The following is a 72089-nucleotide window of genomic DNA, read 5'->3' as shown; positions in this document are numbered from 1 at the left end:
ATGGTGTTGTGCTAACTGAGGACCTCAAAAGTTCCACCACAACACCTTAATCAATTCATGTATCTGTATGCTTTATCTGTGTTTTTCTACATGTGATTTCTAATTCAGATTCTTATGAATATGTTGATAACACAGTTGACAGGCAATTTTTCCGCTATGAGAACATGAAAAAGAATGGATTAAATTATGGAAGGATGGAGCTCAAAATTTACCAAAAAGTCTTCCCGTATCCTGCCAAAGAGGTTATGACATCACGTGATGTTATTCGTATGGCCTAAGACCAAACCATTACTGATTTATGGAGGAGGTTTCAGACCGTGACACGGTTAACACAGTTTTCGTGGACACACACAAAATGGCAAATTTCATGTATAATGGAAAGGACAGTGGTCTTTCTGACAGTTTTGTCATATTGTGATGATTACTGTGAATCAACATTTGCAATCGTCTTGGGCAAAACAAGTTTCTTTACATGTTAATATGAAGACTGAATCTGACATTTGGAAAACAGGACGGCATGAAAACGCCCAAAACCAGTATTAAATATTCATTCTTGCTGAGGGAAATAATGCTATGTCTACACTTTCTGTATTATATGAAAGATAATGTTTTCTAATGTCCAAAACATCATTGGATGCCGTTAATAGTTAGTGGAATTGCCAAATAAAATCCACGGACTTAAAAGTGAAGGCGAATTAGAGAATCACTCATTGACTGAAAAAAAAATGTAAGATAGATTTTTCTATAGCCTACCTCATTATCATACAACTGTAAACTAAAGCCTGGGCAGTGTCAGTACTCTGATCGCAACTGTCCCTTCACTAAAGTCAGGGTTTCCCCCAGGATTTTCTTGAAGGCGCGGTGGCAAAGGAGACCCCCTGGGGGCCCGGCCCCCAGGTTGGGAACCAATGATGTATCACACTAATGTGTTATAATAGTCTTACAGTTGATCTGGCTGCTGCCTAGGACCTAGGACTCTCCTTAATAATGTAACCAGAGATGCAAAGACCGTGCCACCCCTTCTGTAAAAACATTTTTTTCCCCAGGAGTGTAACCGTATCACAGTTTCCTGTAAATAACTGCATTCACACCTACAAAAACACACTAATAGCCTACTGCAGTAGGCCTAATAATAATGCAGTCATATGCTACAGCACTGAAACAGCAGGTTTCTTTATATTGCAGTAGGCCTACAACAGTTTTAAGGAGGCCTACAAATGATGTTTGATGAAACAAAAAGGCACAAAATAAGATATGAATGAATAATATGAATGGATAGGCTATTTGGATATTCAACATAGGCTAGCCTAAGCAAAATCACACCATAGCCAGTTATTTTAAGCCTTCATTTAAATGTTGCATGTTGACTGTGAAAATGTAGTATATCTCTCATATTTCAGTGTTTTCAGAGGTAAATGTTCAGCCAAAAAGCCCAATTCAATACTGAAGCCTGCAGTCCCTGTTGCCGCGGCGCTTCAAGGATTAATTGAAAACGCATTTTGGATAACAGCGAGAGGGACGCCGAAAGTCAAAAACTTTACTAGACCGCTGGAAGGACGTGCAAGGATACCGTCATTTTATGCGTTGTTTTATGTAAAATAAACAACAGATTTTGAGAGACACAGCGTTTTGCTTTGTGCACGGACACAAGGGGAAATAATAGGATTTTTTTGGATGACACGTGTCTACAGCACTGCAGAAGCTATAACAGAATTAAGCAGGACAGTCGGGACGAGTGAACACGTTTTACTGAACGGTTATTTTCAAAGATGATGAAGCATATGGACATCATTTTGTCATATCAAGACCCACATATGTATTATGTCATTTAACGTAGCCTAAACGTTGAGGAAGCACGCTGATTTTTCTTTTACTTGGAGCGCAATGTGTCGTTTGTTGCGGTTCTCCCCTTTTGTCACGTTACATGCGCTAAGAAACCTCATCCAAGTCTGACCGAGAGAACTGTTAACCATGCGTGGCCACTTCGGATAGCTCCAAATGTCGAAGTTGTTATAGGCCTAAGCTTAGCTTTCTGCATGGCTAAACTGTGATACTTATGATGTATTTGTTTATTTCTTAGCGCACGTAACGTGATGGCAGATCACAGAACTTATCGCAGTAGCTCAATGACTAAAAAGCGGCATATTTCCTTTCTTTGGTAGAAAATTCCTCCTGTTATACATCAGGTCATAAGTAAATGGAGGAAATCAAATATGCTTTGCTTTTAATTGTGAACTAGTTTTACAGTGATTTAGCAAACACAATAGGCTACTTTTGGACATAACTCATGCAGTCGCGTGCCACCCAAGGTGCCATTTCCGACCCTGAGAGATATCGCTGAAATCTAACGCAGAGCTCACAGAGATAACTAAAAACTGCCAAAAATCCACGGAAAAGTGTCAAGTTTGTCAGAAGGGTGATAGCCTACTGGCATTGATCTGTCTTTATTGTAGAAATAAATACAGACAGGACGCCGTTACTCTGTAAGCGGTCCTAAATCATAGCGTAACGGGCCGTAGCCCAACGCAAGTTTGCGCTTGCTAGAACCCTGACAGGACTCCGAATTTTTCCGAGGGGTGGCGGGGCATAGCAGAGGCGTGGCGGCCCGCCACTGTGAAATGAATGTAGCGGAAACCCTGAAAGTTTTATTTTTTATATCTTCCTAACCCAAGTTAACTGCAAGAACATTTGTGAAGAGATCCTTAATCCATATCGTGTCAGTTCTTCTATATTTCTGATTCGTCTGCATCAGGGATTAAAATTTACTTTTTTTCAAAACCATCCCAGAACTGCCCTGGCAAAATTTGAATCTTTCATGGGGCCCAATTTTTTTATCAGCGCCCCTGGCACCGATACAGATCGTGTACAGAGATCGTGTACAGAGACCATGTTGGGAAAGGACTTGTAAATTACTTAGATTGAGGGATACGTTGTCTCAATGCTTCTGGATTTTTGGTGTCGAGACGATTTTTTTAAATGCCCAACTCCACGGTTGATTTAGAAATCTACACAGCGCTATAGAGCTCAGCGCTATATCCTAGAAGATCACCAGCACACCATCCACTAATCATGTCCCATTACACAAACAATCTATAATCTACAATTTTGCACAAAAGACACAAGAAAACACACAGAAACATATGAATGTGGCTTCCTGTATCATAATCGAATCAATTCAGGAAATATTTGTTGTAAAATTGTCTTGATGTTAAGGCAAGTGGAATACCTGCAGTCAGCACATCTGGAGGATTGTTTCCTTGTGATGTAAAAAAAAATACCATAACATGCAATTGTACTTCAATTTTTTCTTTATCGCCCGGTAAGAGGCGATAACGGCTCACCACTAATTTACGGTCAAATGTTTAGGCTCATATGCAAGCAAACTGCTTGCACTGTAGATCCCTGCTGAACACACACACATACAGACACACACACACAAACATATTGATTCAGTTCTGCCCATAGAAGCTCCATAGAATTTTGATTAGGGATTTGTGATGCCCACTCCAAAATGTTCACTGTGTTGTCCTTTCACCATTTTTATGAAGAAAGTTGGCAATATGAATTGGGTCACTGTCTACCTGGATGACCCATTTGCTGCTAATTAGCCTTGGCAAATATTTTGAGATGTTGTTCAAATACTTTTCCACACACTGTTCCTTCTTCATGATGTCATCTTTTTTGTGAAATGCATCAGTTCCTCCCGCAAAAAAATAACCCCATACATCATGCTGCAACCCCCATGTTTCAAACGGTGTTCTGATGCTTACATACAGTATTAGAAGTTTACAAGCTTGAGAACACCATATTAACTTTATAGCATGCTACCACCCCCTTGTTTCAGTGTTGTTTGCTACAAGAGGGACTGATGCACATTACAAAATACAGTAGATTAAGTAATATTTATTTCTATTTCAGGAATTATTTAGAGCACTTGGAACAGTTTTTCTGTACAACTTGCCCCTCTACACTTCTAATGAGGTATTGAAATAATATACATTTAGTTACAGTTTAAAATGCAATGCCTGAACAAATGTACTGCATATGACATGTTATACAGAGGGGCTTGGGACATCAGACGGGTTTGAATTATTGTTGTCCTCGGTAATTAGTTATGTTCTTAATATCTCATTCACATTGACATTTTCAAAACTGTAAAATCAAACACTTAGCATTATTTCCTCTTCCCAGGCGTAATTATTTCTCCATCTTTCCACAGGAATGCCATTTTGCCCAGCAATCCAACATACATCCGCTGGGAAATTTTCCGTGTATTAATGGCAATTGCCATTAGTATTCTTACTGCACTACTTATTTCGTTTTTGCATCAATCCGGATCCATCTGGATCGTGTTGTATATTCTTGGACTATTTTGTTGGGTTGACATTTATATCCGCATGCATGTGGCATTCTATAAAGAAAACCAGCTCCAAGTCGACACTTTGGAAACAGCAAAGCATTATTTGAAAAATGGCTTTTTATTGGACTTCATCAGCTGTTTTCCTTGGGAGATTGTTGCCTTATCATTTGTAAACATAAATTTAGGAAATTTGTCGAGCAGCCTAGAGGCGGTTCATTTGCTTGCATACTTCAGAGCGCCACATATTTTACAGCTGTACCGAGTTCCTTTGGCATTTTCTTTTTATCAGTCTGGCATTGCAACTGAAAAAACAGCTGTGACATTTTTCCAACTTTTCCTTTATACCGCGCTGTGTCTTCACTTTTTCACGTGTTTTGTGTTTGCAATCGTGTGCCCCCTTGGAGATATGAATGGTGATCCCTCAATATATACTTTGCCTGGAACAAAACACAATTGTTCTGCTTCAACATGGGTGCTACATTTGGATTCAACGTTTATTGTTGAGTTAGGTAAGGTTTTTTTTTTAAAGGATTTTGTCGTTTTACCTACCTTTACCTACCTATATAAAGCTGTGGTCTGTAATGGTCTGCACTCTGCAGCTAAAAGACTAAGATTTTAAGTTTGCATTTGTTAAATGGTTTTATACTGTATGCCTTTTTCATTTGTACAGAAACTCTAAGCTTTACCGAACTGTATGGCATTTCTTTGTATTTTGCCATCACAACCCTTTGTGGAGTCGGATATGGGGATATTCATCCTACTTCGGCTGCGGTGGTAAGTAATTTAAAACAATACTGCATGAAACTTCTGAAAGTTTACAGTGAAGTGGCAGTGTTTCCCACAGAACTTTTGGAAACTATGGGGGCAGCCTCCCCGGCGGTCATGGGACCATGTAAATGTGCACGGAGTACATTTGAGAGTGTGTGAGTGCATGGTGCGAGAGGTTTCTACTACTAAACTAATGCTATTAAAATTGATTGGGATTGGCAGTTTCTGATATGTAATAAATACTTGTCACTGTGGCCTAACATTGGGCACTTGTCTGTTATGCGGCCGACCCGGGTCCGATTCCCAGCTCATTTGCCGACCCCTCCCCGTCTCTCTCCCCATTCGCTTCCTGTCCACCTCTCATACTGTCCTGTCATCAATAAAATCGAAAAAGACCAACAATTTTTTTTTTTTACAAAAAACAAACAAAAAACTTGTCACTGCAATTATTCGCTTAGTCATTGTAATTATCGTAATCTTTAAGCAAGATATTATCTTAGGCCCACATTGCCCAACCTCAACCCTATAAGACCTGCATCATGAAAGCATAGACAAAATGTATGTATGTTGGTGTGTGTGTGTGTGTGTGTGTGTGTGTGTGTGTGTGTGTGTGTGTGTGTGTGTGTGTGTGTGTGTGTGTGTGTGTGAGTAAGTGAGAGAAATGGAGAGAGAGAGAGAAAGAGAGAGAGAGAGGGCGTGCAATACAGAGTGGACAGTGTAGAACTGTGTTTTACAGTTGTTTGAGAACACGCACAGATTGCACTGTCCGGTAAAGCATGCCCTCATATTCCAAATAACCACTAGATGTAAATGCACAATGAATGTTGCGGTAGGCTGACGGTAGGCGTGGATGACGTGAGCAGAATAACGTCTGTAATAATTGTGTAAATGTACCTCCGGGCTTGTTTAGTGTGGGAACCTTTAACCTAATTGCACTACTTTCACTGTTTTACAGAGGATTGCCATGATCTTCACTATACTCGCGGGAACCGTATATTCTGGCCTTCTGTCAGGTACTGTTGCTTCAATACTTACTAACGCAGATGTAATCAGAGCTGCTTTCACTGACCGAAAAGACAGTCTTGGATTATTTCTCAAGGTATGTTGCATGCAAGCACAAGTTATAGTTTCAAGTTTCAAGTTTTTTTTTTTTAAGAAACAGACAACATATATTACTAGTATTAAAAACAAAATACAAAATATACAAGATTATAGCCATACGGCTTATTTCCATCTTTTGTCCCTTGATAGGTTTGATGTTCGTCAAAAAAGAAATAGAATAAAGAAATATAGCTGCAAGCAGCAATGCGGGGCCAAGCAGTAAACTTGCCCAAGTCGCCACTGCAACCAAATTAACTGCAGCGCCCCCTTTAGGCCAAATCTCACCAATGTTGGTGTGCAATCTTTGGAGGGGAAGGTGATCATGTGAACCAAGTTTAGTTTGAACAGAGACTGCAGAGACAAACTTGCCAAAGTTGCCATGGCAATAGAAGGAACTGCAGCGCCCCCTTTGGCCCAAATCTCGCCAATGTTGGGGTGCATTCCTTGGAGGGGAAAATGGGGAGAGAGACGGGGAGGGTAGGCAAAGGACCTGGGCTGGGAATCAAACCCGGGTCAGCCACATGATAGACGAGTGCCCTACCGGTTGGCCATGGCAGGGCCTGTGCTGCCCTTGATTTATATTGAGTAACACATTTCCATTCCCTCTCAAATTAGTCTATAAAATATCAGCAAGTCATTTCTATACTTGAGAGGCTTGCTTTTTGGACAGCAATTATAATCCTCTGTGATCATTCTATTTAGTAAAATTGTTTATATGACATACAATATTATGGAAAAGAATCGGGAGCCTACTGAAAATAGATATGTCCTTGAAATACTAAACATAAGAATCCTATAGGCTGCAATGTAATATTGGCCAGCCTTTTGAGAGACTGGTCTGAGGAATTGGTGTATATAGAAGCAACATGTGTGTGTGTGTGTGTGTATGTGTGTGTGTGTGTGTGTGTGTGTGTGTGTGTGTGCGTGTGTGTGTGTGTGAGAGACAGAGGAACCGAGAGAACAACAATGGTCTCTCTCTCTCTCTCTCCCTCCCTCCTTCCCTCTCTCTCCCTCTCCCCCTCCCTCTCCCTCTCCCTCTCCCTCTGTCTGTGTGTGGGGGGTGGAGGTGGGGGGGTATGTGCAGGGGCTGGGGCAGTGGGGCTTTGGTTGACACTAGAGCAATAGCAGACTACGCACACACCTAAGCTCTCGTCTCTTGTGTGTCCAGAGACCCCCTGCCGAGAATGGTGTCAGTGAACGTGCGCAGGTGCCGTTGGCAAAGGGGACAGAGAGATGAGAAAAATCCCTCCATTCTTTCCACAATTTTGAATGGCTGCTGAGAGCTGATAGTTTTTTCAATCGCTACGAAAATCCATACCTGGGTGCAGCATAGTGTGAAGATGACCTGTGTACCAATATTTTGAAAATTGGGTTTACGGTTCAAAAGCTACAGGCAAAAATGTAGCTAAAATTTTGACCTGCTGGTGGCGCTACAGAGTTTGAGCTGGGGTTCTGATTTTGTTTGTGGTAGGTCATGGGATGGACTACTATGTGTGTACAAAATCCCAACCTAATTCAACAAACGGTTGCTGAGATATGACCTCACTTCCTGTTTCACCACGTTTACGACAATTTTGATTGGCTCTCACGGCTAAACGATAAAAGATATCCAATATTCCTGAAGACCCCATGTGTAGCTCAGTACAGAGATACTATATACCGAATTTCGGGTGAATTGGTCAAAAATTGCCGAAAAAATAGCATTTTTATTGAATTTTACAAAATCCAAAATGGCGGGAAAACTATCCTGGCGGAAAATGACGTCATAGGGTGCGTTGGATTCGTCTTGGCCCAAGGATTCCAGGGATACCAAGTTTATGAAAATCGGCCCAGCGGTTCAAAAGTTACAAGCAGAAATGTACCTGCAACTTTGACCTGTTGGTGGCGCTAGAGCGTTGGGGCTGGGGACCTATAAATTGCTGTGGGTAATGCTGAGCCGGGCCCGAATGTGTGTGCCGATTTACAGCATTTTCCTACGTACGGTTCTATGGGCTGCCATAGACTTGCAGAGGGAGAGGAATGGTGACTAGAGAATAATAATAAATATAGCTGCAAGCAGCAATGCGGGGCCAAGCAGTAAACTTGCCAAAGTCGCCACGGCAACAGAAGGAACTGCAGCGCCCCCTTTGGCCCAAATCTCGCCAATGTTGGTGTGCATTCCTTGGAGGGGAGTGTGCTCACATGAACCAAGTTTATTTTGAATCCCTTAAAGGGCTGACAAATATAAGATCACTTCCTGTTACCTGTTGGTGGCGCTAGAGAGTTTGAGCTGGGAATCTGGATTTTTTTGTGGAAGGTCATGGGATTGATTAGTATGTGTGCAAAAAATAGCTAAAAGAATCTGACAAACGGTTGCTGAGATATGACCTCACTTCCTGTTTTGCCACTTTCACGACAATTTTGATTGGCTGTCTCCTCCAAACGATAAGAGGTATCAAAAAATCTTTGGATACCCTAATACCTATCAGTCTGAAGATGATGTGTACCTTTTTGCTGGTCATTCTGACAAAAAATGTGTGACAAGTAGCATTTTATTGAATTTTACAAAATTCAAAATGGCGGAATTTCCCTTCTGTGTTTACATAACGTTATATAGTGCGTTGGATTCGACTTGGCCCAAGGATTCTAGTGATAATAATATATTTTACATTGTGCACATGGTTAAAAAGCTACAGGCAAAAATGTAGCTAAAATTTTGACCTGTTGGTGGCGCTACAGAGTTTGAGCTGGGGGTCTGAATTTTTTTTCAGTAGGTCATGAGATGGGCATCTATGTTTGTGAAAAATCCTAGCCAAAACCGACAAAGGGTTGCTGAGATATGACCTCACTTCCTGTTTTGCCACTTTTACAACAATTTTGATTGGCTGTCACGGCTAAACCATAAAAGATATCTAATATTTCTTGAGACCCCATACAAACCTCAGTACAGAGATACAATATACCAAATTTCGGGCGAAATGGTCAAAAATTGCGGGAAAAATAGCATTTTTATTGAATTTTACAAAATTCAAAATGGCGGGAAAACTATCCAGGCAGAAAATGGCGTCATAGGGTGCGTTGGATTAGTCTTGGCCCAAGGATTCCAGGGATACCAGGTTTATGAAAATTGATCCAGCGGTTCAAAAGTTACAAGCAGAAATGTACCTGCGACTTTCACCTGCTGGTGGCGCTAGAGTATTGGGGCTGGGGACCTATAACTCGCTGTGGGTAATGTAGATGCTGCCTCAATTATGTGTGCCAATTTACAGCATTTTTCTATAAATGGTTCTATGGGCTACCATAGACTTACAGTGAATTTTACAAAATTCAAAATGGCGGAATTTCCCTTCTGCGTTGACATAACTTCATATAGTGCGTTGAATTCGGCTTGACCCAAGGATTCTAGTGATAATAATATATTTTACATCGTGCATATGATTTAAAAGCTACAGGCAAAAATGTAGCTAAAATTTTGACCTGCTGGTGGCGCTACAGAGTTTGAGCTGGGGTTCTGATTTTTTTTGTGGTAGGTCATGGGATGGACTACTATGTGTGTACAAAATCCCAACCTAATTCAACAAACAGTTGCTGAGATATGACCTCACTTCCTGTTTCACCACTTTTACGACAATTTTGATTGGCTGTCACGGCAAAACTATAAAAGATATCTAATATTCCTTGAGACCCCATATGTAGCTCAGTCTAGAGATACTATATACCAAGTGTCGGGCAAAATGGTCAAAAATTGCGGGAAAAATAGCATTTTTATTGAATTTCACAAAATCCAAAATGGCGGGAAAACTATCCTGGCGGAAAATGACGTCATAGGGTGCGTTGGATTCGTCTTGGCCCAAGGATTCCAGGGATACCAAGTTTATGAAAATTGGCCCAGCGGTTCAAAAGTTACAAGCAGAAATGTACCTGCAACTTTGACCTGTTGGTGGCGCTAGAGCGTTGGGGCCGGGGACCTATAAATTGCTGTGGGTAATGCTGAGCCGGGCCCGAATGTGTGTGCCGATTTTCAGCATTTTCCTACGTACGGTTCTATGGGCTGCCATAGACTTGCAGAGGGATAGGAATGGTGACTAGAGAATAATAATGAAGAAAACCTACTAACTCTATAGGGGCCTTCGCCAGCTTCGCTGCTTGGCCCCTAATGAAGAAAACCTACTAACTCTATAGGGGCCTTCGCCAGCTTCGCTGCTTGGCCCCTAATCAGAACTCAGCAGTCATAAGAGATTTCATAAAATGGAAAACATATTTATAAAGGTCACAAGTCACCCTGATCAATTTTGTTATCCTTACTTACAGAGTCAGAAAATAACAGGGCCTATATATGAAAGCATCATGAAATTCTATGCATTCAAATGGATAAAGACAAAAGGAATAAACCATGATCTTCTCTTTGAATATCTTCCATCATCACTATTGGGGGATTTATCAACGGTTTTTTATGCTGGTGTTATTGCAAAGGTAAATGAACTAAGTTGCCAAGTAAGGCACCTAACCACACAGTGCTCCATGGATTGTAAGCTATACCCTGTACATACTGAACCTTTAACTCTCTTTGGGTGAAAGTGTAAATTGAAAGTGAAGTGTATTTTTGTGTGCATACAGTATGTAACATGATTTCCAATTCATTGATTACTAGTTATTTGTCTTTTTATGCTGTTTTCTTACAGGCGTTTGGCATTAAAATTAAGCGGAAACAAAGGCAAGATATGCTAACAGAAAATTTGAAGACTTTGACTCCATTGGAAAGGAAGTTGTCAGGAAAAATGGCGGTAATCTTTTACCTTTCATAATGAATGTTATTTGCACATAATAATATTGTGGATAGAACCATGGTTCTTTGAATAAGCAGCACACAAATCATTCAACGAATTTGGGATCCATTCCTGATGATTTCCACTGTACATAATTCCCTTATCCTATTGATGTGTCTGTCATGTATCAGCTATGTAATTAAACTAAGTAATGGTAGACTGTGTACCTAAATTAAATAATATTTATTATATACATTACGTGAAGGGAGATGCAAATTGTTTCCTGTCTTCAATGTTACAATTACCAGTACTCCCTTGCGTAAATCGACCATAGTTTTATTGTAGTAACCATGTTTTTTACTGTAGTAACCAGTGCTCTAAATTAACACCCGCCAACCTGCCAAATGCATGTGAATTTTAATTTTGCCTTGTGCACTGCTCCCACCGTCTGCAGAACAAGCAATGCAGCACAGGTAGCCTGAAACAAGGCGGCAGATTTGTATTGGAGACACAGTTGAATCTTGGCTGAAATTGCCACTCATAATGACTCATTATAGCATTACAAAATTAAAGAGAAATTAAACGTGTTGTTTAGGCTTGAAGCATCTGTCTTCAAGCAGTTTTAGATGAACGGAGTACCCTTCGAGTTGAGGGTTGTTCTCCCTGCTTGTTGCGTGGCAGTACTGCACAGACATAGGGAAACACACAGGATGCTCTGAGTGAGTGTAGGTTTGCTGCAAGTCAGGTTCGCTGGCAGTGGCTCACGTGGAAATGTAGGCTCTGTTGCGCTTACCATCCCTCAGTGAAGGCAACTAATCAAAATATTGTTTCAACCCGATATGAAATTTCCTATCGTTTGACGGCAAAATCGAAATCGCGATAGAAATGTGATATTGCACAGCCCTATTTCAGGGTCAAAGTTCAACGACCTTAAGAGGTCAACAGAGGCCAGATAGAGCTGCAGATTTGAATTCAGCACACCCAAATTGACAAGAAATACTGTTTGCCGACTGTTTGTCCCTGGCCTTAATTTAGTTGCAAATTGTAAGTTTTATTGGCCCATGCATGCAGTCTTATCAGCCCCTGTCATTTCGTATTTTCTAGTCCTGTTTGTGCTGTTTTGCAGAAACCATTTTTTCAGGAAACACTGAGGAAGGAGAGCCTAGAGCAACTGGAAACTGATCCTGGATTTATTCGGTTACTGGCCGGAAAGATCAGAACACGTCTTTTCCGAGCTGGTGATATTATCTTCCGGAGGACTGAGTATGGAAGTGAGGTATGACAGTATGTATGTGCAGTATGTGTGTGTGTGTATCCTGAAGCTGGGCTTACACTGTGCGACTTTTGCCCCGATTTTGCCCCGATTTGGCACTCGCACGACTTTTTGGGAGTCGGGCCGATTTCTTGCTCAATCGCAGGTCAATCGTGAGTCTCGCATCGTGCAGTGTACATGGGGTAACGACAAGCGATTTCGCCTAAAGCCGTGTATACACTGTGCGATATTTTCACTCGTGGGTCTTAAGCTTCTGCTCACACTGCACGATGGAATTTCACTGTTTAAAAGTTCACATGCTCACGACTCACGTCCTCACACTACACGAGCCGACAGTCGGATGCGGCCGAAATGCTTCCACCGTACGACGCGACAGGCATGTTTCCCCGGTCTGCAGAGGAGGGAACATGCGCACCTGAGGTGGAGATGAGGTCGCTCTCAACAGCGAATCGCACGGCCCTATTAATTTGTGCTTGTGAAGTGTCAAATCGGGTCGTAGCGCTGCCTTAACTCTGCGATTTACGCACGAGCCACGACAAGAATTTCAAACCGTTTTGATTTTCTTGCGACCCTGCGATTGCACGTCGAAATCGCTTGTCGTTACCCCATGTACACTCGCCTCCAAAAGAGTTGTCGCCTACCCATCGGTTTGGAATAACAGCTAATAACCTGACTTTCAATTAATCACTTGGTTTCAGAAGTCACTCATATGAAAGCTACAACCCTCTCGAATGAAAATGTATGTACAAAAATAAATTTCATGCGCCAAAGAAAGATTGACCCTTTAATGAACACAGACAGGGCAGATTTTGACAAGACAAAAGTTTTGTCGCCTATCGAACATAATGTGAAAATGAGCAGATAAGTCACTTCAAAACACTTCAAATACGCAGATCGGGTGTCATACTTAATCACTGATTCACTCACACCTCTCCAGAAAATCAACTTTGGCCTTAGGTGTATGTTTAGGGTCATTGTAATCATGGAAAGCAACACAATGAAAATCAATGGAGTTCAATGAGAGATGGTGACATATTTGCTCTTCGTAGAGCAATACATTTTTAACTTCATGATGTAATCAATGATAAAAGCCCTCACACACCAGCAGCATGCATGCAGGTCCACATAAGAGCTGTATCCCTCCCATGTTTGACTTTAGGCACCATGTATTTTTTCCAAATTCTTCACCTTTGACACCAAAGAAGTCTCTCCCACTGTCCTGTCTCAAAAAAGCCAGCCAAGAGTATGTCAGGCCTATTTCTGAAATGAAGGCTAATGGGACTCATACTCTGAAGTCAAGATCCCAAGATCAACCATTTTAGAACTGATAGCATCAAAACTATATGGTGTTGGAGATGAAGAATATGAAAAAAGAGAAATGGTGCATAAAGTGAAACATGGTACAGATACAGCTCTTATGAGGAGCTGCATGCATGCTGCTGGTGTGTGAGGGCTTTTATCATTGATTACATCATGAAGTTAAAAATGTATTGCTCTACGAATAGCGAATATGTCACCATCTCTCATTGAACTCCATTGATTTTCATTGTGTTGCTTTCCATGATTACAATGACCCTAAACATACACCTAAGGCCAAAGTCGATTTTCTGGAGAGGTGAGAGTGATTCAGTGATTACGTATGACACCCAATCTGCGTATTTGAAGTGTTTTGAAGTGACTTATCTGCTAATTTTCACATTATGTTCGATAGGCGACAAAACTTTTGTCTTGTGAAAATCTGCCCTGTCTGTGTTCAATAAAGGGTCAATCTTTCTTTGGTGCATGAAATTATTTTTTGTACATACATTTTCATTCGGGAGGGTTGTAGCTTTCATATGAGTGACTTCTGAAGCCAAGTGATTAGTTGAAAGTCAGGTTCTTAGCTGTTATTCCAAACAGATGGATAGGCGACAACTCTTTTGGAGGCGAGTGTACACTGCACGATGCGAGACTCACGATTGACCTGCGATTGAGCAAGAAATCGGCCCGAATCTCAAAATGTCGTGCGAGTGCCAAATCGGGGCAAAATCGGGGCAAAAGTCGCACAGTGTAAGCCCAGCTTTACGATAGTGCAATCGCGGGGTCACAGGAAAATCAAAACTGTTTGATATCCAGGTCGTGGCTCGTGCGTAAATCGCACAGTTAAAGCAGTGCTACGACCCGATTTGACACTTCACATGCACAAATGAATAGGGCCGTGCGATTTGCTGTTGAGCGCGACCTCATCTCCACCTCAGGTGCGCATGTTCCCTCCTCTGCATACCGGGGAAATGCCTGTCGCGTCGCGCAGTGGAAGCATCCGACTATCGGCTCGTATAGTGTGAGGGCGTGAGTCGTGAGATGTGAACTTTTAAATAGTGAAATTCCATCGTGCAGTGTGAGCAGGAGCTTAATACCCACGAGCGAAAATATCGCACAGTGTATGCCCGGCTTTATGCACATTTAGTGACAGTGAAGTTAAGCCTCGTTCACACATGTCACTGCTAGTAGAGTAGGCGAGGAGAGTACAAGCCATGTGATGTGGGCGGATTCCGGGTTAAAAATATTTGAACTTTTAGCGAGGCGAGTAACTAATTGGAATGCGGAGTTCGGTTAACTGACAGAACTAGTAATGTTTATGTGTGTGCAATCAATATCTTCCAGATGTATTTCATTGACAAAGGAGAAGTTCATGTGTTATCTATGGATGAGGAAACTGTTGTCATCACTCTAAAGGAGGGAGAGTATTTTGGAGAAGGTAGCCTATTGTTTGCTGAACAAAGAACAACAACAATAAGGTAATAAAATACTTTACAATACTTTTTTAAAAAGTGCAAGCGATTTCAATATCCCACTCAGAGAACTTTTCATGATATCTGTTTTTGTCATGTGTGAATAGGCTAATTTAAAAGGTGCTAGAAATGTCGGGTGGATTTGGAGGCTTTTTTGTCACCGCCGTCACCAACATGGTGGGGAAAAAACTACAAACTAAAAATGACTACTGTTTTTTTTTTCTCTGAAGTAGTTTTGTGTTTTTCACATGTTTTAAGAATATGCGTTCAATATGTGTCTACAATGATGTTGAATTATTAAAGTAATTCTTCACTTGAATACAGTGAACATACATTTTTTTTACTTTTAATTGTGTCTGACGGTGTTGACAAAACCACGTAAGAGCCCATTTTCTGAAAAAAGTAAAATATGGGGAGCTGATACATTGCTGCACAGCCAAGACCTTCATTTTATGGCAATGATGAAGTAGTCCGTATTGCCTTTCATAACAGCATTGTTCATATCGCTATAGCCTAAGGCGTCGCTTACAAACTCCTCACTTGAAGCAAAAAGTATGCGAATAGCATGATTGCTAGCCAGAACCTTCACTCAAAGGCAACGATGGTCTAAAACGGCTGATGGAAATTAATCAGAAAATGACAGACGTTCAAGAACCTAAACATTATGAGGCAACTTACAGCTGAACAAACGTTGCCAGAAATGGCTACCCTCATTTCGGTCTTGCTCGGCTCACCCATATTTTTTTTTTCGGTGAACTTTACTCTGCTCCTTGAGTCAAATTATAAGTCAATAGGGATACGTATGAAGAGTCTCCTTTTACTACTCCCTGATATTTTTCAACAAAGTTTTGACTAAATCTGGTCGTCTTCCTGGGCTAAATCATTCTGCTGCAAGACACAGCTTTCCTTTCCATCGTGCACATGAAGCCCAACGCGAATATTTTTTAACATTGCATTTCTACTACAATCGTTGCATTGATCAGAAATGTAGGGCGAGAAGAGTGGGTGAGAGCTATTGCATAAAGCCCTGCATGTGTCTTTTTAAAAAGTGCTTGTGTTGACCAAAACTCTGAACACTGAATCAGACGCATGGCAGTGAGAGGAACCATAGAGAGCGTCGTGTCCAACTGCATCACAGTGTGGGGAGGAAGCTGCACGGAGAAAAACAGGAAGACACTCCAGCGTGTTGTGAACACAGCGAAGAAGATCATTGGAGTACCACTCCCCTCCCTGCAGGACATTTACACCACACGCCTCACCCGGAAAGCACTGATGATCATCAAAGACACAAGCCACCCTGCACACAAACTGTTCAGCCTCCTGCCCTCTGGAAAGAGGTACAGGCGCCTCCGTTCCCGTACCACCCGGCTGGCGAGCAGCACAATGCACCAAGCGATCAAGATGCTGAACACTCAACCCACTCTCCCTCCACTGTCAGCCTCTAGCCAGCAAGGCCACTGACAACCCCCCCCCCACTGTCAGCCTCTAGCCAGCAAGGCCACTGACACCCCCCCCCCCCATCCCCCACCACCATATCTGCGACTGAACATTCCACCTGCACTACTATACTTGTGACTGAACTTTCAACCTGCACTAACTCAAAACATGCACACACACACACACACACACACACACACACACACACACACACACACACACACACACACACACACAAGCACACTGCACTTTCTGCACTAAACCCAAACATACACACACTGACACACACACACACACACACACACACACACACACACACACACAGACACACACACACAGACACACGAACACACACACAAGACGCACACCGCACCTTCTACCTGCACTAAACACATACACACACATACACACACACACACACACACACACACACACACACACACACACACACTGCTGCTGGTGTACTTGACAGACCTTTTTATATTTATTTTCTTCAAAATGCTACTATTACCATGTCAGAACGCTATAAAGGACTTTTTTAGGAAAAGCACAAAAGCACAACAAATACCTCTTAATGTATGTCCTCTACAAGTCTTCTGTTGTCCAGTCTTGCACTTTAAATGTCTGTATGAGCACTGTCTATGTCCATACTGTCTTAAGTCCATGTATAAGTACTGTCTATGTCTATACTGTCTATGTCCTTACCTTAATTAGTCTATGTCTGTATGGGAAAGCAAGAAATGTAATTTCAAATTCTTTGTATGACCAGTGCATGTAAAGAAATTGACAATAAAACCTACTTGACTTGACTTGACTTGAGAGATCTGTAATTTTTTTAAACAATGCAATTAGATGATAGAGAGGGGCAGAGAGAAAGTAATGTGATTCGCGGTAACACAGCAAAATGGACTTGATTCTCAAAGTTGGGAATTAATTGAATGTCAAGTGAAAGGGGATGTATTCACAGCTCTCAGTTTGCCGCAAATTGCACGTGTTGTTCCCGGTGCAGGGTCGCGACTGCATGCGCAATTTGCTTCAGCTAGATGAATGCCAGAATCAGGGCAGAATACTGATGACATGGAAGAGGTTCCATGTCAACGCAGTGACTCAAGAGCAGGGTTGGGGAACCTATGTCTCGAGGGCCATTTACGACCCTTGAGGCCGCCTTATCTGGCCCCCGAAATAAAAGTTATATTTTCAGTGAACCTAGTGAAAGTGGGGTCTCTTGTAAAGGTGCCCACCTAAAGTGCATGTCTGGTTTGTGTTCATAGTATGGCCTTTGGAGTACCCCTACTCTAGAGTAACTGCCCAGCTGCGCAGCAGAAAATCTACTAAACCTGGGCAGCATTGCTCCATCAAAAACAAGACCAATGTCTATCTTCGAGAGTGCTTGAAATGATGCAAAACTACCATCGGAGAGTAGCGAACAGTATTTTACATCATAAATGAGGGCCTGATTGAAACGGTCTTGTCCTTTAACATTTAAAATGAAATGTGACCAATGTTTGGTTGTATGCTTGTGTTTTCCAGGGCAGCATCCAATTGTCATCTGTTCATACTTGAAAAGGAGAGCTTGGATGAAGCTATTAGATACTACCCAACTATTTTGAGGGACATTAAGCAAGCTGCTGAAAGAAAACGTGCAGAACAACAACAACGTTTAAACACAGGCATTTATGGCTCCATAGAAAATACTGATTCATCAATTGTGGAAACAAATGAATTACCAAGAGATACTGGATGTAAGTTGATTCATCTATTGTCCATTGTACCACTGTATTTTTCTGTGTTAGCAGGAATAGTTCAAATGTATTGATTTTGCTGACATTTCAGGTAGAGATTGCATTGCTGGCTCTTTGACGATCAGGATAATAGTGGCATGTTCCTTTCAAAGAGCCGTTCAAAATCTGGCTCTTTTGAACGCTTTTTAATTATTCATTTAGCGTTTCCACCTCTAGTCAAGGTCGCTTTGTCCAAACAACTGATTGTCCTCCTCCTTCTAAACACTCAGTTTCTGCCACGTCCTGAGCCAGACACTTTCAATTCAATTCAATTCAATTCTTTTATTAAGGGATAGCCCCTTGAGATGTTCCATCTCTTTTTCGAGGGGGTCCCTAAAAACATCAAAAACATACATTACACACAGTCATACATCCACATCAGAGCTCTTCATCACTACAGGCTAAGCAGTCCAGCATCTCTACCTCAAATAGATTTATGGGAAAAAATCAGCAAGTAAAACACAAAAAATACATTTGTATAACACTAAAAAGAACTTATAAATAAAAGACAAATAAAGGACTCAGGAGAAAACCACAGTTGAGCACAGGTACTAAAGCAGGCGTATAGACTTTTTTGTTGTTGTTGCTGCTTTAAGTCAACGACCAAGAAAGCAAGTGCACTGGTCACATGAATGCAGAAAACTTAGTAAGGATGATTTAAAGAGAGGAAAATATGAAATAGATCTCAATGAGCTGGGTAATCTATTCCAGTCAGAAGGGGCTTTAAATTTGAAGGCACGCCTTCCTATTTCTTTAGATATGCTTGGCACAGAGAAAAACAAATGATCAAGATGTCTAAGTCCATGAGTGGACCTATATGGATTTAAATAGTTTTGTAAATAAGATGGATAATTAAAGAAATAGCATTTATAGATAAACTGAAGCCAGTGTAGTTGCCTTCTGGTCTTGGGTGATAGGAGATTCAGTTGCTGATACATGTGACAATGGTGGGTAAGGTATGGACATCTCAATACAAATCGACAGAGGCTGTTGAAAGCAACATTTAAGGGTTTGAGGTTTGATTCCGTTGTATTCATATACACAATGTCAGCATAATCAAGAATGGGAAATAAGAGCTGTGTTACAATTCGTAATCTGATCTGTGGAGTGAAACAATTTATAGAGCGATATAAGAGTCTCAGATTGAAGTTAATTTTCTTGACAACAGAGTCAATATGTGACTTGAAGGAGAGATTTGATTCAAGCAGTAGGCCCAGATATTTAAATTCTTCCACATTCTCCATAAGTGTATCATCTGCAAACCTTATTGACAGAGTATGATCTTGCTTATAACGGGTTGACCTATTGTCAAAAAGCATACTGTAAGACTTAGTTTTATAAGTATTAGCCCATTTGCATTTAACCACTTTTGAATGTCGTCAAAGTCTGATTGCAATGAGGACTCAATCAAATTAAAATCATGTTTAGCAGAATAAATAACTGTATCATCAGCATACAGCAAGATATTACAGTTGGAGCATACATTTGGAAGGTCATTAAAAGAGGGCCTAAACATGAACCTTGCGGAACACCATTTTCCATGACTGTACTGAGAAAAACAGCCATTGAAAGCCACAGACTGACGTCTTAAGTGAAGATATGAATTAAACCAAAAAAGTGACTGCTTACACAGACCAATACTATGCAATTTATCAAGGAGTAGATAGTGATTGACTAAATCAAAAGCCTTGCAGGGTGGCCGCGGGTCCTTAAAAAGTCTTAAAAAGTCTTACATTTCATTTTCGCCAAATAAGGCCTTGAAAAGTCTTATTTTGTCTTAAATTTTCAATCCAAATGTCTTAAATTTGTGGAGCTTAATTTAGGGAGGAATAATTATGTCAGCCATGTGATGAACTTCGCGACGGAAATCGGGAGTTGTAGCCATGTAGTGTACTTTAGAGCGCATTATTGAATTTTATTTAGTGTAAAGTTTCATTGTGTATAGTTTTGTGTTTTCAAACGGCTACATTAATGTAAATAACCAATTGATTTTTGTGCTTCATTTGAACCTGTGTATGATCTTGCGAGTTGGTCCTAATTTCATTTGGAAAATGGTATTGAAAAGTCTTAAAATGTCTTAATTTTGACTTGCTAAAACCTGTAAACGCCGCGAGTTGGTCTTAATTTTATTTGGAACATGGTATTGAAAAGTCTTAAAATGTCTTAATTTTGACTTGGTCAAACCTGTAGACACCCTGCCTTGGTAAGATCTATAAATATTGCTCCAGTAGGCATGTTATTGTCTAAAGATGATGCAACATCATTGACAAACTTGGTGAGGGCAGTAGTGGTAGAGTAGTTAGGTCTGAAACCTGATTGCATATCAGAAAGAACAGAAAAGTCATTGACATATTTAAATAATCGTTTAAAAATAACTTTTTCGAATATTTTTGCCACAGTACTAATAATTGAAATTGGTCTATAGTTATTGGGGTCAAGTGGATCACCACTTTTATGTATAGGTGTTACTCTAGCATTCTTCCACATGGCTGGAACTTCAGACGTAGATATGGATAAATTAAATAAATAACATAGTGGAAGTGCCAGGATGTGGGAGGCAATCTTAATAAACTTAATTTCAAGACCAGCAGGACCAACACCACCAGATTTAGTATCAGAAATAGCCCGCTGTACTTCCGTAGGAGTTATTGTAGTTAGTGTGAAAGAAGTATTGGCTACCGATGCATTTACAGGATTAGAATGAACTAAATTAGATGGCCATAATTTGCTTACAGAGGAAAAGTGCTGGTTAAATGCATCAGCCACAGAAGCAGGATCACTAAAAATCATATCATTTACACGTAGTGATGGAGGAGAACTCATAACAGAGTTATTCAATAAGCTATTAAGTTTTTTCCAAAATTGTTTTGGAATAGTGAAGTCATTAGACAATGCTATCTTATAGTAATTCGATTTTGCATTCCTCGTTTTCACAGTGCAAATATTAAGCAACCTCTTATATTCAGCCCCATCAGCCATATCTTTTGTTGACTTGTAACGCTTCCAGGCCTTGTCCCTCTCCTTAAAGAGATGTAACAGGTCACCATCAATCCATGGTAAATGTCTGCCCTTGACCTTCACTGATACCCATGGTGCATGTTTGCTTGAGGTTTTTTTTTGGGGGGGGGGGGGGGGGGGGGGTCTCAGTTGAAGCTCACAGGCTTAAAGGTCTTTGCATACAGGACGCGATGTGATTTAGCAAATTCGCAAGAATGTATGCACACTGGGTGCGATGCGATTTTGCGACCCTGTGACATCAAAACGTTCGAAAAATCGTGCCTGCCAAATTTATAGCAGCAGCAGCACATAGGTTGTTATCTTCAATCCAAACTTTTTTCTTGGTATACCCACACATTAGTTTCATTGACCTGGTGAGATCTTTCCCATTGGCCTGGCAAGACGTTTGCAAACTGATATGACTAAAACAACTGGCTCAAAAGCAAATGTGAATTAGGCCAACCATTTCATTACATAAACAAGATTAGGCCTGTAAGAAAAGATAACATGAAGTACAAACAATTTGAAGTGCACAAATAGTCCATGGGCCGGAGCAGAAGTTGGTATCACCTGGGGTGGCAAAGTCTATCAATGTTTTTTGTAATCCTCCATGCCTGAGGGACATTATTTGGTATGATAGCCCTCTGGAAGTGGTAGCTTTCTTATATTTTTACTCACTTTTATAATGACACCCAGTGCATTTCGCAATACATGCCTATACAGTGAGTCCAATATGTATTTGATCCCTTGCTGATTTTGCCCGTTTGCCCACTAATAAAGACATGATCAGTCTATAAATTTATGATAATATGTATTCAAACATGGAGAGACAGAATATGAAAAAGAAATTCCAGAAAATAACTTAAAATAATATATTTTAATTTATTTGTATTTAATTTAGGCTAATAAGTATTTGACCCCTCTAGCTAAAGAAGATAAAGTGCTTTGTGGCAAAGCCCTAGTTGTCTAGCACTGAGGTCAGATGCTTCTTTTAGATGATGACAATGTTTGTGCATATAGTAGAACATATTTTTGCCCATTTTTCTTTGCAGATTATCTCCAAAACATTAATAGTTTGTAGCTGTAGCTTGGCAAATGGGAGGTTCAGTTCTCTCCATAGAATTACTATAGGGTTAATATTTGGAGACTGTCTAGGCCACTTCACAACTTTAATATGCTTCTTATTGAGCCACTCCTTCGTTGCTTTGACTGTATGTTGTGTATTATTGTCATGTTGGGAGATCCAAAAATGGCCCACCCTTCAGTGTAGTGGTGGAGGGAAGGACGTTTGCTCTCAGGATTGCACATTACATGTCTCCCTCCATCCATTTGTTGACGATGTGAAGTTGTCCTGTGCCTTGGCCATACAAACACCCTCAAACCATAATGATACCACTTTCATGGATGATGGTGAGGAGGGTGTTCTTGGGATCATAGACAGCAGTGCTCTTTCTCAAAACACATTGAATTGTGTTAATGCCAAACAGCTTGATTTTGGTTTCATCTGACTACAGCACCTCCTTATCATATCCTAAACCAGCCTGATGTCCGTTGGGAAACCTCAGATGGGACTGCACAGGTTCCTTCTGAAGTAGAGGTACCATGTGTGCACTACAGGATTTTAAACCTCTGTGGCATTAAGTTCTACCAGTAGTTTTATCTGTGATTTTGGTCCCAGTAGCTTTGATATCATTGCCTAGTTCATCCCGTACAGGTCTAGGGTGCTTTCATTCTGTTCTAATGATTATCAAATCCCTATAAAGGTCAAATCTTGTATAGAACCCCAGACAGGCTGATGGATAGTCATTTTGTATTCCTCACAGTTTGGAAGAAATGCATCAACAGTTGGGTCATTAATACCCAGTCTCTTTCTTGTGACTTTGCTGCCCATTTAATCTTTGTTCAGGTCTAAAATCTTGTCCTTGATATCATTTGACTGCTCTTTGGTCTTTCCCATGATGGTGATGTTGGAGTGTGACTGATTCACTCATACTATGGACTGATTCTGCTGATTAAATGTGTATTTTATGCATGTTAGTATGTACAGGTGTCTTTCATTCAGATGACAAGTTGATCGGAAGTGCCCATCTGGTCTGTGGGCCCGGAACTGTAATCAGTTGGCAGGGGATCAAATACTTATTTTGCTCGATGAAATGGAAATAAATTAATATATATTCTCTTAAGTTAATTTCTGGATTTTGTTTTTGATATTCTATCTCTCCATATTAGAATACATATTATCATAACATTTATTGACTGATCATGTCTTTGTTAGTAGGCAAACCAACAAAATCAGCAAGGGATCAAATACATATTGGACTCACTGTATATGGATGCAGGCGTATGCAAGTGTCTGTGACGGATGGGATATTTTTTTTATTGATGTTACATCACATGTAGACACCTTAAGGATTTTAAAAATATACAGTTTTGATGGATAATGTGGTTTCCTATGAATTATATAGGTCAAAATATATCCGTCATACACTTTTTCAACAATATAAAGCAAGGTTAGATTGATGCAGAAGCCTGTAGGAGGGTGGGTCAAATCCTAATACTTTCTATATCATATCTGTAGAGTGTGGGCTTTCAGACAATATATGGGTTTGCTAGTTTAATATAAATTATACACCTATTTAGGCCAAAAACCCATAACTGTCTAATGGATTTCAATGGAAATCAATGCATTTCAATGTAATCCCAAACACATTACATAAGGTAAGCGTACCCAATAAGCCCACCAAAATCTAAATTTCTTTATTTTTCAATCATCTTCACACATTTTTTGTGTGAAATGATTAGTCAAATAGCAAGATTTACCTCTCTTCTCAATGTTTATCACTGAGTTGATGAATATTTCAAAGTACAATATGAAGATTTTTTAGGAGAAAAGTGAAAAGTCTGAATGGGCTTAAAGGGTACCATCGGTACCCTTTAAGCCCACTTGTGTTCCAAATAAGCTCATATCGTTATTTCTCTATCAAAATACCTGGTGAGGTGTGTCAGTTGACTTTAAACAGTGTAGCCTACATGCCATAAATGGTTTCAGACCAAAATATTCTTCGAAAATGTAATATTTGCTCGAAAAATAATGCATAAAACCTAATTAAATATTACAGCATATCTTACTTTATGTACTTCGTAAAATACTTCATGCAAACAGAGAAAATAATTTTTTTGTTATCAATTATTGTTAGTTCATTACATTATGCCTTTTTAACATATGACTTGAGATTGTACGGCACTTTTTATGTTCCTCATTTTTGGTCAGCATGCGTGCCAGTTTGTATACATTTCAATGGGGTGTACCATTTAAGCCCACCTAGTACCCATTAAGCCTGCCTATACAAAAAGCTATTTTATGGAAATAATCAGCTCCACAAAACATTTCATGTTGCATTTCTTTAAAGACCAATGCCAAACAAACTGGAATATGCTTAGAATTCATACCTAACCACCTTAAGTCTTACGGTAGAGTAAGATAAAGATGGTGTGTGGTTGTATCGAGAGAATATCAGCGTTTGCTCGCTCATCAAACACATATTTTCATTTGAAGGGAAATGCTATAATTTAGCAAAACACTGCATGTTTGTATATAAAAATTATTACACTTAACCTCTTAGTTCACTAAATATGAAAGTATTTTCAAAACATTTGACTTAAACTAGCTGAAATTCTATGATTTCTGACATGTCCCAAAACAGCAAAGTTTTGAGGCAACTTCTTGTCAGTACTCCTGAGACTGGATTCACTTGGGCGGGGATAACTCAACGATAAAAAATGTAATTTGTTTGCAATAAAAAACATTTTCTCAGTTTTACTAAACCCTTTAATTGGATAGGGTGATGAACAACGAAATCCACTTTTTCCCTTTCTTTAAATTGACCTCAAAGTTGAAAGTGGGCTTAAAGGGTACATGGGCTTAATGGGTACGCTTACCCTAACTAAGGTATATAGGAATGTAGGAAGTTGGGAGATGTCACAATGCACATTATATCACATCTGGAGTGTGTAGACCTCGGAAAAATAAATGGATTGGATAGCTTAATAGAAATTACACAGTTATTTTATACCCACACCTCATGGCCGTCCATTAAAAATCAAAGTACAATGTACTTTACAGAACTTAAGTATGGATAGAGGAAGTTGGGAGACCCCAGGGGGATAGGTTGGATCGCAACCTTTGCTATATCATATATGGAGAGTGTGTGCTTTCAGAAAATACATGGGTTTGATCTCCTAATATAAGGTATGCTGCTATTTAAGGCCTAGAACTCATAATTGTCCAATGGATTTGAATGAAAACCAATGCATTGCAATGTAATGCAAAGTATATTACAGAAATGTGTTGTAGAGGAATGTAGGAAATTGGGAGTTGTCCCAAGACCCAAACCTCATAGCCGTCCATTGAAAATCAAAGTTTTTCCAGGTAATGCAAATTGCATTACAGAACTAAGGTCTAGCTCAATGTAAGTTAACAGATAAGACTAGGTAAGCTTACATCATGATACAGACAGAAATGGCATCAAGTGAGTCCTGTTTAATTTCATATCTGTTGTGGCTGAGATGTTGCAGAATAAGTCATGATGAACAATAACTATACTACACACTTGTGAGAACACCAACCAGCGGGAATATAACTCCACAAACATGCTGGAGGGAAGAAGGAATCTCACAGGGATTTGATGATTCATCAAGGAAGAAAAGATATTCAAGGGAAACTAGTGCCTTGCATTGATTGTTGCCTCTGAGTCTAATAGAGTGAAGCACACAAAGTGAATTGAAATCATTGACTGCATGTGAAGTGTGTAGTGTGAAGTGGGGCGTAGAGCAGGTGGGGTCCTGATCTCTAAGGAAAAGGATACAAATGAACATCTGCCAGTTCAACACAATTTCCTCACTTACTATTTTGGAAATTAATCTCCTTTTCAGTGTTATTTCACAAAGGATGGCCAATCATGCACATTGATACTGTTCAAAGGGCGGCATGTCTGGGTAACACACAGCATGACCTGACACTAAATCCAAACAGCAAAGCTGGAAAAAAGAACCTCCATGTAATCTTCCTGGATCTTGCTGATGTCTTTGGCGCCATGCCCCATGAACTCAGTGATGTGCCCCCCATTTAAGAAAGTCCCCATTTGAACAGTAACTGGAAAGAGGACTTTCAGCTTACATCAAGATGTGGCTTGAAGTTTCAAGATGCCCATTACCAATCTCACAACTTGCAGTGCAACAAGGCATGACTACAGATGACACTAAATTCAGACATACTGTATCGTGAGTCCAGAGATCAGTGGTGAGGGAAAAGGCATCACTTGTGGTTACTTAGTGCAAGTGGAGACCTGCAATGGGAATGAGGCAGCATCAGCTCCCAAGAAGGCTGGAGATATTGGTGTATCCTTCAGTTTCCTATTCATACAGCCATTTCCTTTGGAGATTGCCTCCACATGCCCTCAGACAACCAGCTTATTATTAAGTACATTGTACCATGCAAAGGTACATCACAGCCGGGAAATTGAAGTCTGCATTGAAGAGGTTAGATGCAGAAGGTTTGTGGCAAAACACATCACCAAAATGTCTGAGGGATGTGGGAAGCAATGGTCTCACAGCCACCAAAAGCACAGGTATGATCACCCTGTCACTTCCCAGTAAGGGTTTACAGTATGAAGTTCAAAGACACCCTCAAAAGCCAGAGGAACTGAGCCAGAGGCCCTTAGTGTCATGTGTTCTAAGACCAACTCATTACTCAGAAATTTAAACTTTTCATGAAACTTACCCCTATCATTCTCCAATTTGCTGCGCCAGCAACCAGCAATCACCAATGATGCTGATTGGATGGGGGAAAAGCCACAGGACCCAACAAATGGCAAACAGCTCCTAAATTCAACTTCATCATTTATCATTTACCATGTTTTCTATACAGCTATAGCCAAAAACTGAATCTCTTCATGACTGGGTTTTTGGAAGACTACATATAATAGTCCAACCTGGTTGATTATGATAATAGTGATGGAGATTTTGAATATTATAATTCACACACATTATAATTTGTTAAAACAACATACCATAGGTGTAATTGCCATGTTATGTGTGAAGGATTCTGAATGCACTATTTGCATTTTTTTAGGTAGTGTCATTAAATTCTCATTTCTGTGAGTGAGCTGACAATTGTAATATTCTTCTTTTGCAAATGTCATTCTGAGAGTTACGTGTCCTCTTGACCTCTTGCCTTGTCCTAATTAATCTTGTTTTCAAACACGTGAGTGTCCACCTCCTGTGGACTCAAGTTGAGCCATTTTTGCAACCAAGACACTATGGTCTCTATCAAAATCTAATATGCCTGGTCAGCCATTGAATAGTACTTTCTGAAAATAACATCCACATGCCCATCAACTAATCATCCACAGGGTGTCAGAAACTTTTTCCATAAATGAAAGTAGGCTATATGATAAAAGGAGGCCAGGCAACATTTTTTCACTTCATGGGTGACCCAATACTACCAGTGCTTATGGGTTTGAGGTTCAACAAAACAAAATTGCCAAAAGAAAATCTCCTTTCATGTAACGAAGTAAGCGTGATCAAGTATCGATAGCACTCTGGCCCATTTTAGGACATCTAAGCATGCATCTCCAGCACATGCCTACCATCGCTTTTATTTATTAGAAATATAGGGTAAATGTGTCCTGGCCCACTGACTGAAAAAAATATTATTTAACATATTGTATTTAGGCTTTCTAAAGATCCACTGGATGTGACATTTGTGTTGTGATATCTCCCAACTTCCTACATTCCTCTACCTTAGTTCTACAATGTAATTGCAGAACTTGCATTTGCAATGCATTTCAATGGTCAGCATCTAAAGTACCTGAATTATGTGCATTTAGCAATCTAATCCATATATTTTTCAAAGGTTCATAATGTGCATTGAAACATCTCCCAACTTCCTCTATCCCTACATAAGCTCTGTAAAGTCCTAAAGATTTCATACTTTTAAATGCATTGATTTTTAATGGACGGCCATGAGTTGTGGGTCTAAAATAAGTGGGTTATTTGTAGTAAGCTATCCAATCCATATATTTTCTTAGGTCTATACACTGTAGATGTGGTATAATGTGCATTGAGGCATCTCACAACTTCCTACATTCCTACCATAGGACAAATGTGACATTTGACTCAAAATTAAGTATACTTATTTAAGCTCTGTATTTATTACACATTACTTTTTCACAACAACGACATTAGTTTAATCATTTAAAGCATTGACAATTTTGAAAGCATGAATTTACTTCATTTTAAGAGCCTGCGACAGCAAAATTTACACGTCACGTCATCTACCCAAATACATATGCTTGCTTTACAGATTTTAAGCTTTACAATGACTTGATGGCAGAGGAACACATAAAGAAACATCACAGAAGCACATTCACTAACAACATGGACTTTATAGTCACCTTTGTCCAGCGTTTCATCAAGCACCACAACTTTACTGCGGATCCTGACAGCCTACTCCGTGTCATTGTTCAGTACACATCATGTGTGTGCATTGTCATTGTGTTTTCAATAGTGGTAGCAATGGTAAGTATAATAAAAGCCATACTCACAAACTACGTCTCATTATTTATTTATATTACCACCATGTCCAAAAAGCAAACGCGTTTCGGCTATCAAGCCTTCATCAGTGGGTGGTCCTTAAGTTGATACATTGTATCGCGCACCCAAAGACTTTCGTTTTTTCTAAGAAGTTGAAAAAGAAAAGCGTCCTTTTCGTCCCTCGCATCCCAAAGACTTTCGTTTTTTCCAAGAAATTGAAAAAGAAAAGCGTCCTTTGCCAAAACTTGAGGTATAACAAAAGCACCATTTACTCTTGGTACCCTGGTATTCAAGGCCTGTTCATACCCTACATGTGAGAAGGTTACAGACAAGGATGCACCGTATTGAACATTTTGGGCCAAATAACGAAAACAAATTAAACATTTGGCTGGATACTGACACCAAATTAAGTTATTTTTCAATATGTATTTTATAGTGCAGAAATAGCTTACATATTCTCACATTCAACAAGGAACCTGTAAACAAACATGGCTGCCACCCAAGCCACTATCTTAAAATTCTCTTACTTCTGACACTTATATACTTCGATATTGAGAACCGAAGTGATAAATCAACATTGTACTAGCTAACTATGATGTCGCGAGATCTATTTATAGCCTATTCTACGACTCAACTAGCCTACTTAAGCTAGGTGCTAACATGATGAACGGAACTCCCACCATAGAATCACTGTAACATCAAATGTGCAGGGCAGCACACGGTAGTGCCGTTCATAACGACCGCCTCATCAGAGAACTGATATCTGATCAGACACCTGTTAATGTAGGGAGGGAGTCATCGAGCCACTGCCTTCCATTTGGAATCCACCTTAAACCTAACGAACGAACAGAGTTCATGTCATCTTGCAGCTTCATGCTCCTCTGTTCTTTTCGTGTCGATATAGAAATTGTAAAAATAACACCTGAGAAAAGTGGCTTTAAAAGCCTTATTTTGATTCTCAAGAAGCAATTAAAGACTCTTTTCTAATAATCGTTTCACAGCTGTATTATTAACCACATCATTTTCACACTTGAGATTTCCTCCACAGTACATGACAACATTAGTTGACTTATTTTAGGTTTCAAAAGGCGATAAACAGCTTTTGATTTTCTATTATTATTGTTCTCTGATAGGTGAAATGGGGAAATGTTTATATTCTACGTTCTCTATTAAATGCACTAATATGCCATTATGTATTTTGTGTTTTCTTGTAGCACAGCACTCACACACTTAGCATCCCTGCCTATAATTTGGCCATTGTTATTGAATACCTTCTTCTTATTGAGGTATGTGCAAATTAAGCTGGGGGGAAAAAATTAATGTTATGCACACATTACATATATACTTGCATACATTTTTCTGTTTTGCCCAGTGTTGAACATTCCTATTGTCTCTTTGCAGATCATGTTTAAGTTCCATCTCTCTTATTACGATGACAATGGAAACTACATCTCGAACTATAAATCTGTATCTCAGAACTATTTGTTCCGAAAAGTTGGTTTCTTCTTCGACATGCTAAGCTGTTTCCCCTTTGCACTGACAGTACTGAATATGGCTTATGGGCGGTCATCCCACGACTTTGTAGCCATTTTTACTACAGTCCGTTTGGGACATACAATGAGAATCCTAAATGTTTTTTATGTCATAAGAAATGAGGAAAGAAACATCAGTACCAAGTATGTATGAAGCACTTTATTTTTCTCACTTCTATTACCGACATTTAACATTATACTGTACTGTACACTGTCTAAAGGTATTACCGACGTGGAGTGATAACACTATGCAGTCTTCCGACTGATTTAGCAAAATAATTGATTGATGTATGAAGGCATGTTTAAGTCTAAGTTAAAGTTGCGGTTGAAGTGGGGAACTCTGAAACGCCTAGTTGAGGGTAATGGCTGGCATTTGTGGTAAAGAGTGTGTGTGTGATGTGGGTAGAGATGCATGTGGCCAGTCTGAGCATACTTTTGTTAAGTGGAATAGGTCTGCTATGGGCAGCCCAAAGATCTTACAGCAGATTTTAATTTGATGTTTGAGTTTGAACTCGATTAAATTTCAAACTAACATTTACTGTAATTTTGTGCATTTTGTGACCATGCTCATTTTCCCTATGTGGTCCTTAAATACTACCGTATATGTAACTTTTTGCTGTTAAATAATTACTGCCATGTATGTTTACCATGCTTAATATTTGTCTTTTTCAGTTTGCTTCTAATTAGAATCATCAAGTTTTTGGTGCAATGCCTCTTGCTTAGTTTCATTATTAGCAGTTTATTTGTGCAAAGTGCTCACCAAGGAAGCCCTGGGGAGGAAACCTTTCTTGGCGATTATAAAAGTAAGTAACACCAACATCCCCTACCCACGGGGATACTTGCAACTCTTACAAATACCCTAGACACAATTTGGTCAAATTTAGCTGTCATTATTGAAGAACGAAAGCTTGAGATGTACACTAACTGCAAAAATACACAGGCCGCGACATGAGCGAGGCGAGCGACGGAAGTAATTGACTTGTATTGAGTCACGCAACGAGAGCGTCACTTTGTTGTTGAACTCCTGGGAATATTATGCAAATTAGTTATGATGCGGTTCAGCGACAGCCGCCACAGCCAATGGGAATGTTGAAATGCTTGCATTCTGTTTTAACAGACATACTCTAGTCGCTTCAATCGCTCATATTGCTCTTGCTGCACAGAAGTGATTCTTTGTCGCTTGAATCTCGTCGCGGCCGGTGTATTCGCCTGGTTACACCTAGGCCACACTAGATAGGGATTTGGAGCCGAGGCTAAGATGTACACTGGACCTAGGTCACAAAGGGAAGGGGTTTGGAACATAGAGGTAGAGGTAGATAGAGCCACGGCAATGGCTGGCAGCAACGGAAAGCATTTTTTGTAGATAGATTAAGTGCTCAGCAGTCAATGTAAATCAATGGAGAACAGGCCCATCCCAGCCACTAAATATCCACTAAAATATCTACTTAAATCGATGAAATACATTTTAAAATCCGTACATATTAATTAGGTAGATATTTAACCACACATTTAAAATATTGCCCTTGTTTAGTATGTCTGGATATTTTCACAGAATTAAACCATGTTTTGACAGAGGTGAGCCCCTTCTCCATTCATTTACATTGACTGGCGAGCAAAGATCTACATACACAAAAGGGCTGCCTTGAATACTACAATGAGTAGGAGGTGTCTACTTCAGTAATTTTTTCACCTCTATGGTTTGGAAGGTTCAAGGTCTACAGTACTGAGATATAGGCCACGATCGTGATGAAGCAGTGCTGCTTTTGCCAGGCAGAGCGCATGCACACTTTGCCAGTTTCATGCATTGTGAACCAGAATGCATCAAACTGGCAAAGTGTGCATGCGCGCGGCCTGGCAAAAGCAGCACTGCTTCATCACAATCATGCCCATACTACATGTTGGCAGCGTTCGTGATAGCACACATCTGTGCAGCGTGCATGTGCACAGTGACCGCATGAAACATTCTGGTTAGAAATTGTGTCCACGATGCAGCATATGGGAGTGACTTCAGCTCCGCTTTTATGTCACATGGCGTTAAGTCATCTCTGGAACAGATTTTCTGCTGCACAGCTGGGCAGTTACTTTACCCTCACTGCATTTGAATGGTAGCTCATTCTCAGCCCTGATTGGCACTCGTATACCTGACATAAATTGCATGTGCAGTCCACATGTTTACAAGGAAGTTCTCTTGCTGCTTCAAGTAGGAAGCAGCATTTTTTATGTATTGGGAAGTCAAATTAGATATTTCTGTCCACGTTAGTTGCCGAACATTCATGTCCACCTTTTCAACACCAAGCAGATATCGCTGTGTTCAAGCAAGGTCACGGCAGGGCCAATCAAAGTCAATTTTTTATATGAACACTGAAGGTGGGGGAGCTGGAGCGCGTTTGCCTTAGCCTAGTAAACCAGCGCCACCCGCTGGACGCCAAATATTTTTGGTTGGCGAGTGGGTCTGGCCTCCGATCAAAAACATTTTGAACACTGTGCTCTGGCAAAACCAATCACAACGCAGAGATTTGTTTTGAATCACTCGCAACACCGTTGGGAAAGCACATCAACGGCAAAGATTGCTGATTGGTCAGAGCGCCGGCACGGTTTGAAAAAACAATAGGTTGTTTTCATCAACAATCTTTGGATGTATCGTTCATCGGGGCCAGACTAAATTACACATCCAGTCTCACATTTAGGCTGGTTTATCAGGCTACATGTGCCTGTCCTTCTGAGGTGATACGGGGGAGCGGCGCTCCGCCCCAATTTAAACACTGCATGTATATCACTCTCTCGGTTTTACAGGCTGGTTTATGCTGAAATTATAGTAATCCATGGTGTTTTTCAAGTTTTACCAATTGGTTTTGAGAAACGCACCATTTACCTTTTTGTAAATGTTGAGAATAATTCAGGTAATGTTTTAATATCCCACTTGTGAGATACCAGTCACTCAGAAACGTGAACTCAGAAGTATAAACCATTTATGTAAGAAAGAATACTAACTCAAAACTAAAGACTGATGCTGTAAGACTAACATTTGCTTTTCTCTAATTGTAGCTAGGGAACCTGAAGCCAATTGGTTCATGTTTGGCTTATACTGGACAGTGGGGACATACACAGCGACAGGTTATGGCGATTTCCATCCAAAAAGATTATTTGAAATGATATTTGCCATGATAGTGATGGTTATATCAAAGACTCATATAATCTACCATATGGGGGCCTTCACATCATCTCAGGCAAACAAGCAATCACTCCAGATTGCTTTTGAGGCAAAGTTACAGGTAATACCAGTTTTGTACATACCACTACATACTGTAGTGTAAATATTAATTGTAGTTGGTAGTATAGGTGGGTATGGGGGGAAAATGTGAATAGCCATTGCTGATATTTACATCTGGGTATGAATAGCCATTGATGCTTATTGTATCAGTTTGTGAATAGCCAATGCTGCTATTTGCACCCTGGTGTGAATAGCCAGCAGGCTTGTACGAAATTCAGAATTTCTGAATTAAATTCAATTCAGGAAGTGGAATTGAATTTGAATTGAATTGACTCCACCCTTTCAGGATGTTGAATTGAGCTGAATTTGAATTACAGGAAATGGAATTCAAAATGGAATTGAAACTCACTGCAATTCAGGAAGTGGATGAACACACAACTTTTGTGTTTTCAAAATAATAAAATACAACAATAACAGTGTAACTAAGTACAATAGCATTAACAAATATATTGCTAATACATTTAACTACAAATGTATTCAGCATTCAAAATGATAAGTAAATGTTGTATAAACCATGCAGGCCCCCATTGTGATTTTCAGTAGTTGCATGTATAATAATTAGTGTTATGCAAGGCCTACAGATGACTTTCACACTTCTTATGTACCAAAATGTATGTAAATATTACCACCTAAGGTCTACAGCAAATAGAGAATGGCATTGTACTAACTCAAAATGGAAGTTAAAAAAACCCAAAAGTCAAATAATTACCTACCCAAATCCTAAAGCACTGCTAGGAAGCAGGACAACAGGTGACCTAAGGGGGCTTTAATCACTCTTCCCACCCACCTTGCAGTGCCGGGAATAGACACATGCTTATAAATATACAGCACCATCTAGTGTTCTTATTTTGTCATTACTTTGAGTTTCTTTGAATTTTACACCACCACCCAGGGATGGGCAAAGACACAACTAAATGTATTTCAAAATACAATGCAAAATACCCAGCTCTAAGATGTTACAAATACGTTACAAAATACATAACAGTAAATGTATCAATAATCAAAAAACCGTATTTTGCATTTTCAAATACACAAAATACAACAGAAACTAGGTATGTGGGTGTCTCCTGACTTGCAAGCTAATGAGCCTGGCTATTTGGTGTAGCGGTTAGAGCCCCAGTTTTGCATGCCAGAAGTTCAAGGTTCAAGTCTCAGCAAGGAAACTCAATGTCCCTTCGCTACTCAATGGCTTGTTTGGCATGACCAAAAATAACAATTCAATTAACTTACACAATAAAAGGTAGGCCTACTTTAAACCACACAAACTCCTGTGTAACAATCATTTCCAGTCATTCAACAAACAATAATGTTAAGTTCTTGTAATTATGGAGAAGGCTATATAAACAATGGGCTACTTGGCATAACTAGCATTTACAAAATGGTACAGATATGTCAAGGTCTGTATGTGAGTTCAATAAACAAGAAAGTGTATCTTGTAAATTATGTCCACGTATGTTGCAAAGCGTCACTAATGCACCATTTGTGGCCTTAGAGCGCCATCTTGTGGGTGATGCATGGTAATCATAAAGCATTAGTAATGATCACTGTTGCACCTTTGGTGCTTAGCATGGCAATTTCAATTATTGATGATATTTTATCAAGAGTGGTGGTGGCATATATTCAATAATTCAGAATTTTGAGGCTGGTTATTCGTTAGTAACTCGTAGTCAGGTAGTCACCTGCCAATATTACCTGGGAATTGAACTGTCAATCTTTGGAGTCCTTCACCCCTTTCCCAGACAAACACTTTTACATTCCAATATAGCTACAAGCATCACTTACATACTATTTGATCCGTGTTCCTACTATGTAATTGCATTGTTCAGGAGAAATTAGGCTATTGTATTTTCTCGTATTTTGAAAATTCAAAATACAGGGGGGAAAGTATTTTGATACAAACTTCAAATACTTGTAATTCACTGACATGAAATACAAAATTCAAAATACTATGTTCTATTTCGAAAAATGTATTTTAAATGAAGTATTCGAGATACTGACCATCCCTGCCACCACCTAGTGTCAGTATTATGTCACTGCTTTGAATTTCTTAGAATTTAAATTCTGTGAAATTCAGTTTCCTGCCATTCCAATTCGAATTGCAATTCCATTTCCTGTTTGGAATTTCAATTCAATTCATACTGAAATTCAAGAATTGAATTTGAATTTTGGGGTCATTCTCAATTCAATTCGGAATTTCGTACAAGCCTGGTCTGCGCTATGTTGTTGTTGAGTAACTGTCGGCGATTGGGTGAGAGTTGTCCAATAATTTCAAACTATAACTGAGTGCAAACTTCCCACTTCCTGCAATCGTGTCAGACAACTTCACACAACTTCCAGACCATTAATGCGAAATGAAATGGTAGTATTATGGGATGGTCAGGACTAGCCTGGTTCACACCAGACGGTGTATGTGTAGCTTCGGCGCCCCCTGGCGGAGCAGAGCTTCACACACTACCGTCTGGTACACAGCCATAGAGCACGCTCCGTCTCCAACCAGAAAATAGGCTGAGCATTTACTGTATTTCTTAAATATAAACGGTAACTCACATTGAGGAGTCACAAGACAGATTAGAGACTATATTGACTCTTTAAAGATTAACAGGAAGGTTTTTGAAGGTAGTGTGTGTAGCTCTGCTCCACCAGGGGGCGCCAAAGCTACACACACACTAGGTGTGATTTGCACCCGGGTGTCATTAGCCATTGTTGCATGGAGTTTTGCGTCTCTTTCACTCAACAGATGCATGGTAGTATAGGTAGGTATAGGGAAAAAGTGGATGCACCCGGGTGTGAATAGCCAATGTTGCTATTTGCACCAGGGTATGAATAGCCATTGTTGCTATTTGCACCAGGGTATGAATAGCCATTGTTGCTATTTTCATCCGGTTTTGAATAGCCATTGTTGCTATTTGCACCTGGGTGTGAACAGTTATTTTTGCATGGCATCTCTTTTATTCAACAGCTGCATACTGACACATCACTAGATAGTTTGTTCACATAGCTGCATAGCATATCTTTTCATATTTATTAATCAGTGAAATTAATTAAATATATAAAAACATTAATAAAACGTTTTGTATCTTTCAGGGTGTTGAGGATTACATGGTTGACTTAAAACTTACAACAGCCATGGAACAACGGGTGACCCATTTCTACAACTACATTTGGACCCGGACAAAAGGAATAAAAACGGAAGATTTGTTTGATGACATTCCTTTTTCTTTGAAAACCGATATTCTTGCAAGGTGTGTGGCAAAGTTGTGGTGTAACACGACATCTGGTGCCATTTTTAGTAACAAATTTAAATATACTACACAACTGATATCCATAGCTATTTTAAGTTCATCATGTTATAACAAAGGGGGGAAAACAAAGTATTTTATGTAATATAGGAGAATTGGAATTGATGGCAATGATTGCTAACTGTAATGTAGAAACACGCAAGAGGAATGATTTCCAGAATATACGATTTCCCCCCCTCATATTTCTTAGAGCAGAGGCTAAAGTGAATATTTGTTTCATTATTACAGAGTATGTGTTCCTCTACTCAAGCGGCAACAGCTGTTTGCTCATCTCTCAGATACCTTTCTGCGACATCTTTCAACTAAAATGAAACTAACAAGCTACACTGCTGGTAAGCATTTCCAATTTATTTCATTATTTGACACAGCTCCAATTTATTTCTCACTTTGCTTTTATATATCCTTGATGGAGGTAAAAATGGGACTGCCTAACTGCAAGGAATTGGATCAGAGAGTTGTAGGTTCAGATCACACCTTTACCTGCAGATACGGGATTAAGTGCCCTTTATAAAGTCACCCAACCCTACCCTGCTCCTGGGTGTAACTTGTTCCCTGTAAAAACTGTAAGATGCTTTGGGTTAAAAAAAAAAACATCAGTTAAGTGTAATGTAATGTATGCTACGTGCCCACGACAACGGTCTGAAGCATAAACGCAGATGTCTGTTTTTTTCTCCACAATTTATCTACTGTCCCGAGCATTTGGCGTTGGAAATCTGCTTGCCCGTGGAAAAAGGGAAGACATGTAAAACTTGCTGTTTGTTGACGTAGATGCATGCCACGGGCGGGAGTGACAACTACCCCCAACACCAATGCCTGTTAATTGCTTGTACTTCCTCCAATGACTTTGATAAATCCATGTCCTGTGCTCTAAATGACTCAAGGTCAGGAGTCTCGCAATTTGGATTTTCATACACAGCCTCTTCGATGCAGGAGTCATGTAAACAGTCTCTTTGCCTGCATGGTCTTTAACATTGCTATTGCTAGATGCTCATTCATGTTCCCTGAAAGCAGGCTGACAGATTTGGTGGCAAAATATTAGTAAACCTGCAAGGGCATGTGCAAAAAATTTCACTTCTGTGTTTTGAACTGTTACAACAGCAACGACAGGTTGGAATGTTTTCAGGATCTCCACTCTGGAGGGTGTTGGTGTTTTCTCCGTTTTTAACTCCGTGTCGTGGCATGTAGCCTTAATGTAGCAAAAAGGGAGTAACTTGTTTCTGTCATACTTGCTTTCCGTTCCAGGGGAGATGGTAAAGAAAAGAGGAGACGTTGGTGACAGGATGTGGCTGATTTTATACGGAAGAGTAAAAGTCTTCGGTCCTGGAGAGAAGCCTATGGTCCATATTGTGACTACTGGACAGATCTTGGGTCTCCATCTTTTGTTTGGACGTCATCTCTGTGGCCTTACTGCGACTTCTTTAAACTATGTTGATGTACTACATCTGACCAGAATAGATTTTGATATTGTATGTTCATACTACCCTCATGTTAAGAAAAGACTTTATAAGAGAATTACTAATTTTGCAAGTGTGCCTTTGTAATGAAGTTTGTAATGAAGTTCCTTAGATATTTTATGAATTTTATGAATATGAAGTTCTACCAAAGCTTGTGAAGATGAGGCTTAGTCATGACAACCTTTTTGTGAAGTCGTGAAGATGTTTCTTTTACTGATGTCAAATGTCACCAATCAGTTGACTTCTATTAAACAGGCAACATTAATAAACTGAATAACATTGGATTTTTTGTTTTTACCAGCTCTCTAGCCATCAAGGAATTCTCTCCAAATTATTATTATTATTATTATTATTATTATTGCTGTTGTTATTTGTAATAGTAGTAGTAGTGGTAGTGGTAGTAGCAGAGAGAATACCCAACCGTATCTCATGCTTTTCGTAAAGTCTTCACGAAAAAAATAGAACAATTTTCGTGGTGCATTCACGTTATTGCCCGCCTTTCGTAAAGTCTTCACGAAAATAATAGATTAATTTTCACGCTGCCTATTCACTTGAATTGTCCGACTGTTGCCTAGCGACCCACTAGTTTGATGCCCTTTCGGTAGCCTACCGTCACATGGTAATCAAACATTTCAAACAAGCAATTTAGGGTTAGGTTTAGGGTCAAGGTTAGGGTTAAGGTTAGGGTTAGGTTTAGGGTTAAGTAGGGTTAAGGTTAGGGTTAGGTTTAGGTTTAGGGGACATAAGGCGTAAGTACCGAAAGGGCGTTGAATTAGTGAGTCCCGAGTGTATCAGCAGTGTTCTGTCAGCACCCCCTCCCCGCCCCTGCAGACGTTTGGATAACCATAGCAGCAGTGGGGCAATTCAAGTGAATAGGCAGCGTGAAAATTAATCTATTATTTTCGTGAAGACTTTACGAAAGGCGGGCAATAATGTGAATGCACCACGAAAATTACTCTATTTTTTTCGTGAAGACTTTACGAAAGGCGTGAGATAGGGCTCGAATACAAGAAGAATCTTACTATCTCTGGTAGTAGTAGTTTTAGTATCCCCAGACTTCGAAGGAAACATTGTGTCAGTTAGTGTCCCAAAAAAAACTGTGAAAGCATGAAACAATCTGTCTATATCAGTCATAAATTAACATTAATGCATATGTATCATGATAGCTGGTCTGGTTGGTCCTGGGATGATTTGGAGATTATGTGCATGATAGCTCTCCACACATATAGGGGAACAAAGCAGATAGTGAAATAGAGGAGGTAGAAGGTGTCACACGTGACAGGTGCAGGAGCAGGCTTTTGCCAGACTTTTGCGTTCCAATATGTGGACTTCCGTCCTCCCTTGCTCACTTGCCTGCTTTTGATGTCATGATGATGTCACTGACGACAAAATCAATTCAATATCTTGCAAAAGCACAATTCTAATGTCATTTTGCAATTTGGATGGTGAATAAAAAACTGTCCACCAAAAGTTGTTGTGGCTAGGCTGACAGCTGGGAAACTTTATTGTTTTCTCCATGGAGGCGGGGCAAGGCCACAAGCACAAGTGGGCATATTGGAAAGCACACAATGTGCAGAGCCAAAACCTTTGGGTGGAATTACATAGGCTGGCGTCGCCGGCTAGGATTAGGTAGCAAGAAGGAACAACTGTGAATTCACTCCACAGGGTCCTTAAGAACTACTGTATGTTTTAGTAACTACATTAGTTCTCTTTCAGTAAACTTATTGGGCCCACCAAACCATATTGCCCAATATAATATGATATACAGTAATACAATATGATGAATAATAAGTTATTTGCAGAAAGTTGTGGCCACTGAGGGGCATCAGTAATTTGAAGATGTTCAAGGGGATTCTTGGGGGCTTATCATAAATAATAAATCAGTAAGTACAAAAAATCTGTGTGTGTTGGGGGGGCAAATCACAAAGGAGAAAATCACTTCTAAATACTGATTATGAAATGAGCAGGAAACAAGACAGTATCCACGGCTTAGATAAATAGGCCTATGGATTAGCCTACCTGACATATAGTGAGCTAAATACTAAATGCTCCATTAATAGTCAGGTAGGCCTAGGCTACTGTATCTACTGTAGTAAAATGGCAATGTTTCCACTCAAAATCCAACAAATAATTATTACAAATATCCATTTTACACTAGCCAGGCTGTGCCCTCCTAGTGACGCAACACTGATTAATGTCGGAGCTAATCAGGCTAATTTTACACATACATCAACTTCATAGGGGGCAACCGCCATTCCGACACACCTCCACACTTTTCCATACCTCCATTCCGACCCTTTACTTTGGGGAGATGTCCACGCGAGCGTAAACCCTTCATCGGTGTGTCCGGAGCTGTCCACGTGCGTGGTGCTGAAATATGTGTACCGTATGCTCTGAGTGAAGCACGGTAGGCTATTTCAAAATTACAATGCATTTATATATTTTTTATTTATTTATTTATTCATTTATTTTGCGATGGTCGATTTGTGTGTGTGTGTGTGTGCGTGTGTGTGTGTGTGTGTGTGTGTGTGTGTGTGTGTGTGTGTGTGTGCGTGTGTGTGAGCGAGGTACCTTATGAGGATGAGGATGGTGTGTGTGTGTGCTCGTGTCATATTATGCAGCAGCATGCATGAGGCAGGGCGGCGCTATTTTTCCACACAAGGCTCAACCCGACCAGGTGGTGGCGGTAAATGAATAGCCACTGTCAAAGTAAAACAAACGAAGAAGCACATAGCACAACACCGTTTTAACATGCTTTGATTTTGCAGACCGCAAGGGACGAGTGACAATAGACCTGCTGCTGTAACCCTTAACTTTGTCTTTGAAAATGGGAGACCACAAAAGGACTTTCACTGATGTGAAGAATGTCATACTGTCTGCTCACGAGGACAGTGGGCCACGGGATAAAGTGTCCTTCTATGATAAATGGGCAGAGCAGTATGAAGAGGTGAGGTGACGAGATGCGTGATTTAATTTTTCAAGACCCAGGCGCAGTATTTAAGTCTCTTGCCTCTGGTCGTCTCATGGAGTAGGCGACTCATTCAACCTCTCACCCCCAGTTGCTCACAGACTTTATCTTCAACAGGACGTAGCCCTCCTTGATTATCGAGCTCCCACTCTCGCCACAGACTGTATTGCTGAACACTTCAAAGGTGAAAAGGGCAGTGCAAAGGTTTTGGACGTGGCCTGTGGAACAGGCCTCGTCAGCCTCAAGGTATAGTAGGCTAAATGGCATAATGTTTATCTCAAACTTTATGTAGTAGGCCTAAATACTTTTGTGATAAGTGCCCATGTAGTATTAATTGTTGGAATTTTGACACAAATAGCTTTCTTACTGTCAAGCAGTGATGTCACTGGCCTGTCATTCTTGTCATTAATTAATAGCCTAATGACCCAGCATATATCAATGCATCACTCTCAAACACGGCATGTTTAAGCCACATGGATTTTTTTCATACAAAGTTTCAATTTATAGTGTAATGTAATGATGTTATAGTATTTAGTATTTTCTTTGTCCGTGTAGCTGAAGGAGAAAGGTTTCCAGTGTTTCAGTGGTGTGGATGGCAGTGAGGCGATGCTGAAGTTGTCCAGAGGGACAGGGCTGTACCAGAATCTCTGGCCGTGTTTGCTCGGGCTAGAGGCACTTCCTGTCCCAGTCGGTAAGAATCTGAACATCACAACTCTAAAGACTTTTTTTTAAAATGAGAAAAACTGAATTTAATTCTGCTATAATGGAAACTATCTGAATGAACTTCTGAGTCTAGTTTGTGTCATTTTATTCATCGTGTGGACATGGGCTATAGTCTGTGTTGGGATATTCTTTACTTAAAAAATCATATTGAAAGAGAATGGATATTTAGTTATAATGTGAAGGGGGACTGATAAGCTGATGTTGTGACCTTTTTTGTATGGCTAATCATAGTTCATTTTGTCTGACCCCTTGAAGACACCTATGATGTCACTGTCATTGTGGGAGCGTTGAGTGTGGGACAGGTGCCAGTCTCTTTCATCGAGGAGCTGTGGCTTGCCACTAAACCAGGTGTGTGACAGTGTACACTACACTCCATTGCAAAATTCGTCTGTCCTCGATGCTTTGTTACCTCCACCAAGAAGGTTATATTTTCGGTCGCGTCGGTTTGTCTGTTTGTTTGTCTGTCAGCAGGATAACTGAAAAAGTAATGCACGGATTTTGATGAAAAATGTTGTGGAAGTTTTGGAAGTGACAAAAGGAACAATTGATTACATTTTGGTGGTGATCCAGATCACGATCCGGATCCAGGATTTAAAAAAAAAAAAAAAAGATTCTTCATCTTTTAGGGATGGGGTCAATTTTGACATTCCAGTTTCTAACTGCACAAAACAAGACAGAAAGACTTGAAAAATGAGGGTTTATCATAGTCAAATATTCTATCAAACAGCTTCCTTGGCGGAGGTCTGCACTCTCTGAGTGCATTTCTTGTTTCCTCTGTCCTTGGAGAAAATGAAGATGGAGTTAACACAACATGAATTACTGTATGAGCGGATTGAATATGATTCGTGTGCTGACACACCATTTTTTTGCCCGCAACCAAAGCTTTCCCTGTCTACAGTAACACAAAAATGCCTGAAATGTGAACACTATACCTAAGAAGACCACTAATTACTGTGCTAGTCAATTGTTAATAATTTATAGCTGTTTATTTGTTTGTTTTACTACTTTTATATGTTACATGTTTACATGTTACTTACACAACTGAATAAATTGTCTAAGTCTATACACGTGTGGGATATACAGTACATACTAGCTGTTCAACCTTCTTTTAGGTTGGGCAAGTTTAATTGTATAGCGTATTTCATACACAGAAGCAGGTAAGTGTGCCTCAAAAAAACAAAACAAAAAACATAGGAGATGATATAAGAGTGAAATCCTTGTATGAAAGGGTAGTAAAAAGCAAAGTCAAAGTCAAGAAGTTGAAATGGAAATCAAAATGTCTAAATTTAGAGTAGGAGTATTTATATATAATCTGGAAGTTGGTTTCAGATCTTAGCCACGTAACAGCCGCTGCTTCACCCCTCTTTGCTTTGACAGACTGTATTACCAGTCCGTTTTTATTCTCCTATGATCTTTAAAATAAAACGAATGCGCCGTAAATCGAGTCGCGTGACGTGTGTGATGATGACCTGTTTCAGGTGGCTACATGTGCATGACCACCAGGGCCAATCCTGACAACCTGCAGTATAAGGCGGAGCTGGAGCGCCTGCTGGAGGCCATGTGCGGGGACGCACGGCTGGCCCAGGTGTGTGTGACCGAGGTACAGGACTGGGAGAGGGCGGTACAGGAGCATGAGACTGGATACATACCCGGGGCCGTCTATCTGTACAGGAAAGCTCTAGCCACTCAGTCAAGCTGAAGACATGACAATTGCTACGTTTACATGAGGCATTTAATTCGGAATTAACTGACTTTAATTCTGAATAAAGCTTAATTCCTCTTTGAAAACATCATGTAAAACACCTCTTAATTCGGAATTAAAAGAAAGATCAAAGTAAACTCAACAGAACTATTTCATTCGGAATTATTGATTCGGAATTAAAAACATCATGTTAAACGTAGTGAATGTGTGCAAATAATTTCCTCAAATTCTGTGCTCTCCTCTCTCCTCCGACCTTGTACACAAAGGCGGGTTAGTGTGTTTCGATTTTCGTGTAGTTTCATATTGGGAATTCATTTGACATTCGAAACACATACTTGAAATATGAAAAAGAGCGTTGCCTTGTTTTCGCCAAACAACTTTAAAATAGAGATGAAGGATTTAATGTGCCACAAGGCTCGGTTTTTTTTTTGGATGTATCTCGTATTCTGAATGTTTAATGAATGTACGTATAGTGTAAAACTGATTACCACCAATTTCAGTTGGAGGGAGGAGCTCCGTTGACCTTTAACATAACATCTTGAAGTAGGCAAAAGGCCCGTATTTGACATGTAATGCGGCATCGCTCACCTCCTGATCCCAGTTAGACATGAAGTGTAGGGAAGTGCTAATAGAGCGCCTAATATAGCGCCTTCCTGACCATGGTTCATAATTTGCCACAATTTTGAGTGAATGTGAATGGAGTAAGACAAGCTAAATCTGGATTACATTTGACATGTGTTGTTGATTATATGGTGAGGGACCATAGATTTTGAAGATTTGGATTGGCATCGAAAGACAACTCATTTTTGGCAGGCAATTGAATAATATATACCGGTAAACAAATATAATAGTAATGCTTTAACTTGGAAAGAGATTTTTCTGAACTTTTCCAAAGTTAAAATGTATGATGTTCATTTTACTAAAAATGCATTAAGAAAAACTGATGATTTTGAATACAGGAATAATTTTGATTTCATATTTGCTGTATTATCCAGTGTTTAAACTTCGCACCACCTGCCAGAGTTGTATTGATTAGCCATATTGTTATACTCAGGACTGGCACTAGGTGGGAGTAGGGAGTTGCCTTATGGAGAGCTCTATGTACGGCTCTGGGTCTATGCAGAGCCGTATACGGCTCTGGCCTTATGATTAAGAGAAATAATGTCTAGATTGTTGTGCTTGATTTGGGATATTGAGATTGGTCAGGTAAAAAACAAGGTCGTTTGGAATATGTGGCTCTAGATTGTTGAATGATCACCAGAATCCATCTTGCTCATCACTGACTGACATCATGATCACATGAACTGTGTACATGATCACATGAAACTACTTACCTGTACAGTGGTTTTGTTGCAGAATTTTCTATTCTGGGGGGGCCTACAGCAACCTGTAGCCTAGGGATACCTGGCCTTCTTAACCCAGCCCTGCCTGCATCATAGGAACCACAGTGGAAATAAGATTCAAGCCTTTTTTGTGTCATCCCTGACTATTTTTTTCTTTTAATACTACGTATACTTATGGATCAAGTTACTGTTCCATGTTGTATATCTATCATAGTCAAATAAAATCTGAATTTTATCGAAACATGAAATAAATTGTGCTTGTTAAATGGACAGTGTGTGGGAATCCCATTTTTCTGTGTAGTAGTTACAGTGCTAAAATGCAATTTGCCACATTACACTTAGCTGACACTTTTATCCAAAGCAACTTTTTTACAGTAGCTGGAGCAATGTTGGGTTAGGTGCCTTGCTTCAGGGAAATGCAGCTATGGATGATATGGGATTCGAACCCACAACCTTTTGATCTCAACCCCATATCCCTGACCATTAGGCTGCAGTTTTGCCCTGAGTTAGACCTTAACCCCCTTCGACACACCTCTCCTCAAGTTTTGCTGGAGGAGGGAAGTATCCGATAGTCTGTGAATGTTTTGGGTTGAGACCAGGAGGAGCATGCGTAATGTAAAAGCACAATGTTATTGTTGTTGGAGGGAAGGAAGTAACGGAGAGCCATCTAGAATGTTGTTATGGCGCTTGCTTTAAAAGATGACCAGCTTCACCTGCCAGGGGGTGAAGGGATTTGTGGAAGTTCCTCCACGCCACCACTTTCTTTGGCCCTGTGCGTTAAAGCCAGGCTTTCTGTCCGTTTTGGATTTGGATTTGTTTTTGTCTTTTGTTTCTGATTTCTGTTGAATGCCAATTGGACTTGTAGTCTTTTGCCTAGTGACTCTGATGCCCTGTTGGAAATGTAAATCACTTTATTCACTTGTAAATAAATTCACTACTTGCACAGTTTTCCCCGACTGGTCATTAGCTTATTGTGATATTTCCCAGTTTGGTGTTTTTGGTTGCGTTGTTTGACCCTAGACCAACGTAACAAATGTGTTGTGTGAGACCAGAGGGAGCACGATTAACATGGTAAGGCAGCAGTCACAGACAGTCCATCATATTGTGGGCAGTCATGGGTGAGCGGTTAGGGCGTCAGACTTAGCCCAAAGGTTGCCGGTTCGACTTCCGACCCGCCAGGTTGGTGGGGGGAGTAATTAACCAGTGCTCTCCCTCATCCTCCTCCATGACTGAGGTACCCTGAGCATGGTACCGTCCCGCCACACTGCTCCATTGGGGTGCCATTGAGGGCTGCCCCCTTGCATGGGTGAGGCATAAATGCAATTTCTGTGTGTGCAGTGTGTAGTGTTCACTTGTGTGCTGTGGAGTGCTGTGTCACAATGACTATGGGAGTTGGAGTTTCCCAGTTAAAAACAAACAAACAAAAACAAAAAATAATTGACCTTTATTGTGGGTGGTGGCTATTGATCCTCTGCTACCCTTCATATCCTCTTTTGCTCTCTCACAGAATCTGGGTGTGTTTTCTTGCTTCAGTACTGAAACCTTTTAACTTGGTTTTATTGTATTTTCTGCCTGTCATCACCTGAAATTGATTGACTAAAAGATAGCTGATTCATTACAACATCAGTCATCAGACTTACCGTACATGTTCGTAAGAAGTTTTGGATAAAAGCGGCTCAGCTGTCTCAGTGTGATGTAATGTTTTAGTAGGACACGCACACACCTTTTTTTGTTTGTTTGTTTGTTTTCATTATTAAGGGACATTGAGCTGCGTGATTTTTATTTCGTCATACTACCGGTTCAAACAAATTAGTTCACTGTCCATCGTATTGAGCTAATTGTACTTGTCTGAAAGCCAAGAATAAAGGTCTGCAACACTGACAAACACTCCCAAAGCTTAATTCAGATATGAAGCTGTTTACATGTATGCAGATATTTTTGAAAACACATCAGTTTTGGCTTCTCGTTTACATCTAAACAAAGTTTCCCTTTTAAATCAGCATGTCACATTGTAATGAATGACACCTGGGGCCTCATGTACAAAACTTACTTATGCACAAAAAAGCACCGTAAGTAACTTTCCACAAACATTTTCAGATGTACTAATACTGACTTAGCTTGAAAAAGTGCATGTATACTATTTTTCATGTGAAATCAGACATATCACATGAATCAGCAGAAACACCTGTTCATGCATGGACTGATACATGTGAGATTTCAAGGTGAAAATGCATTATTTAAAATTTTCACTTACGCAAAGATTCATTAGGAAATCTATGGAACTCTTTGTACGTGAGGCCCCTGATATTTAAATTTAAGCATGACTCTAAAACTACCAGACACCCAACACCACCACCACCACACCACCACTCGCTTGCCTCTCAGTGAAACTAGATTTGAATCCAACTGAGTGCAAATACTCAAATGCTCGTCAGAATGCAAAGCATCCTTATTTAGCTGCTCTCTGTCGAACCGGTTCCACCAGTTTCTGTTTCGCTGGACGGACGGTGATACCAGGAAGACAGTGGAGGGGTGGCCGTGGGTATCAGGGTAATTTTCTACTTAACAAGGACTGGACTGATGTTTTGCCCATGAGTTTATATTATTATGAATTTGTTGTTCATTCATGTTTTATTGTGTCCCATACAGTAAGTCTAAGAAATCTATGATTAGTTTGGGGAAATTTGAAGAAGAAGCAAATTCACAGGAAAACCTAAAACCACATTCATAATCTTAATTTTGAAAGTCTTTTTAAAAAGTCTTAGCAGCCTTCAAAATTCTTTGAAAATGTTGTAATGTTATGTTAAAAGACATTTAACAAGAATAATTCCAATATCAATTTTAACATCTCAATTTTAAGAGATGACAAGGTGAGATCAGTATAAAAAAATCAATTCACAGTGAGTCCCTGAGCTGACATCGAGCATCAGTATCACTACATAGATCAGTTAAGAGGACAGTGAAATGTCATTAAGGATCCTGCCTTCATTTTACCATATTAAAACATAAAACAAACTGTGTATGTTAAACAGCATAATTAAATACATATATATCACTTTTAACTAGACAATACGAAGGTCCAAGTGCACACCTGCTTCAAAAACACACATATATCGTGTTCAACAAAAACGTACAGTTCAGTAGTAAAGACATGTACAACTCATTTCCAAGGAAATTAACCCCTTAGCGCAGAGCCTATGTTATAACTTACTCTCATGATTGTTATGATGTAGTTGAGTATTTTCAACAAATAGTGAATAGGTCCACCGGCGACCCCATCTGCAATAAGAGGCTACTTGACTAATAAGTGTGTTTGATTATTTCAGTGTCTTTTAGTGATGCCATCAGAGGTAGGTCTTGGTGGGGCTCAGTGGGGGTTCATCTGTTGGCGTTGTGAGCGTCACGTCCTGCTCCTCAGGCTTGGACACGAACTCCTCCAGGCTGATGGCCGAGTCCATCCGCTTCAGCTGCGACTTAGTGGAGGGCCCCTCGCTCACCTCCGATGGAGGGCCGGAGCCGAACTTGGGGCCCGGCAGCTGGGACTTAGTGGAGGGGGCTCTGCTGTAGTAGGAGGCTGTGGAGGGGGCCTGGCTGAGGGGCGGTTTGGCCGTGAGTACCTGGTGGGGCGGTGCTCTCATCATCCCCCCACCCTGGGGAGGCTGAGAGCGCAGCACAGAGGGTGCACCTGGGCCTGGGGTGTGTCTGGACCCCCCACCACCACTGACAGACGAGCGCACCAGGACGTACTTGACCGAGGCGGCGTTGTGGCGTTCTTCTTCATCGGAGGGCCGTCGTAAGCACCAGGTGCTGCAGAACATGCCCCCCGCCAGGAAGAACAGAATGGCGGCGCCCCAGCCCAGGTAGATGGCGGCGCCCAGCTCCCGCCGCTGCGAGTCCGTCAGCTGGGGGTTGTAGAAGTTGCGCACCACCGCGCCAGCCGTCCAGGACACGGGGATGATGCACAGCAAGCCGGCCACCACCATCGCCACACCGGACGCCAGCAGCACGATCTCCTTCCTGGTCCTCCGCTGGAGGGCTACTGCTCAATGTTGGACAAAATCAATCAACCAATTAATCAATCATGTATTATGCTGGGAAGGTGTATAAATATAACAGGCGGTTACAATATACTGTATAGCCTACAGATATAATACATAAGTTAAGGCTCGATTATATGAGTATGAATGGAGATGGACTGACAAAATATTTTCACAATATTGTAATCATGTCAAATTCAAATTAGTTAAATCATCTAAATCCATTAAAATTCGACCCAGCCATGGCTTAATCGGCTGGGCACTCCACTGCTACACCGGCTACCCGGGTTCGATTCCGGATTGGGTCCTTTGCGGAACCTCCCCCATCTCTCTTCCCCACTTGCTTCTTGCCTCTCTCAACTATCCTGTCACAAAAATAAAGCCACAAGAAAATGAATTCATTAACATTTATTTTAGGCCCTGCCGTGGCCAACCGGTAGGGCACTAGTCTGCCATGTGGCCGACCCGAGTTCAATTCCTGGCCTGGGTCATTTGCCGACCCCTCCCCATCTCTCTCCCCATTCGCTTCCTGTCCACCTCTCATACTGTCCTGTCAATAATGTCGAAAAAGACCCAAAAAATAATTCAAATTATTTTTAATTGCGTAGTCTTACTCTGCGGGCCCTGGCCGTCGTCCTCCAGGAAGCGAGTGCACTTGCCCCCCACGAAGGCCAGCAGCAGGGAGCCGCTGCCCGCCAGCAGGGCCATGACGGTCAGGGCCCTCGCCGCCTGCAGGTCCTTGCCCAGCGCCAGCGTGGACGGGTACGGCTTGCACATCACCTGGCCCGTGCTCTGGGCCACGCACGTCACCCAGATGCCCTCCCAGATTACCTGGAGGTGGAGACGGAGGTTATAGAGACGGGGTTGTAGATTATTCTAGACCGGTGGTTCTCAACCTTTTCTTTATTTTTAACACATGCCCCCTTGTGCTCATAATAAGCCATCCAATAACCCCTTGACCTCATCACAAGCCTTCCAATGGCCACCTTAGTATTAAAAAAAACAAAAAATACACTATTATAAGGGATGGATGAAAAGAGAGCGCAAGAGAAAGAGAGAAATGGATGAATGCATGGTGGATGAAAAGAGACAAAAGACAGAAAGCGTTTTTTCCTAATTGATCCCAATTTATAAAGCTGTGACGATGATAAATGTAAGATGGCTGGTAACTGTGGACCACGCCTTTGAGGTGACGATGGTAAATGTACAGTAAGCCTGTAAATGTGAGTGAGTGGTACCTTTTGGTACCTTTTGAGGGACAAAGGTAAATTTAAGAAGCTTGTGAATGTGACTGTGTGGTTCTGTACCTGTGAGGTGACAATGGTAAATTTGTATTAGAGAGGTGGCTGTGGTAAATCTGTAGCAGTGAGATGACTGGTAAAAGTAAGAAGCTGGTGGATGTGACTGTAAATTTGTGAGGGAGTGGTAACTTTGAGGGGGCAATGGTAAATTTAAGGAGCTGGTGAATGTGTCTGTGTGGTTCTGTACATGTGAGGTGACTGGTAAATATGTGTAGTGAGGTGGCTATGGTGGTGTGGCTGGTGCATGTGAATGTGACTGTGTGGTTCTGTATCAGTGAAGTGACTGGTAAATATGTGTGGATATGGAAGATGTAAGAAGCTGGTGCATGTGACTGTGGTTCTGTACCAGTGAGGTGACTATGGTAGATGGAAGAAGCTGGTGAATGTGTCTGTGTGTGCGATTCTGTAGCAGTGAGGTGATGTGACTGGTAAATATGTGTATTGAGGTGGCTATGATGGTGTGGCTTAGCCTTGTGCGCCATCCTACGTACTTCTGCCAAATTGGCTCTGTACTGAAATGGTAGTATTATGGGATGGTAAGGACCAGGCTAGGTGTGGCTGGTGCATGTGACTGTGTGGTTTTGTACCAGTGGTGTGACTATGGTAGATGTGAGAAGCTGGTGAATGTGACTGTGTGGTAACTGTGAGGTGACTGGTATATGTAAGAAGCTGGTGAATGTGACTGCATGGTTCTGTAGCAGTGGGGTGACTATGGTACTGTAGATGTAAGAATCTGGTGAATGTGACTGTGTGGTTCTGTACCTGTGAGGTGACAATAGTGGTGCCGATGTAGGCCGTGACCCTCCACATGGGCAGGATGCAGGTGAGCAGGGCGCTCACCCAGGCCAGCACCGCCAGCGAGCTCGCCAGCATGTGCATCCCCAGTGACGACATGGTATCCCACGGTTACAACAAAGCTCTCCGCAAGTAAACACACCTCCTCCTCCTCCTCCTCCTCCTTCTTCTCCTCCACTGCCCCCGCTCCTCACTGAACGGCTGCCCTTCCTCACCAAGCCTGATGGTGCTGAGGTGCAGAAGCTGGAAGTCTGTCAGCTATGGTGAATAAGCAGTCCTGAAGAAGAACCAAAGAGCTGTTAGAGGCATACATGCAATTTCGTTGTGTGCAGTGTGCAGCGTTCACGTGTGTGCTGTGGAGTGCTGAGTCACAATAACAATGGGAGTTTGAGTTTCCCCAATGGGGCTTTCTATTAGTTACGCTCGTTATTCAATTGTCAAATGGGGTTGAAATTGGATTTGCAGCGCACAATTGCGTCCGTGGACACCAAACAAGCACAAGACTGAGACAGACATATCAGACCGCAACAGAGAACAAAGGGAACCTTACTAGTTACTAACTAGTTCCTGCAGTAGTTCATTGAGGGAACCTTACTAATTACTTACTAGCTGCCTGCAGTAGTGCATTGAACTATTGAATCGTTGGACTTTTTTTATCCACAGCTGACCTACCTGAGTTACTACGGGGTCAGGCCCAGGCAACACCTGTGCGGCATCTCCATCGTTCGCGTGTCTCTCGCAGGTGTGTGTGGTGTTACTCCCGACTCCACCGTGGCTCACCTACAGTGCATCTCTGCTGCCTGCCAGCTGTGGTTGCGTGCTCCTTCATGGTCTGGGAAGTCTCTTTGGTGACCGCGGTGAGAAGTGGCAAACTAAAACAGAAAGAGGGGGAGGAAAACAGGGAGGGACAGACTGAGAGAAAGGGTGAAAGTAGGTGTGATCTAGCATTGAAGACCACTCCCCCGTTTGTTCTTAACCGGCTCTGCTATTCCCGCCAAACAGGATTGCCTTCAGCAAGAGGACACCATGGGTGGGGCGGCAGGATGATACGATGATGGCCATAATAAGGGCCCCAGTAAGAGACAGGTGCACATACAGGGCCTCGTGTCATCAAAACAAACAGTCTGTTTGGGCTAGCTAGTTAACATTAGCAACGTCGTGTTTAGAGTGCAAAGCATCTAGATCTGACAAGTTAGAAATATAGTTACTTTGTTTTATTTACATGTAAATAAACCAAAAAGATTTACCATATTCCCTGTGACTGGAAAGAAAATAAATTATAGAAAGTTTAAGTGTCACACATAGATTGATATATTTGGTTGCAAGAGTTTGAATCTTTAAAGGTACACTGTGTGAGATTTTTAGTTGTTTATTTCCAGAATTCATGCTACCCATTCCCTAATGTTACTTTTTTCATGAATACTTACCACCACCATCAAATTCTAAATAACCATTATGACCGGAAAAATGGCACTTTTCCTACATAAATAGGGGGATCTTCTCCATGGTCCGCCATTTTGAATTTCCGGAAATAGCCATTTTCAGCTGCAAAATGACTGTACTTGGGCCATACTAGAAAATATTTGTTTATTACTTAGTAAACTTTCATGAAAAGATCAAATTTGGCAATAGGCCACCCAGTTTCAATTATCAGCATTGTTGCAGTACCTTTTTTGACCATTTCCTGCACAGTGTCCCTTTAAAGGTGCACTGTGTACTGTGTAGGATTGTGGCCAGAGTAGGTATTGCACTATGCTGCTCATTGAAACTGTTGCCTATCACCAAATTGGATCTTTTCATGAATATTTACTAAATAATAAACTAATGTTTACTAGTAGGATCAAAGTATAGCAAGATTTGCAGCTAGAGATGTCTATTTCTGGAAATTCAAAATGGCACACATGGAGAAGATGTGTATGGAAAAAGTGCAATTTTCCCGGTAATAATGAATAATTAGATGAGCTGCATCAAATCTGGAAAGAAACCGCTAAAATGTAGCCTATTAAACAGTACTTTAAGTCATCTTCAGGGTGTGGTTGTGATTAGTGTTTGAGGTCATGTAGCAGGGTTCCCACCAGGTCTTAAAAAGTCTTACAAGCATTAAATTCCAGAATATGGAAATAATGCCTTGAAAAGCCTTGAATTTTGATATGTTGGTCATAAAATTTGTGCACAAAATTTGAGTTGTTCATACAGAAATTCTCATTATTTTTAATACCTTAACCATCATTATTTTATTATTTTCTTAATCGCAACACCATTATTTTGGTAAATATTAATGTACTGGCAGGCAGTCTAAAATAGTTGCGGCACTGCCGGAGCTGTTGTGGGCGGAACCGCTATCCCACACATGCGTGCTGCTATCCCACATATCTCTGAGTTAAACTTGTTCGGCTGGCAGTAAAGGAAAGTCTTTTTTACCAATAAATCCGTCATAGTGGAATTATGGAATAGTTGGTGGTGGGATTTGTAATCATGAACCACAACTTGCAAAATATGGAATAATTTCCCATAAAGTTGATTAGAGGTGGAAAAACTATCTATTTACATCATTTTGGTTGACTGATTGATAGTCTGCTGAACCTTACATGATTTTTGTATTTTGGTGTTCGGCGAGTAGGCCTACTCAGTACTGTGACACAATATGATATTACACTATTCTTCATCCTTAAAGGGACACTGTGCAGGAAATGCACAAAAAAGGTACTGCAACTATGCTGCTCATTGTAACTGGGCTGCCTATTGCCAAATTTGATCTTTACATGAAAGTTTACCAAGTAATAAGCAAATATTTTCTAGTGTGGTCCAAGTACAGTCATTTTTGCAGCTAAAAATGGCTATTTTTGGACATTCAAAATGGCAGACCATGGAGAAGATCCCCCTTTTCATGTATGAAAAGTGCAATTTTTCCAGTCATAGTGAATACTTAGAATGTGATGGTGGTGGTAAGTATTCATGAAAAAGGTAACATTAGTGAATGGGCAGCATGAATTCTGGAAATAAACAACTAAAAATCTCACACAGTGTCCCTTTAAGCCTACACATTTTTAGATTTGTCTTGAGAAGTAAACACAACTTTGAGATTTTTCTTTGCCGGTGAATTCTGGTGAATTTAGGTCTTGAATTTCTGTATAAATGGTCTTAAAAAGCCTTGAATTTTACTTGAAGAAACTTGTAGGAACCCTGTGTTGTCATCTGCTGCCGAAATATGACCCCGTATTGCTCCTCCTTATTGTTTGTTTTGTCTGTCAGTGCAGCCAGTGTTGCAGTTTATTGAACAATTTTTTCATATCCCGACAATTTGTGTGTTAAAGAAACTATTACGTTTTTACTATTAACTACCTGAATTCATATCACTTAACTGCAGCTAAGCACATCAAATAGCATGTGAGTACGTATTTCTTCACTGATGACAGTCAGTTCCGGTTTATTTTTCCTATCTCATAGGAGATATTATTTTTTGGCAGTAAATGTTTTACTGAAAACTGTCTCATGCACAAATGAGTTTGTGATGTCTCTGGATGAAACATAACTCATTTGTGTTCCCTGCCCTTATCCTTGATTCCCAGGTGTTTTAACCCCTTGTTGCTTTTTTATAGACCGAAGGTACTTCCTTTAGGTTTAACACACTATGGTCATGTATCTGACCCAAAAAATTGGTGTGTTTTTCCAATTGGGCTATGAACTTAATCCTGAGCAAAGATCTGTCATGGTATCAATAATGGCACAAACTTTGTCTATGCTGGGACGTGTCTCAATTAGACAACAGATCACCACGCCCATTCATTTTATGAAGTCTATTAATGATTCTTGTCAATAAATTGGTGTGATGTCATGATTGGCCCGATACAGAACCATTATTGAAAATACATTTAAATAATTGTTAAGTCCAGGGATATCTGCCTGGCGCAAGACACGAGAGTTGTTGGGAAAAAATGAAAAACTATTCACACAAACATTTGATGAGGTCCTAAAAAAAGATTTTATTTCTGCTTACAACTGCATTTGCTAATTACTTACATGAAGTTGAAAAAATACATACATAGATACATATTTAAAAAGGTGCAAATGATTTAGAAATGTAGAAATACATTCATTTTCAAGTTCACATCAATAAAAGACACACTTAACTTCATATACACATTTGACTTCATATAAACCTTTGAGCAAAAAGGCACTTATGGCTAAAAATTAAGGGGAAAAAAGTGTGAATCATGTACTGGACTCTACGAGCAGAATCTGGACCCTGCTAAACAGCCGGTGGCACTTTGGCAACATGATTCAAAGTTAGAGTAAGCACTAGAGAAAAAAAAACTATAGGCCTACACACAAAAAGTACAAACAATGTTACAGTCAAGTTGTGTAAACATCATACTGTATGTGAAAGACTACATGTTTGCGACATTGTTTCTTCCATGTTTGATTATGTAGTGAACATCAGGCCCCCCGCCCCCCATCAGTCTTCACAGTAAACTGTATCATGGTACATTTTAGCCCTGAATGAAGAAATAGTGCTTTATCTTGTCTTGTCAAATTCCAACATAAAATTCATAGTAGATTAATGAGCAATGTAAGAATTGTCCTTTTTGAGCTGACAGCCATGTCACCTGCAGCCATCCTTCATTTCCCGGACGGTGGGGAGCCATCTTTATGATGAGTGTGCTGTTTCCATGCCGACCAGCATCAGCTTTACCTGCATCAGCACCATCATAGAGGCTTTGGTATCCGAGTCATTCTGACCTCTGCCTTCAGAGGTTGTGGCACATATTAGATGTTGACACAGATGCTTGCAGACTTTTGGCTCTGATCCACAGCAGCAGTAGCCAGGCAATGCCCTCCTAGTGATGCAACACCTTCGGTGCTGCTTCTAGTCAGGCCAAGAGCAGTGTAAATATTGTTTCTGATCTCCCAAAAAATCGGGAACTCCTCCCACTTTGTCAGTAAGCAAACAACCAGTAGCAAACTCAAGGGAGTCAGGTCAACCATGCCGTTTGGGAAATTTAAATTGTTATGCTCTTGGTCAGACCAAGTCTCGAAGAGATTTGAAAGTCGATGATAATCAGGCTACCAGTCAGCTTCTCAGGAGTATCCTGGTGTTTCTGTGTTGATACACCTTCTTCAGATTTGCTACACCTTCTTGACTCTGAAGAAGGTGTAGCAACACCGAAACGCTAGTCAGGTGTTTGCACAAAATAAAGTCTTGAAAACTAAACTGCAGCTTCTCCTTTCCAATGATGTCTGTCCCACTGTGATGCACCTGCAAGCTGAGTGAGGGATGGTGCGTAGAGTCCCAATTCTGTAGGCTATTGTCTGTTTTAGTCTGTTGGCAGTTGTTCAGGTGTTCGAAAACACCTGTGTGTGTGAGTAGATGTAGATCAATATACAATACAGTTAGATCCGGCCAATAAATTGTGGGATATTTGATTGGACGAGACACGTTCTACAGGCCATTTTCTACTTTCAGCCTTTGGTTTGGAGCCTAGGGCTGAACCACACCCTGGAGAATGTCCGTCCGTCTGTCCATCCTCCCTCCCTCTCCCTCCCTCCCTCTCCCTCTCGCGTCATATTGCTTAATTGTCCGTTATGATCTGTAGGCCAGATGGTTAATTGGCTCAGCAACACCTGTGTGAGTAGGTGCTGCAGAACAGCCCTCCGCCCAGGAAGAGCAGGAACCCCGACACCCATCCCACATAGACGGACGCGCCCAGTTCGCCGCGGCGCCCCTCCGTGGCCAGCGGGTTGTAGAACTCCGTGATGATGACGTGCGCCGTCCAGCTGACCGGCACGATGCACAGCACGCCGGCCACCATGAAGACTATGCCGGCCGACAGCCCCAGCTGGTCCTTGGTCACGCGGTCGTGCCGGAAGAAGTTGGTGCACTCGACGCCGAGCAGGGTCAGGCATATGGCCACCGCGGACACGGCGAGGGAGACGCAGACCAGGGCTCTGGAGGCCTGCAGGTCCTGGGGCAGGGCGAGCAGCGAGTCGTAGGCCTTGCACTGCATCTGGCCCGTGCTCTGCAGCACGCAGTTCATCCACAGGCCCTCCCAGAAGACCTGTGACGTCACGATGTTGGCGCCCACAAAGGCCGTCACCTTCCACATGGGCAGCGCGCAGATCAGCCCCGTGCCCAGGAAACCGATCATCGCCAGGCAGAAGGCCAGGAGCTGACGACCCATCCTTCGGTCTCTATCCGCTTCCTGCCCAGATCTGCTGCTCCGTTCTGCTGCAAGTGTGCTGTGGTGGCGTACAACAGCTTCCTGCCTGCTATGGCAGTCGTGTGCTGTGGCGCGTGGCTCTTAACTTCAGTGGGAGTGCAGAGTGACACGAAGAACAGGGACACGTTGCATTAAGGGCAGATGCTGGCGATCCATCCCTTCTTTCCTCTGCTCGGCTCCACTGTGTGCTGTCGCAGATGGCACTAGCTTCCTGCCTGCCTCCGGTGTGCACTGTGGCGTATGACACTAACTTGAGAAAGAGTCCAGGGTGACACGGAGAACAGAGCCGCGTTGCATTGGGGTCAGGATTCGATAGCCCATCCTTCCTCTTCGCTTCCTGTCAGCTGTGGTCTGTGCTGTGCGACACTTAACTTCTGGAAGAATTCAGTGTGACACGGAGGCGATGCATTGAGGCGCACTCTCTACCAGTGCTTTTACAGAGTTGAGCAGACAAACTTTTTTGTGCAACAAGTCTTGCTTGTTTTTGTGTGTACAAGAGAGAGAGAGAGAGAGAGAGAGATTGGGGTAGTCAGTCAGAGAGGTTTCAGTGAGGGAGGAGATTTCCTTGTTGGTTCTCATATTTCCTGCTAGACAGGATTTCTTGTTATCCTCTGAGGTAAAGAGAGGAGGAGGGGCCTGGCCAAACAACCTCAGGTAAACCAAGCATAGAAAATAGTTTAAACAGGTTCCACATTACATAGAGGCCGCTGTCTTAAATTCTGGTGGACAATATGGTGCCATACTTAGGTTGTTCTCTTACCAGTAACTATACTAGCTTCTGTTGCGAACAGTGTTATTGTATGATTGGGATGTCACAGAAATCGATGAAGACTGATGTACAGTATGTCTCAGGTGCTATCTGTGTGATAGTGACTGGTTACCCTTTAGTTGACAAAGCCTAACGATGTGTGTGTTTGTGTGGTGGGGGGTAGGTGGCTGTACTGACAGACCTGGGGGAGGACAGGGGGTGGATGGAGGAAGCATTTAGAGTAGGCTACTATCTGACAGCATTGTCTAGCTAGCACCTGTGTAAGTAACTTTGGATGTGCGATGGGGGAGGGTGAAGCCATAGGAGCCGGTTATCCTCCAGGAAATAGAAGTGGGAAGCAGATGGGGGAGAGAGAGGTGTGTGTGTGTGTGTGTGTGTGTGTGTGTGTGTGTGTGTGTGTGTGTGTGTGTGTGTGTGTGTGTGTGTGTGTGTGTGTGTGTGTGTGTGTGGGTGTGTGTGTGTGTGTGTGTGTGGGTGGGTGGGTGGATGGGTGGGGGTGTGTGTGTGTGTGTGTGTGTGTGTGTGTGTGTGTGTGTGTGTGTGTGTGTGTGTGTGTGTGTGTGTGTGTGTGTGTGTGTGTGTGTGTGTGTGTGTGTGTGTGTGTGTGTGTGTGTGTGTGTGTGTGTGTGTGTGTGTGTGTGTGATGTAGTGAATTGTCTTTTAATCCCTGGAGCAGGAAAGGTGACACGTTAGCCATGAGCTGTGCACCTGCTGCTGAGTGAAACACTGCAGACCACACCCTACATGTGGATTTAAGTGTTAGCTGAAGGGTTGTGAGAGAGCCTTAAACACCTCAAAATCCTGATAGTGTCTAGAAAGCTCCTCTACCCATCACATTTTGAACCAACTTTGTTTTGACCCATCTAAACTTCAATTGCATTTCTCAAAATTGTATAGTGTTCACTGAATAACTCTGAAGGATTGTTTACCTTGTCCAAAAAAATGACCAGCTGCTCAAGTATAAGGACATAGGCCTACAATAATTTTGTGTAGACTTTAAAGCTATTCAGCTAATTAGCATTCTGGTTATATTGCTTATTGTGTACAAATATTGTACACAATAATGTAAAGAGTTATTGGGCTAGTCCTTGCTTTAACCTATAAAGTTATGATGGGTTGATTTGTTAAACTATTATGTCTCCAGCTGCTTCCGGTGTACCCATATGCACCCAATGATGCAGGGATGTGACGTGACACAAACTTGTCAACACCTACTGCAGTACAAGTTCTTCACTAGAAAACCCCAGCCGTGACTCATAGTACTGGAAGTTTCATGTGTAGTGTCTGTCTGTTGCTCATGCTTGTGCTATTTCAGGTCAAGTGTTTATCCCTGTGTACATGAATTACATTGATGTAGCACTGTGTGTAACAGATGCCACTTTACACAAACACTAGTGAATCTCTGAGGAAACTGTGACACTCAGATTTCATTATAATAGGCCACAAAGGACTGACTTTTTTGATATTTGTGACCCAAAAGACTGTTGGAGCACCAGTGTTGAAGATTTGGATGCTGGCAGTGCTTCCGTCCTCCCCTTTTTCTAAATCACTACTGAATCTCTTTTTTTTAATCAAATTGCAAGCACAAGGACAGAATTTAATATGGTAGGGCCTTTGAAATATGTGTTGAAATTGGCTTGTACCTGCCCATACAGTACATCAACAAAATGTAGCGACTGAGGGCTTTGTATTCATGACAGGCAGGCTAATTTGAAATAACAATGTGCAGCCTTTTCTTTTGTCTGTAATTACTGAGTCACAGTATTATGTTCACGCGGGACTAGACTCTTGGTTTATTCCCGTCTTTCACCTGTGCAATAGCAGAACACCTGTGTGAATGTGTGTGTGTGAGACGAGAGAGAAAGAAAGGGGGCTAGAGAGTGTGATCATTCTTAACCGAAACTGCAACTCAATACTTCTGTCCTATGACAAAGGAGACCTATCTACAGGCAGTGTACTTGTGACACACACAGTGTACAAACGGATATAAGCTATACATACTATAAATCATTTTCACCCAGAATGACAAAAACAGGAACATCAAATAGATTTTAGGCGTGACATTTCTATGAGAACAGGGAACTCAGAGTTAGTGAGTGAATCAGGGTAATGTGGATGTCTAAATCATTTTCTGCCCACACCAATAGACCTAATGAAAAAAGCAATGTTGAGCAATACAGTTGTTGTCATGGGTCAATGTGTGTAAATAAACCAATCCAACATTTTATTATTTTTTGTAGAAAAGTGCTTTTATTTGGATTATTTTCCAAACTCAGATTTTGTCTTTTCACTTTGAAATGAGCAGGGTAAAAAGTAGGAACAATTTTAGGCTACATTTTCTAATATTACCATGTAAAAAAAAATAAAAGCTCATACAAATGGCAAACAGATTTCAGTCAGAGTGCCCAGGCACCTCTGCACCCTGGACCTTCCATGTTTTATCTTCATAGTCCACGTGGCTTCTCAGGAAAAATGTTTTATTTAAAACACAAATGGCTATTCAAATCTTACATATGGCAAAATAGAACTGTATCACTTTTATAACGTGCTTTTATAGCATGTGCTATACAGGTAGGCATATATACATATTCCATGTTCATATGTTGCAGTACATGGAATGAGGATATGTGCCTCAGTCATACATGAGGAAAATGATGAATGGGGCACGTCTATTGTACCGTATGTACCAGGTTTCATAGTCCATAATGTGAATATGTTAACACATACATCCTTTTTGCATGGGTACTATACTGTATGTCTCACACGTAGTCCCCTGAGGTTTTGGACCTGGGGGCGGGGGCGTACTGGGCCGCCCCGTACGCTCCGTGGTGGTGGTGGTCCCTGGGTGGACAGTTCCAGCACAGTAGCCCCCCGCCCAGCAGCAGCAGCCCTGCCGTGCCCCAGCCGATGTAGAGAGCCGCCCCCAGCTCCCGGCGCTGAGCCGCCACCACCAGAGGGTTGTAGAAGTCCCGGATGAGCGTGTGCGCCGACCAGGACACAGGCACCAGGACCAGCACGGCCGCGCAGATGAAGATGACCCCCGCCACGATGCAGGCCTTGGCCTTAGCCGACGGGTCCTCCAGGCAGTTGGTGCACTTGCCCCCGACGATGGCCATCAGGATGCCGAAGATGCCCACGATGATGGCGATGATGACCATGGCGCGCGCAGCCTGCAGGTCCTGAGGCAGGGCGAGCATGGAGTCGTAGACCTTGCACTGCATCTGGCCCGTGCTCTGCACCACGCAGTTCATCCACAGGCCCTCCCAGATGGTCTGCGCCGTGACGATGTTGGCGCCGATGAAGGCCGTGACGCGCCACATGGGCAGAGCGCAGGTCACGATGCTGCCCAGCCAGCCGATCATGGCCAGCATCACGCCCAGAATCTGCAGCCCCTGAGACGCCATGGGGTGGCGGTGGTGGTGGTGGTGGTACTGATGGTAGTGGTGGTTCTACTGGTGCTGATGTTGGTTTTGTTGATGGTGGTAGTGATAGTCCTGCAGCTGGTGGTGGTGGTCGTTCTGTTGGAGATTTTTCTGGTCACTGCTGTGCTATGGACCGTGCTGTAGTACGCCAAACCCTTCCGCACTCTTCAGTTTGCTCCAGTGTTGCTGGTTCTGCTGGTGGTGGTTCTGATGTTAGTGGTGCTGATGCTGGTGCTGGTGCTGGTTATGGTGGTCGTGGTGATGCTGATGATGGCAGAAGGAGGTGATTGTGGTGGTCCTCAAGGTTATATCTGCTCCCCTATTCTATATACGCTGCATTGGATCACTCGGGGAGACTCCGGGCTCATCAATGTGGTAGCTCAGCAACGGCGGCTACGGTGGGAAGGAAGAGTTGGTCTGAGAGGCAGGGTCTGGTTTTATGGCATCGCAGCCGGTGGGTGTGGTTCTTCTACTTTCCCTTTGTCCTTCTTGCACCCTGAAGGAGAGCTGAAACACGATAGCGTGGCTCGCTTTTCCTTTTTCTCTTCTGTTGAGCTCACACCAAGGGCTGACACCAAACCCTTTACAAACCCTGTAGTTTCATCCAACAATTTCCACCAGAGGGTCAGGCTGGGGTGGGCAGTGAAACCTCCCCCACCCTGACTCCCGTGGACAATACCATGCACCTTAAAATGCTCTCTCTATTTTTTTTTAAACTTTTTCCAGGCCCTGCTGTGGCCAACCGAGGCCAACTCGACCCGGGTTCGATTCCCGGCCTGGGTCCTTTGCCGACCCCTCCCCATCTCTCTCTCTCCATTTGCTTCCTGTCCACCTCTCAATAAAGTCGTAAAAGACAAAAAATATATATTTTCCACAGTTCCACCCAAATGCTAAATGCCCACCCTCCCATGACGTTCTGGCCACCACTCTGGTCTAGGCTATTAGGCCACTACCCTGACACTCTTTAACTTGCTCCAGAGAGGGTTGCTTCGATATTAGAAATATGTAGGCCTTTAGTATACAGTGCCTTCAAAAAGTCTACACACCCCTCCTCAAATGTCAGGTTTTTGTGATGTAAAAAAAAATGACAGAAAGACAAATAAATTCACAGCTTTTTCCACCTTCAATCTAAACTATTAACCTGTACAATGCAATTGAGAAACAAGCATAAAGCTTTAAAGGGAAACAATAGAAAATGAAAAACTTCAATTAACATGGTTGCATAAATATACACACCCTTAGATTAATACTTAGTTGTAGCACCTTTGGACTTTGGACTCTGGACTATTCCAAAACCTCAATCTTATTCTAGTGAAGCCATGCTTTTGTAGACTTAGGTGTGTGCTTGTAGAAATTGTTGTTCTGAAAGATTAGTTCCTCTGCATCTTCACCTTTCTACCAGGGGGCCGGAGGTTCTGTGCCACTACCACGGCCCCTGTGGAAATGTTCATAATTCCCTCCTCCCTAATGAGGGCCCCAGTTACAGCTGAAGAAAAATAGCACAAAAGAACAATGCTGCCACCACCATACTTCATGTTAGGTATGGTGTTATTGCGGTGATGTTTTGCGCCAAACATACCCTTTTGAATTATGACCAAAAAGTTCAATCTTGGTGAGGTAAATTTTGCAAAAAATACTTCTGTAATCTCCCAAATGCATGTGGGAAGATGTGTTATGGTCAGGTGAAACCGAGGTTGAACATTTTGGACATAATTCCAAAAGGTCTTTTTGGCACAAAACATCACCGCAATAACACCATACCTAACGTAAAGTATGGTGGTGGCAGCATTGTTCTTTTGTGCTGTTTTTCTTTAGCTGTAACTGGGGCCTTCATCAGGGAGGAGGGATGATTATGAACATTTCCACAGGGGCCGTGATAGTGGCAAAAAATCTTCGGGCCCCCTGGTAGAAAGGTGAATATGCAGAGGAACTAATCTTTCAGAACGACAATTTCTCTAAGCACACGCCTTAATCTACAAAAGAATGGCTTCACCAGAATAATATTGAGGTTTTGGAATGGCCCAGACAAGCCAAAGGTGCTGCAACTAAGTATTAATTTAAGGGTGTGTATATTTATGCAACCATGTTAATTGAAGTTTTTTATTTTCTATTGTTTCCATTTAAAGCTTTATGCTTGTTTCTCAATTGCATTGTACAGGTTCATAGTTTAGATTGAAGGTGGAAAAAGCTGTGAATTTATTTGTCTTTCTGTCATTTTTTTACATCACAAAAACCTGACATTTGAGGAGGGGTGTGTAGGCTTTTTGAAGGCACTGTACGTTGTACATTTGCTATTAAATATATCTATGGATACCCCCCTTTCCCTCAACAACATGTATTACCCTCTCCAGCAGTGTTTTATGACATATTTTCCATTCATTTTGCACCCTAGCCATGCATCCGCTGGTTTCATTGCACTCAAGTACACAAACCAAACCAATTGGCGGAGTGTAATGAAATTGAGCTGCTAGCCTGGCTATTTGCCCCCACCTCACTGCTCCACGCCAAACTGGCAAGCTACGTCATACTGATGTCAAACTCCCCCTTGACATCATCATAAGCCTGCCAACGCCCCCTGTAGTATTGAAAGATAAAATAGACTAATGAACCCCTGTATCCTTCTCAACGCCTCCTTATTGGCCTCCCAATGCCCCCTGGGGGGCTAGAGCACCTGCTGAGAAACACTTCTTTAGACTTTGACACAGACAAAGGCTCTCAGAGGTCCATCCGTCCATCAGGTCTCTGACCATTGACCACTGTGGTAGGAGAAAGAAGAAAATGGGTGGAGTTCAGGGGATATTGCTGATATTTAGTACTTTTGTTGCAGAACATAAGCAGAGGTGCATCTTGCCACCAGGCAAGGCAGGCAGCCACTTGGGGCCCCCAAGCCCCTAGAAAGTCAATAACGGGCCACATTTTACCACAGTAGTGACGATTTTGGTTCAAACGCTAATTTTTTTGCATTTTCGCTTGGGGCCCCACCTGACCCTAGAATCGCCTCTGAACATAAGTGATGTACCTCAGTGTGCAATGCCTTGAAGAAAAAGTAAAAAAATATATATATATATTGCAACCGGAGTGCCAGTTATATCCTCCTTTATTTTGAGTTGTCTACTACCCAGTAACTGTTAGAGCGCCTGTGTTGAAAAGTTTGGATCCTTGCAGCGCTTCCGTTTTTTTCTGAAAATGACCTGAGTGTATTTTGTGTAAATGCCATAAAAGCCAGCACAGAGGACTTGAGGACCAACTAGGAGAATATTATGTCTATTATGCCTGCTGCTGACACCATTTCATTGTGTATTTTTACTTTCTACATTTGTTTTCTCCTCTCTTCTCTTCCTTTTCTCTCTAGCACAATGAATGGCAGTTATGTATGATACAGTAATGTGCTGCACATTAGCTATTTTGTTATTTAAAGCCTGGACATATTTGTACAGAGCAATTTTGACCTTTTTGTAGGTGAACTGCCCACTCCTGCTCACTTCTGCATACAGGGTCATCATCTCTCCCACACAGGGGGTTTAAACTGGGATAGAGACCAGCAGAGTTCAGCTAGCTCACCTTACCTCAGCCTGCAGAGTTCAGCTGGCCCACCTTACCTCAGCTTTGCAGCCAGAGCTGATTGCCCTCTGCCACCATGTAATACAGTACATACTGTACAATAATTTAATTTAATTTAAAAAAAAAATGTAAAGCCCATTTGGAAAACGCCAACTTCCATTGTCATTGTGACACAGCACACCACAGCACAAGTGATCACTGCACACGGCACACAACGAAATTGCATTTATGCCTCACCCGTGCAAGGGAGCATCCCTCAATGGCGCCCCAAGGAGACTAAGATATGACCGTAGTGAGTAATAATTTATCCTCTGCCACACTGAATATCAAATGCTGACTGGCAACAGCACAGGGACACTAGAAATGGAGTTTCCTGTGCGTTTTTATTTCCTTTTATATGCAGAGAAGTCCCTGCAATATATCAACATTGTGTCTAAAATTGGGGCATAGATGTTGAACCGTCTCATTTTACACCTACCCAGAAATGCAGTAGACTATCATTTTGGTTGGAACCTTTTGCTTTGGAAATTGTAGCCAGTCATCTTTTCCCTTCCTCAGTGTTTTATATTTCCCACATTTTTCTGTTGTGTTACAATGAAGACTTGATATTGAGGCCCACCCTTGATGATGTGTGTGGGCTGACCATTTCAGACTCAGAGCAAAGTCTTTTTTCAGAGCGTGTTGTATTGCATTACACTTATCTGTATCCAAAGCGACTTACACTTATTTAAGTTCAGGGTATTGGTAACAGGCCCTGGAGCAATGTGGGCTTAGGTGCCTTGCTCAAGGGTTCTTCAGCCATGGATGGAGGTGTTGCTAAGGGTGGGATTTAAACCCGCAACCCTCTGAGCTAAAGTCCAGTGCTCTAACCATTGAGCCATGGCTGTGCTCTGCTTAAAATACCTCACCAAGAAGTGTACAAAATTGCAGTGTTTTCAGCACTTTTTGTCTGCACCTTTTTGCACCCTTCGTTGTAAGACTTTTTAAAGTAAACCCATTATATAAAAAAAACCACCTTGTGTGTCATACAGTACTGTCTGTCATACTGCTCTTACGGTCAGACTAACCACAGCAGAACAACAGATTTATCCAGTACATGAGGTGCAACTCATCTCAATAATTATAAACAAAATGGTCAATACACACAAGAGACTGCTCACTTCCTGACGAAGGCTTCATGCCGAAACGCGTCAAAGTGTTTTAATTATGTTTTGCCCATTAAAATAAAGGCATTTTAACTACAAAGAAGACGAGTGCCATGGTATTCTACAACTTTTTAAAAATGAACTAAGCCTGGCACCAAAGAGCACCATCTTTACAAAGTTTTTTTTACAAAGTTCCTGGTAGCACTCCAAATGGACTTGATTCTTTGGTCAATACTATGCACTGATCTTACAACAAGGTGGCAATTCATTCCATTTGGTATTTATTACCCTCAGTAACTCTCGTAGCTGAGCATTTACAGCAGGGGTGGGGCACCGTTTTCATTTGAGGGGCCACTTCAAACTTTATAGAGACCTCCAAGTGCCATGCTATGAACACAAACCAGGATTTCCCCCTGAACTTTAGGTCTACGCATATTGAAGGCAGCCACCTTTACATCAGACCCCACCTTCACTAGGTCCCCTGAAAAAAATAACTTAATTTTGTGACAAATGTAACTTCTAAGATTTCTTTACACAATATGTCATATTTCATGAAACTGCTCGGGGGCCATAACCAACCCTCGAGACATAGGTTTCCCACCCCTGATTTACTGTATGTACACCAGCTGTCTAAAGAATGACAATGAATAAGAGATCAAAACATTTGAAAGGTTTTATAACTACATCTCCAAGTTCGACACTGCAAACTGGAAATTCACAGGTTGCATAACCTCAGGTATGACGCTGTGCAAGCCAGTTACCCATAAACCAGAACCTGTTTGTAGGTTAACTACAAACCCCTTCACAATTCCTGGAATGTCATGATATCACTGTGTGTAATCAGCACTACAAAGTAATTTGATTGATTAGAAAAGTTTATTGTTACAAATTATTTTCTGTTATATGTATGTTAGGTCCATATAAAATCCAATGCATTTCATGGAACATATTCATTAACAAAGTCCCATTAACATTTGAGAGCCATCAAAACATGAGCTTTGTATAAAAATATTCTCAAACATCAATACAATAAAAGCTATATTTACAGACATAACTGGCTAGTTAGGGGAAATCTAATAAACACCATGTGACTGATACAGATAAAAATGGAGGTTAGGCTACATGAAGGTGTCTGAGTGAAACACCAGTGATCCATTGCCAGTGTGGCTGAGTCAGACTGCATATGGCACAGTTAATCGTGATGGTTTTGGTTGTGCTGGATTTGGTTAGTAGTCTACAAAGATAAACATACAGTAGACGTCTGACCAGCTTCAACACACAACTACAGTGGAAGATTATTCCATGTTTCCATGGAGACCCAGACTTTACATTAACACTCCCTCCCTGAAATGGCACTTCCTTTGTCTTCTCACCCCTCCCATGTCCTTACTGTTTTAACGAAACTCAGTGTTCTCTATTTGACAAGTTACCATTTTAAATCTCTGAAAAACATACAGTATCAATATACATATCATTTTTTTAAATGGAAATCAACCTACTTAGACTGTCCCAAAACAATATACCAACTTAACACTCAAAGGGGAAGAGCCATGGCTCACCAGGCCCTCAAAAGCAGATTTTTAAACGTAGTCCATGTCCAAAAGGTTCACTCGCTCCTACATAACTTGACACATAGGCCACGACTTTGCACTGTTTCGTACCCTTACATACATTAAGGCATTATGTAGTGAAGGAGTGAAGAGTCCCCATTCCCATTCAGTACCCCCCCCAGTCCTTCTTGGTTGGCCTAGCCGCTGCCTCACACGTGTATGTACCGTATGCTCCCATTTCATTTAGTGTTAAATTCAGCTCTCTGAAAGTTGAATTTAGCACTGTATCAAATGGGACCACGTATGAAGTGAACAGTATTGAATTAACACTGCAAAACAAAATCCTGTTTGGTTGGTTGGTTGGCCGTCTGGCTTACACGTAGTCCTTGTTGGAGGGCGCGGAGGCCTGGGACCTGGCCGCCGAGTACTTGGCACTGTATCCGGTGTCCTCGTCCTTGGGGCAGTTGCAGCACAGCAGCGCGCCGCCGATGATCAGCAGCGCCGAGGCCCCCCAGCCGATGTAGAGCGCGGCGCCCAGCTCACGCTTCTGGGCCTGGTTCAGGATGGGGTTGTAGAAGTCCTGGATGATGCTGTGGGCCGTCCAGCAGACGGGCACCAGAGTCAGCACGCCGGCGATGATGAACACCACGCCGGACGCCACGCCGATCTTGGACTTGGTGCGCTCGTCGTCCACGCAGTTGGTGCACTTGCCCCCCGCCACCGACATGAGGATGGCGAAGATGCCCACGATGATGGAGATGATCATGAGGGCGCGGGCCGCCTGCAGGTCCTGCGAGAGGGCCAGCATGGAGTCGTAGACCTTGCACTGCATCTGGCCCGTGCTCTGGTGCACGCAGTTCATCCAGATGCCCTCCCAGGAGGTCTGCGCCGTCACGATGTTGTTGCCGATGAAGGCCGTGACGCGCCACATGGGCAGCGCGCACACGATGATCGAGCCGATCCAGCCGATGATGCCCAGGGCCGAGCCCAGCATCTGGAAGCCAGCAGACACCATGTTTGCGTCTCGCTTTGTACGTGTGTGTGAGAGCGTTTCAGTAGACGAGGTCTCCCTTTGTTCAAGAAAATATCCCGGGGATAAGAGTTGAGGTGGTTGCTCTGTCTCTCTGTGTGTTTGATAGAAGAAGTCTCCCTTCTTTTAAGATGAAGGAAATAAGAGAGTGCTGTGTTGTGTTGCTCTGTCTCTCTCTTCGCCAAGTGTCGCGTCTGATGTGAGAGCGTCGCAAGTTCCTCAAAGTGAAGAGTTTGTTGAAGGGTGGGGTCTGAGTGTGACACATAAAATGCCATCAACCGGACCGGTTAGGCCGGTTCCTTTAGTTTCTTCTGTCAGGGAACAAAGAGTGTAAAGACTTTGGAATTAGGCATTAAGCAAATATTTTACCTGGAGGGGAAACAAAGTCATGCCCAAATATGGTCACTGCTGCTTTCAGTTTTTTTCTTTACCCTCTTCTTCATACACTATTGTATCATTTATTAATGAGGGAATATGTTCTTCAAACTCAAGATGTGTGATATCTTTCATGACCCTGTAGTTTCCAACTTCATTTAGAAATCTACTTTGTAATCAGTTAAGCGTGCGCACTCACACACACTCTGAAATACAAATACTAACTCATGATAAGTATTATTTAATCAAAAAGTAAACAGTGAAGTATAAACATGTAATATTACAAGTACGATAAAGAGAGCAAGATAACACTATATTCTGGTGAGCGTTTTTTTAAGCTTGTACATACCATCTGATTATTCACCGTGACGTGTAAGCTTATCGGTGACAAATATCACTCTCGAGGAGTGGAGTAGAGTGGTACTCAAGAGGAGTTCAGATGCAACACTATGTACATTTTCAGAAATCTATATAAATGTATTTTATAAGTAATATGACTAAAAATATATATATTTTTTACTTTGTTTTAATTTTTAATTTCAATTTTATTTATTTTAACTGTATTATGAGGTACATATCAAGCCAAACCAATTAAAGGTTTACTGATTTTTAAGTTTACTAAATTTACAGAAATACTGTTGATTTCACCAAATATACCACAAATCCCCTCAGAGTATGTTGGTGAGGAAGGGGGATGAGGCAAGAGAGGGGGTGGGGGTGGGGGATGAGTTAAGCATGGAGGAGGTTTAGGTGAGGTGTGGGGCCCGTCTGCAGAGGCGCATCTTGCCACCAGGCAAGGCAGGCAGCCGCTTGGGGCCCCCAAGCCCCTAGAATCTAAGTCTAATCTAAGAATCTGTAGTACAGTATGGACTGTTATTCACTATCTAGGGCCTAGATAGTGAATAACAGTCCATACTGTACTACAGATCTACAGTACCCGTGCAGGGTTGGACTTGGAGAGGGAAAAAATAGGCTTGGAATTTCAGATAAGTTTGGTTAATCTGGGATTGAGAGAGACAATCTAGGGCCTAGATAGTGAATAACAGTCCATACTGTACTACAGTGATTTTGGTTAAAATGATGTTTCTTTTGCATTTTCGCTTGGGGTCCTACCTGACCCTTGAATCGCCTCTGCCCGTCTGTCGTCTGTCTGGTCAGGTGTCATACTCTCTTTAACCACACAGCTGAATGCCTGAATGTCTGAATGCCAGAATGCTTTCAAAGGAACTGCTTGAGCAGTTTGTGAAGGGCGGGGGTGTGCAAGTGTTGTTAGTTAACGGTAGTCAAATGAAGTCACTTTTTTTCATGGCACATTCAGACATAACAGTTGACTCCACAGTGTTTCACAGCAAAGTTAAAACATAAACTAGAGAGAATATAAGTCAATACAACAATTCTTAAAAAGTTACAAAGTAGTAATTGATTTTCAGTATAGAATGAAGAAAACAACAAAATACGTCAGAAATAGAGCGGTTGTTATGATGGACTACCTGTCATCCGTCCATTTCCATTCCAAGGCCCTTTATTTGCATTTGGATTTTAGATACGAAGCAAAGCCTCGTTCCAGTTACGGAATGACATGGTGAAAAAGGACACCAAAATAAGGAAGGTCAGCGAGAGTAATTGTCTGCAGAGGAGGAACAGAAACTCTGTATTCAACACAATCACCTGGACAGAGGCACAGGAACTTAGAGACAAAACAGGTGTACCGTGAGTCTGCAAAAAAAAAGAGAAAATAGAGAATTTCAGTGGACGTCTGTACAGTATGTAGAGTTAAGCTGCAGCTCTCCCTGTTCAGTGTGCAATACAGCCGGTTGTTACAGTATGTGTTTATGGTAGGGATACAAATGATCTATTAATTCATTATTTGTTAGTTGATTGACCTTAATCAACGATAAATTGTCAAGCAGCGTTTTTCCCCCAAATCTCAATTTCTCGGAAAAGAAATAATAATCTGAAAGTAAAAAAAAAAAAATGAGAAAATGCTGAATTTAAATTCATTTCTATTTTCTTTACTCCAAAGGTGATTGAAATGTTCCCACTCTTCACACCCCTCTTCACACGCACTTTGTTATGCCCTTTTCACCTGGGTCTCTTGTCGATTAATTGCAATATTTTTTTTTAAACGATTAATGTTTTAATCAAATAAAGTCGATTAATCAATTAATTGTTGACATCCCTAGCTTATGGCAATATAGAGGGGTTTCCTCTCCTTATGCAGTGCATCAGGTTGTATGCTGACAAGTGCGTGCTGCATGCAGTAGGCATTCAGCTTTGTTAGGTCAAAAGGCTGCGTAAAGGGAGAGTTATTGATAATGAGCACATTATAAGAATAATATAACTCCTAATTTAGGGTGGGTACTGTTTTTGGCATTTGACTCAGGAGGAAAAAGGTGTGCGCACCGTGTCCAAAGTAAATGTTTTCCTATTTAACCCCACCACCACATACAACTATTGCCACAAATCCTTTCAAATTTCTTATTTCCAATTTCTATCTGAAATATCTACTGTACATCTTCCATTCCAAACCAATCTCTACAACATACACTACAACATACAATACGCTGCAAGTAGCCTAATTATCAGTTTTTACAAAAGTAAAGAAATGCTCATGTTTACACATGCATACCGAAACCAGTACACAGTATCAAAAACAGGGGACGTATAATTATATAAAAAATGATGCAGTAGTAATTATCAATGTGTAAGTGAAGCATAATGGACCATTTGACTCTTTCCCCTTTGTGTCCACTTCAGCCTGGTGTGTG

General features: G+C 41.5%; 4 protein-coding genes and 1 pseudogene across 5 annotated transcripts in view; 2 read left to right on the top strand and 3 right to left on the bottom strand.

Moving 5' to 3' along the window:
- The window catches only part of LOC134452536 (uncharacterized), an 86067-nt gene extending 47401 nt beyond the window's left edge, over positions 1-38666 (top strand). For both annotated transcript variants that reach the window (XM_063202985.1, XM_063202986.1), the window contains 17 exons: positions 3919-3981; positions 4220-4869; positions 5031-5134; positions 6084-6227; positions 10520-10681; positions 10891-10992; positions 12101-12250; positions 14891-15024; positions 17986-18197; positions 28597-28811; positions 30041-30112; positions 30228-30502; positions 31031-31161; positions 33404-33630; positions 36714-36871; positions 37157-37260; positions 38171-38666. In XM_063202985.1, coding sequence (XP_063059055.1) covers positions 3919-3981; positions 4220-4869; positions 5031-5134; positions 6084-6227; positions 10520-10681; positions 10891-10992; positions 12101-12250; positions 14891-15024; positions 17986-18197; positions 28597-28811; positions 30041-30112; positions 30228-30502; positions 31031-31161; positions 33404-33630; positions 36714-36871; positions 37157-37260; positions 38171-38469 — 3202 coding nt within the window. In that variant the 3' untranslated portion in view covers positions 38470-38666. The remainder of the gene's footprint in view (positions 1-3918; positions 3982-4219; positions 4870-5030; positions 5135-6083; positions 6228-10519; positions 10682-10890; positions 10993-12100; positions 12251-14890; positions 15025-17985; positions 18198-28596; positions 28812-30040; positions 30113-30227; positions 30503-31030; positions 31162-33403; positions 33631-36713; positions 36872-37156; positions 37261-38170) is intronic.
- Positions 38667-41182: 2516 nt separating this feature from the next.
- On the top strand, positions 41183-44512 carry mettl27 (methyltransferase like 27). Its single transcript, XM_063203028.1, has 5 exons — positions 41183-41329; positions 41468-41596; positions 41906-42041; positions 42329-42421; positions 43552-44512. The coding sequence occupies exons 1-5, from the start codon at positions 41210-41212 to the stop codon at positions 43770-43772; spliced, it is 699 nt and encodes a 232-aa protein (XP_063059098.1). The 5' UTR covers positions 41183-41209; the 3' UTR covers positions 43773-44512.
- Positions 44513-47889: 3377 nt separating this feature from the next.
- Positions 47890-52482, bottom strand: LOC134452554 (claudin-4-like). Its single transcript, XM_063203011.1, has 4 exons — positions 51924-52482; positions 51219-51528; positions 49770-49986; positions 47890-49157 (listed from the first exon to the last, which is right to left on the bottom strand). Exons 2-4 carry the CDS (start codon positions 51348-51350, stop codon positions 48463-48465), a joined length of 1044 nt encoding a protein of 347 aa, XP_063059081.1. The 5' UTR covers positions 51351-51528; positions 51924-52482; the 3' UTR covers positions 47890-48462.
- Positions 52483-55127: 2645 nt separating this feature from the next.
- Positions 55128-57682, bottom strand: LOC134452574 (claudin-4-like). The gene is made up of 2 exons (XM_063203036.1): positions 57674-57682; positions 55128-57507 (listed from the first exon to the last, which is right to left on the bottom strand). The coding sequence occupies exon 2, from the start codon at positions 57428-57430 to the stop codon at positions 56864-56866; it is 567 nt and encodes a 188-aa protein (XP_063059106.1). The 5' UTR covers positions 57431-57507; positions 57674-57682; the 3' UTR covers positions 55128-56863.
- Positions 57683-60850: 3168 nt separating this feature from the next.
- Positions 60851-69266, bottom strand: LOC134451733 (uncharacterized; annotated as a pseudogene).
- Between the last annotated feature and the right edge of the window lie 2823 nt (positions 69267-72089).

Source organism: Engraulis encrasicolus, chromosome 7, assembly GCF_034702125.1.
Source record: "Engraulis encrasicolus isolate BLACKSEA-1 chromosome 7, IST_EnEncr_1.0, whole genome shotgun sequence".
In the NCBI taxonomy this organism is placed as follows: domain Eukaryota; kingdom Metazoa; phylum Chordata; class Actinopteri; order Clupeiformes; family Engraulidae; genus Engraulis; species Engraulis encrasicolus.
This window is presented reverse-complemented; position numbering and strand designations above follow the sequence as displayed.

Excerpts from the sequence above, each read along its gene's own strand:
- LOC134452554 (XM_063203011.1), bottom strand. The coding sequence starts at position 51,350 with ATGTCGTCACTGGGGATGCACATGCTGGCGAGCTCGCTGGCGGTGCTG. Across the intron at positions 49,987-51,218 it reads CCACTATTGTCACCTCACAG|GTAATCTGGGAGGGCATCTG; the intron begins GTACAGAACCAC and ends CTCCACCTCCAG. Across the intron at positions 49,158-49,769 it reads CGACGGCCAGGGCCCGCAGA|TAGCCCTCCAGCGGAGGACC; the intron begins GTAAGACTACGC and ends AACATTGAGCAG.
- LOC134452574 (XM_063203036.1), bottom strand. The coding sequence starts at position 57,430 with ATGGGTCGTCAGCTCCTGGCCTTCTGCCTGGCGATGATCGGTTTCCTG.
- mettl27 (XM_063203028.1), top strand. The coding sequence starts at position 41,210 with ATGGGAGACCACAAAAGGACTTTCACTGATGTGAAGAATGTCATACTG. Across the intron at positions 41,597-41,905 it reads CAGGCCTCGTCAGCCTCAAG|CTGAAGGAGAAAGGTTTCCA; the intron begins GTATAGTAGGCT and ends TTGTCCGTGTAG. Across the intron at positions 42,042-42,328 it reads GGCACTTCCTGTCCCAGTCG|ACACCTATGATGTCACTGTC; the intron begins GTAAGAATCTGA and ends GACCCCTTGAAG.